A 72,089-nucleotide genomic window follows, 5' to 3' on the forward strand; every position below is an offset into this window, starting at 1 on the left:
GTGACTGGCCGCCAGCTGGATGCAGCTCCGTTCACCAGCACTCTCTGGGCCCATCCCGCCAGCCAGCTCTTAATCCAGGAGAGGGTACACTTGTCCAGGCCATGGGCTACCAGCTTTTCCAGGAGTATATTATGGGAGACAGTGTCAAAGGCCTTGCTGAAGTCCAGATAGACCACATCCACAGCCTTCCCCTCATCCACCAGGAGGGTCACCTGATCGTAAAAAGAGATCAGGTTGGTCAGAAAGGACCTGCCCCTCCTGAACCCATGCTGGCTGGGTCTAATCCCTTGTCCACCCTGAAGGTGCTGTGTGATTGCACTCAGGATGAACTGCTCCATAACCCTGCCAGGCACGGAGGTCAGGCTGACAGGCCTGTGGTTGCCAGGGTCCTGCTTGCAGCCCTTTCTGTGGATTGGGGTGACATTTGCCAACCTCCAATCATCTGGGACCTCCCCAGAGAGCCAGGACTGTTGTAAGATGATGGAGAGCGGTTTGGCAAGCTTTTCTGCCAGCTCCCTCATCACCCTGGGATGGATCCCATCTGGTCCCATAGACTTGTTAGCATCCAGCTGGCTCAGTAAGTCACTGTCTATATCCTCCTGGAATACAGGAGGGCTATTCAGCTCCCTCTCCCTGTCTACCAGCCCCAGAGGCCAGTTGTCTTGAGGGTCAATATGCACAATTCTGAAGTAAAGAAAAAAAAATTACTGTGTTTAGTATGTTCCAAATGAACGTCAGTAAAATTTATAAAATTTTAATTATATTCTCATAGTTTCCATTTGCTTTGCTTTTTTTTTCAGCTAGTGAACCTAAAAAAAGAAGAGAAAACATAATAGAGGAATATTTTAGAGAAGGAAAGAGACTTCTTTTCCTATAAAATTTATATTAACTGTACGTCCTGATTTCCTTTTCACCAGTTTAAATGCAGAGTAAATTCATCACTAGTAATGGAATAAATACAACACAATCTGCTTACAGCAGATGGAAATCATCTGGCCCAGGTTTACTCCAGTTTTATGTGGTTTTGCCTTTGATCTGAAGTGGGCTATTTTGTCTTTGCTAAGATATTCATGTTAACTTTTATAGTGCTGCAAAGGACAGCCAAGGAAATCATACAGCTGTTAATTCTCCTGTGACATCAGAGTCCAAACTTGCCTTAACACGTGTTCTCTATCTTATAGTCCTCCTGCAGCTTCTTCCTGCATGGGATGGGAGCATGTAGGCATTGTAGGAGGACTTGGATGTGTGCACACAGCAGTGGTGTAGCCTCCTTACTTCTTTCCAAAACCCCCCAGCACGTTCTGGTTCCAGTTTCTTTGCATTTTAGTAGGTATATACACAGTATCATTCCTCTGTTTAATAAAAGAAAAATTAGCTCAGCTCCAAGCCTGAAAGAATTTCTCCAAGCCTCAAAGAATTTGTCTCTGAAAACATTACAAGAGTGAAGTATATTTTTCTTTCATCTTAAGGATATCCACTGATTTCCTAAATAACATGTTCATTAATGACAAGTTGCCCGTCTTACTGCACAGCCAGAGGCAATGTGTCAAACATGGACTGAGAGCACAATGGTTTATAGTTGACTGAAGAAGAAAACAGGAGATGCTTAAAGCAGTCAGATAACAGCAACAATGTTTGGTTTTGAAGAACAGAGCACTTACAATGCTCAGAAGCATCCACAGCATGTGTGAAGATAGTTGTCAAAAGCTGTTTTAATCTAACCTAGGCTTGGTGACTGCAAATAAGCTTTTTATCTTTTAAACAGTCTGAAACAAACTTGATTTGCCCAGTAACCTGTACCCAGAGACTGCAGCAGTGCAGTTTCTTCCTTTCATTGTACTTATTAAAATGGGTACATCTCCATACTATAAAGATACTAAGGAGCACTTTCATATTGAAACTACTCAAATTTGCCTCCAACTAAGGTAATATTTGCCTTTATTTCATTGTGCAATACCTTTCCTCTGCCACTGAGATCTGTGTAATTCTGTGACCACAGTGCTGAGCATCTGGTGCCCACTTATGTCAAGAAAAAAGTCCTGTTGTCTTCCATTTATTTTGCATCGGATCCAAAACTGTCCTGGTAGATTAAGCTGCTGTAGTATGGCCTTGTGTAGAGACTACTGGCTTCTGACTGAAGAGTTTAAGGTCAGTTTTTGACTGAACAGGTATTCTGGGACATTTGACGCAAATATTTTAATCATCATGAGTGTTAGCTTCTCCAATAAAGGAATCATTAGAGCAGATGAAGTAAGTGCAGTTTCCTTTCCTTCTCTGCTCCAGCACTAATCCTTTTGGAATCCTTTTGGATCACATGGGCAAAAGAAGAATATACTGTCGTTTTTCTTCATTGTTGTTATGGTTATGTCTTGTCCTGTTTTCTGAACACCTCAAAGATCTTCTGTAAGAATATGTACCTAAGAGGTAACGATTTTTTTACCTAGAGCTTCACCCAGTCTTAAATAGAGACTTGGCTAGTTGTTAAGCAGTGGATGTGGATTTCCATTCTTACTCAGGCATCACATACTGTTAGACACCAGAAAACACTGTTGAAAGTCAGTGCAATGTCAGAAGACATACTGGGTGAATTGGACTCATAGATGATGGAACACAGGACAGGTCAAAAGCAGAATTTACTGTCACTTGTGTTAATCAGGACAAGTGTGTTACTAGAGGAAGTTCTTCATGAGGTTCAAAATAAACTAATAGTAAGGAGAAAAGAATGAAGTGTGACAGTCCCATTGTTTTTCCCACTAAAAAAAAAGTGTTATTTTGTTACTGGGTTTAGGTGACTGCCTTGTCAGAATCTGAAGATATTTTTACATAATAATTCTGTTGCATTCAACAGGTCCACTGTTAGTAGAATAAATGTGAAGATATGGTATCTACTGTGATTTAGATGCAGTAATAAAATTGACTTGACTACTGAATACTATGACAATAAAAATGTAGAAATCAAGCAGAATATAATCTTCATTTGACAACACATGTAAGGAATAATAATAAATAATAAATTGTATTGCCTAGCTTCCATTAAGTGCTCTTTCTCTTATGAAAAATATTGGTCATGTATGTAGATGAATCAGACCCTTAATTGATAGGGAGACACTTAGAAAGACAAAAAGTTTATGTGTGCTCTAAAAAATAACAAGCTGAACATTGTGAATAAGCTAATTTGTTTATTCTGAAGCTTACACATGCTTTTCCAGCCATCAGTGCCCTTAAGAGAGTGTTCAAATAAGAAACTGTCAGGTTGTCAGGGGCACTAAAGGCAGTATTTATAACTGCATGGGAAATGTTCAAGTTTGTGGCCTGGGAAGGTATTCACAGGAAGGATCACTATGAGTTTGCTTTTTTATTATATATTCTTTAGAAATCCACTTCTGGAGGTTGTCAGATTTGATCCAGTACAGCTGCTTTCAGCTGTGACATTGAAAGTGACAATGCAGTAATTTTTGTTTGGAAATGCCATCAGTCCTTCAGATCTGATGGTGCTACTTAAATGTGAACTGTGACTTCTCATAACCTCCTGCAGTAGCTGTGACTTTGAGAACACTACTCTACTAACCTCATTATGAAGAATCATGGGCATACAAGACTATGGGGAAATGATCTCAAATTTAATAACATTTGGTAAAATGCATCAAGTCAAAAAACACCTCAGATACCTTTTATCTATCTTAGTTTACCAGTTGGAAATAAAATATATGATACCTGTGAGTTCAGTCAGATATTATTGAAGTGTGTCATATTGGCAAAGTAGATGAGTCTCTGTTTACCACTATTTGAGTTTTCATCATGTTCTCATGCTTGAATCTGAAGTTGCTCTTTATCTGGAATGATATTTGATGAGATTGCACTAGGAATGAGGAGTGGCACGATGAGAAGCTGGGTCGTGCCTGAAATATTGGTATCTACAAAGTTTGCTTTACTACAGACTGTGCTGGTAATGATTAACCAATCCCTCTTTTCTTTCTCAGACCCATGATTTTTGTTGCACAATTATCAGATCCTTCCTCTTGATTTTAGTTATTGCCTTTGTGTTTTCTTCCTTCCTCCATTTTATTTCTTGTTTTCTCTTTTCAATGGTCATTTATTGAATGGTTTTTCCCACTCCCAGAAATGAATCAAGGGTAACTGTAGGTGTAGGGACTGGGCATGGAAGTGCAGAAGATGGTAGCCTATTAGGTCCTCTGATGTTCTGGATCAGTGTCCTGGGTTGAGCTGGCAAAATGCCAGCTGTCCAGGACAGAGTGAAAGGGCTCCTCCTCCTCCCAACTAGCCAAGGGAAAAAAAGAAGAGGGAGAGAAAGAAAAAACCCTCAAAACTAGGTGTATGCTGAAACTAATTACATGTATATATACAGAAAAGAGAAAATTAAGAGAGAACTACAATATAACATACACAAGTTATGTATAGTATAACAAGATATAACTTCCCACTCCCCAGTTAATACAAAGTGTATTACTCTAAATCTATAAGTACTCTAAAAGACACCCTGCAAGAAAGTATAACAACAAAATATTTCTACTTTCCTGAACTCAAACAAAATACAAGCAGCAGCAGATGGAGCAGGGCCTAGCATAGTAGAGGAGCTGCCAGACGTTCTTCTCTTAGTGCATCCTTGATGGAACTGATCAAACACCTCCCACTGCTGTACACATATCTTAAGTTTGCATCATCTGGTATGAAATACTTCCTTGGTTACCCATTCAGGTGAGAGCTGTCTCCCAATCCACACAGATTCTCTGAGCCTGCCAATTTGAGGCCTAGCTAAAACCACTACAATCAGAATTGTGAATTAAGCTAAAAATGAAATGAAAAAAAGTTTGATATTAAATGAAAATGAGACTGAATTTACATAATATAAAAATACAATATTTTTATTCAGTATTGGACTGGAATTAAATCTTCAAACATTGAATGAGAAATAGTCATCCTCATGTACACATTCTAAAAGATCTCAGGTTTGTGGGGTCTATTACCCAAATAAAGATCAGGACCAAAACTGGTCTAATTGATGACTCATAACTGGTATAACCAGGATTAATTCTGTATCAGAGGGGCCCGGAATAGAGTATCTGTTTTCAGTCAGAAGGATTAGTATTCTGACATGTTCTGACATCTCTTTCACTGCAAAATTAGCTATTGAATTATGAACCAAATTTAGCATATTATCTAAGATCTAAACTACAAGTTAGAATCAATTATAAAAATTCCTAGTTAGAATCAATTATAAAACTTCCTTTCAACTTTGTAATTCTAGTGTTGTGGTGACTTTTCTCCTTCTTCCAAGTATGGAAATATAGTACAGATATTTCTTGTAACAGGTCTTTTCCAAATTATTGTAGATGGTTTCACTACTCTTAGGATTAGAAGTCTGGAATATGAATGTGTTTTCAAGATAATATTTAGGTATCATTTTCCTGGCATTTTCATCAGGTACATTTCAGGGGAGTACGAGCATCACAGAGGGCTGGACTTTATTAACTAATGAATGTAAAAATGGAAAGACATCCCATAGAAACAGATCAGAGGGCTATGTAACATTGTAAGAAATATTCCCAGACTTTTACTCAGATTGTACAATAAAGCTCTAAAATGCAGTTACCACAGTGCTATACTTGAATTCTTGTGAAGTTCGATGGTGTAACTGACATAGTTCTTCTCTTTTCCTTACCTACAATTTTATATAATGGTTTAAAAAAATTAAATGGATTTGGTGTATAGGCTCTTGGAGAACAGTGATGGAATAAACCAAATATGGAACAGTTATTGAAAAAACCTCACAAACTACTACTTCTGCATGAAGGAAAAATTTCTTTTTAGATTTATGAGCTATTGGCCTTCTCCTAAGGTTGTACTCCTCTTAAATGAAAACCCAACAGTGTAACATCCCTTGAAGGTGTAGCATAGTTCCCCTTATGTGATTAGTTAACATCATAAAAAATGATGCCCTGCAGTAAATTTCATGTTGCCAATGCAAGACCATGATCCCATTGTTTTGTGCTGGGATTTGGAAGGATTTGGCATGGTCTTTTGTGTGTCTGTTTATACCAGTGACTGTAAGAATAGATTAAATCATGTCAAGATTAGGATACAGTGTGACAGCTGAGTAGTATACATACTGAAAAAAGTAGTTTGAACAATACACCTATGAAAATGAAGAGTCACTTGTTTTCTTTCGGATGATGTGACCAGTGTCAATGGAGACTGTTTCCGAAATTCAGGAATTCTTGGGGCTTTCAGTTTTGCTTTCCTTTTAGTCTTGAAAGTGTCTAACAAGTATGTTTCAGTATAGCAAGGGGATTACATGTTATGATTGCCTTGAGTTACAAGAAACTGAACCTGATGTCCTGTCTGGGCCTGTATGTTCCTAGTCTAAGCAGAACAGCCTGCTCTCTTAGTCTCTGTACACATACTTTTCATAGCATCCATAACTGAGTTGAATAATGTATAGATGGTACTCAGTGGCAAGTTCCAGAGAAAGGAATTACCGCAAGAAGAGTTAAGATTGCATTAGTATCATTGTTAGGCTGTCCTGTCTATTTTTCATTGGTGATAGTATCAAAGAATAATAGAATCATAGAATCTTAAGGGGGTTGGAAGGGACCTTACAGATGATCTAGTTCCATCCCTCCTGCATGGACAGAGATACCTTTCACTAAACCAGATTGCTCAGGGCCCTATACAACCTGGCCTTTTCTAAAAATTTTGCATAATTTTTCAATCAAATGTTTCATCATCTTTAACATCACAGGGAAATTTTAATGAGAGCAGTAAATGCATATTAATGAATTCCTATTGTGTTTTTAACTAAATACATAACCAAACAGTGTAATATTGGAAAGCAGTTATGCTGAGCTGTTATTCTCTCAGTGGAAGACCCACTGGTTAAAACAGGATACAAATATGAGAGACAGGTTTGAGACCAAAGGTAGGCTTCCTCAAAGTCAGTGCGGCTAAGTAGTTTACCTTACCGGAGACAGCAGGAACATGGTGCTTATATTTTCTTTCAGTATTGCTTTGTGACCCTCTTAATTGGAAAAGGAGATGAAAATGAGCAAAAGCAAAGAACCCATGGTAGTGGTGGAAGATGCAGCTCAATAAATACAGTTCTGAAAACTGCCAACAAATAGAAAAGCTGAGCTGCTTTTCTGGAGTTCTGGCTCAGTCTGGGAGAACTGACTATGCTCAATTCAGGAGTAACTGAATGTAAATATGTTCTGTTCTAGAAAGAAGGGGAAAAGAAATACTGCTGTAGTTCCTGTCATAATGTGTTTTATTTAATGAGAGTGGAAAAGCTGAGTTCAGAAGGCAGAGAAAACTCCTAATAATGTCAACATCCCCCACTGGGTTAGTCACCATGCGCTTCCTTTATACTTGGTTGAGGGACAGATACCACTTCTGGAGCTTAAGTCATCTTACCCTAAAGCAGATGTCTAGAAATAGGTCAGCTGAATCACCCCACCTGGGAGCTGAGGACAGCTATCTCAGAAATTATAATCTATGTCACAGACATCTCAAATCAGTAAGATGAATCCCAGCCTTAAGGTCTCTGTTCCAGCTCGAAGTCTTGCACAAACAGCTATCTGCCTGGGCAGTTTCAGTTGTTCATCTGATTTGGCATGACATAAAACAAACAGCTTAAGACATGAAATGCCCTGCAAAACTGAGTGTGTTGGGAAGCTCTGCAGTATGAACAAAGTGTAAGTGAATTTACAGAGGCCTTTCTTGGACTAGAAAAAGCAATCTTTGGCATTAATGATGATACCATGGAGTGAAGTTAGACTGCTGGTGAGGGATTACGTCAATTTTGGGGACTTTATTATTATTAGTGAGACATGAATTCCTATTTATAAGTTCTGCTGGCATTTCATTAGTTCCATGATAGGTCCAGTTATGACTCTGGGACACTTGCGTGGGTCCAGATACAGATACTTTAGTATCACTACAGTAGTAGTTCCAGGTCCAAGACTTGGTAAGTGATGGGACAGGAGTGTTCTCAATTTTTTTTTTAATGTGTACAGAATTTTTAAGGTAAAAACTTCTGCTTCAAAGTCCCTGAGTCCAAACCATGCAAGTCTGTGCAATGATTATGGTGTGACAAAGAAGGAAAGCTCTCTGAACATGGGCATAATTATTGCCTACATACTGCAGTGCCAACTTACTCTGCTAAAGAAGCCAAAATGGTCTAAAACTGTGATTGATTTTCTGAAACAACTCCCAAGTATCTACAGCAGTAAACTAACCTGATGTTGCTGGATTCATGCAACTAGGATACCAGGTTCTGCCTTCAAATTGCTGTCATGTATTGTGTCACATGGCCCTGAAGTGAACCTATTAACACTATGTTTTGAGGCAAATAGATAGAGGAGTCAGATAGTGCTTATAGTTCTTAAAGTCACATAAACCATGTGGAATCAGCACTGTTGAATGTGTGGCAGTAAGGATGACACATCTGTTTATCTAAAGTAGAAAACAGAGATAGTCAGTGGAAACCCTCACAATGGGGTAGCTGAGCAAACATTGTCTGCTTACATAAGGACAGATGGTGGGGGCAAGTGAACTTCAGGAAGGTGAATATTTGATGAGGTGGAAAAGAGTATTTCAGCACACCATTAACTAATCCCCAGCTTGAGCAATAGCTGATGAGCATCACAGCTGGAAAACTTCTTCCACTATCTTCAGGGGCTTTAATCAGCATATTCTGGGTGATATGGCAAATCTCTGAATCAGTCTGTTTATTCCCTGATGTGCCAACTCTTTTTCACTTCAAGAGAGGTGTCATAACTGCCTCAGAACAGTGTTGCACATTTTCTCTTCCTTTTTCCCTTTTTAAAAACCCACCTGTGTTGTAAGCTTTGGTTCAAGTGGATTACGTGGCTTTTAGTTTCATTAAGTAATGTCTGAGTTATAGTGTTTTCCCTTTCTCCAGATATCTTTAGATCCACTTACTACTTACTCATTTTCCCATTATCTGAGAAGTTACATTGTTTTGTCTAGGAGCTAAAGAACAACACAAACAAGAAAAAAACCAGTATGTAATAAGGCTGAAATAACTAATGTTTAATCTCTGCTTAAGACTAATTTTGACACATGTCTGCCTAAAATCATGGGTCTGGATGGCTGTTTAATGTTAGCATTACAAGTGGAGTGAAAAGCGAAGGTATTTCCAGCTAATTAGGCATATAGCATAATGTCACTGTTTTAAGTCTAATAGCCAAAATGGTGTTTTACTGGTTTCAGAGGGGATTATTTGTTTTTAACTAATTACATCAGTTGCACCTCTTGCAAAAGGGATCAGGAAAGACATTTCAGTTCTTCGAAGAGGTATACTACAATGTGCATCAAGCAGCACCTAGAGCAAGTGTGTTCTACTCTAAACAGGAGGTTTTCCCATACAGGAGAAGCAGCCTGAACCTGGCCTTCAGCTAATAGAAACATGTCACTTTATTAGTGCAACTGAATCTAAAGGGGAAAACATGGTTGGAATGGTGTTATCTTCATTGGGTCAGGGTATATTGATTTTTTACTCAGATATGTACATGCCCTTATCAAGTCCCATGTGGTATCCAGGAGTTGGTTTGGAAAGGATTAAAGAGACATCTCTTCTCACTATGCATAGCCGGAGCTTAGTCTCACCAATATCTCAGTTTAGTAGTATCCTGTGTTTCTAGAGAATTTCAAGCTCTGTGACCGTCCCACAGTATTTTAATTGGAGGTGCTGTAGAGGTCTGGAAGATCAAACTCCAGTTTTTATTAGGATTTTTTATGAGTATGGTGAATCAAAATATTATTGGGATAATCCCCTCAAAGTATTCAGAGCGTCAGTCAAGCTTGTTTCTTTGGCATACCTATCAGGGTTTCACTGGTATGCAAAACTGAGTATCCATAGAGTCAGTAACTCAGAAGAAGATGCAGTCTTTAAACCATGACCTTTGGGACTGAAATCTCTGTCAAAAGTATAACATCTCCATGTACATTTCCAGCGGAATTCCAGTTGACACTTTAAGGCCTCAAACTCTATTTGCTATTGTCAGTCTTAGTCTACTGCATTTAAAATCCAAAGATCATATGCCTGAATATTTGCCCTCAAGAGGATATCTTCATCAAAAAAGAAGTAAAAATTAAGCAGTTGTATCTGCAAAATAAAAGTTTAAAAACATTAACGCAGGTTTAAAAGGGATCACCTTCCATGTTAAAATAATGTACAGATCATGATTTTTTGATATCTGACTTGGAATTTTGGGATCGTACAACATGATCATACACTTACTTTCTCCAGCAGAGTAGATTGCATTGCTGGTAGTTGTAATGATCTTTGGCTACTATTTGCAGGACATATTTTAATAAAATTATCAGCCAATCAAACTAAGTATTCTTAGTCTTAGGAAAAAAACCTTGGGTCTTTGTAAGGTGAACACTTAATGTGATAATTTGGACAATCACTTAATTTTTTCTTTTCTGCAAAATTCCATATTGTAATAGTCCTATGCACTTGGGATGAGCATGAGCATACTGACTCTTAAAATCTCAGAATTATTTCCATGGCATATTGGTATTACTGAATGAGTTTAAAATACTTTGAGATAATTCCTAGAATTCAAAGAAATTTTCATTTAGTCAAACCAATACTTGTAATTTAATTCTCTGTAATTCCATATTCTTGCTGGGGAAACAAGAGTTGTGGGGTTTATTAATGTATGTTTTTTGTTCTGTTGCACTTTACACAATTCTGCAGTATTGCTGGAGTTAAAATGAAATTTCTTGTCTGTATCAGATAGAACTGTTTTTCCACTTATGTACAAAAAAGAGTATTCTCCCTTGTAAGAAAGTGTTACTATTATAATGTGTTTTGGCATCTTTTTGTTCTAGTAAATGCAGGAAGGGGAAGAATGGGGTTTTCTTTTTTGTATGAACAAAAGCTTCTCAGTCAAAGAAATCAGCATTCTGACGGCAGCGTAATTTCTTTCATATGATGCCAATAGGAACAATGCAGAATATGCCTGTTTATTTACAACTTTCTTATCAGTATTCCTTATCATTTGTAATAACCATAGTTCTTGAAGGTTTTACACTTTGGTCCAATTTTGGAATGAAAGAGATTACTTCCATTCAGAAACAAAAGCAGATCAGACTGTGTGAGTATAAGCAAAAGAAACCAACATTATTTCTGATGTTTGCCACAAGATGTGTTTTACACTACCAGGATATTTGATTAAGGCGATGCCTTAAAAGTCTGTAAAAAAGACTCCAAGCTGAATTTTGGTAGGAGATAAGATAAAAGGGTGGTGACTTTATTGGGCACCCAGGCTTGCCCAGGAATACATTGACGCTCACCTGGGCAAGCTTTAATTTCCATAGCTTTTATAATATGATCCATCCAATCATCACTTTACGCATTTCCAGTTCCACCTCTGTCTCAACCCAGTCCCAACCCCAGGAATTGGGTCTGGGGTCGGTAAGACCCCCTCTTCATCAGTCCTCCTCTTCCTTGAGTTCCTGGAGTTGTTCCAATGATCTTTCTTCTGAGTCGCTCTGCCCTGTGTTTATGTCTTCTTTTGATACCCTTCAATCTTGTACCTTGAGAAGCAGACTAAACAGCTAAGGAGTTTTAGCTCCCTGTTCTGAAACAAGGGGTAGCGATAGAAATACATTAAACTTAAGCTGCTAGAAATATTAACCCACTAAATCTACTTTGCTACTGCTACTCTGTTCCTAAAATCTATAAAATGTGAAGATCAAAAATCCTTCCTGCATCAAGGTGTGATAACTACGCAGTTAAGAAGCATGGGTGTAGGTGTGGCTGTTTGTATAGAAGCTATTTCTAAGATGATCAGAGGAGAGACAAAACGTTCAATATATTTTTAGCCTGTGCTTTCTAAGCAGTTGGTGAAATAAAGGCTATTTTGCTTTGGAGTAAAAAACAATTCAGACGTGACTATGTTAGCATACTGCTGTCATCATAATAATTCTAAAATCATGACTTGTTTTTGCATGCAACTCAAATATCACCCTGAGTCCTGAATGAGCAGATCATAAATATTTTAAGAGTATTTGTTCCAAATGCCCTATGTCTCTATGGTCTCTTTTAAGCAGTTACTGAACTAAAGAGAAAACGTGACTGTTAAGTGTGCCAAGAAGAACACTGGTTTGCTGACTATTTGTGTCCTTTCAGCAGTGTGATCTACAATTAAAGCAAGATGGAATATTGGACTGGGTCACATGGCAGCATTTCCCATAGAATCAAGTTTAACACAATCTCTTCTATTACAGCTACTCTTTCAAACCCCTGTACTTCTCATGCAAGTAACCTGTCTTAGGTTGAGCTGGCAAAATGCCAAGTGCCCAACACAGAGTCAGAGCTTCTCTCTCCCCATCGAGAAAAGGGAGGAAAAGGAAAAAAAATCCTTCAACCTAGGTTTAAAACTTAAATTAACTATATATATTTATACAGAAAAAATAAAGAGAAAATTACAATATAACACACACACAAGTTAGATATATCAACCATTTTCTACTTCCCACTGAAAACAGATTCCATCACTCTAAATCTAGAAGCACCCCAAAAGACACCCATCTAGAAACAGAAAGTATAACAACAAAATGTTTCTACTTCCCTGAAACTCAAAAAAAATGCAAGTAGAGGCAGCAGCAGCAGGGCCCAGACAGCAAGACAGCAGCTGCGTGTCTTGCCTCTGCTGCAGACATGATGGAACTGAGTGAACACCTCCTACTCCTGTATTCATACCTCAGGTTTGTGTCGCCTGGTATGAAATATTTCTTTGGTTACTTAGTCAGGTGATACCTGTCTCTCCTAATCTACATAGAGTCTCTGAGCCTGCTAATTTGAGGCCTAGCTAGAACTAACACAGAGCCTCAGTAACCTCAGAGATTACAATTTTGTTCATGTTCCCCCAATTTCTGGCTTGTGTTCACAGTGTAGAAAAGCCTTATTTAAAATGATTTTTGAAAAGTATGAAATTAGTGTAGAAATGCACAACACAGGGAGCTGAAATTTATGTCGTCCCAGCAAGCAGCAACACAGTGCTTTTTATCTTATAAGGAAGGATTACATCCACATTTCCTATGTCCAGTTGTGCAAAGGATATTTATGTATATTATTTCTGATCAGGTCAGTGACTTCTTATTGGATTTGGAGCTCGTTTTTCAGATGATGCATCGTATGTTTTGCCTCCAAAGTTTGGGAGAACTTAAAATGTTTGTTACAAAGTAAAAAATCTTTTACTCAGTAACTTTTGCTTAAAAGTTGAGAATTCAGAAAACTGTGTTTAAATCTTTTATAATCAGAATTATAATTAAAAAATAATAATTTAATCTTTTTTAAATGTCTAGAAGTAAGACAAGAAAAATTCTTCTTTGTTTTTCTGAAGTATTATACAAAAAACTCATAATTTTTTGTGGGACAGATCTGTAATAAAGACTAATAGCCCTTTGGTCTGTGTTACGTAGGTCTGTAAAACAACACGATAAACAGCAATATTCCAAAATTTCCACAGAATTATTTTAAATGCAATATGACATGTATAGGTTCAGTGACATTAGGAATTTTCAATTGTGGAAAGAACTGAGGGAAATGCCAGGAAAATACCTTTTTGTGTAAATGTCTGTGTGATTTGATAGCCTATGATATACCTTATAATGGAGATTGAGATGACTCTGAACCAAAGAGTACCAATAATTCATACCGTAGTATGTGAAAGTGAGCCTTTGAATATCTGGACTTCACTTTCTTCTAAGCATTTCATTTAACTGGATATTGGTTGCTGGAAGAGTTCATTAAACAGGTGAATGTCTATTTTGCAAGTAATTCCTGCAATGACTGTTCTGAAAAATAACTCTGAAATGATGACAGAAACTAAATTTCAGTAAACAGTGAAGGATGAGAACCAGCCATAGAAAGAACCATGATATGCCTGAACCATGTGATATTGCTTGGGTGCATGGCCTATGACTTGCCAGGATGTATACCCATGTTGCAGAGTAGGGAAGGAAAACTTTAGCCAAAAAGTAAAGCACAATTGTTAAAGTGTCTTAGAGAACAATTAAAGCTTTTCAGGTGCTACCCAGAACATTCCTAACCAAGTACATTTCTAATCACATCTGCTTGATCAGCAACATCCTCTGTTCTTGGATTTGAATTTTTTTTAACCTGTGTTGAATTCACACCTTTAATCACTTTGTCTGTCATTTGCTACCACTCCAACCAATGCCATATTTGTTAAGATGAAGGACTAAAGAAGGTCCAGCGGCTGAGGTCCCATCAGCCATGGTCTGAATTCCTGAAGGTCTTTAAGCTAAGCCTCTGAAACTACAGCCTGTTCTTGAATTTCCTTCTGACCTTCTGAGTGCCTGCTTCATATTTTTATCTCTCTGCTGGCTCTTCATTGTGGGTTCCAGCTTCTCCTTCACCTCTGCTGTCCATTTTAACGTAACTTGCCTGACACTCTCTGAATCCCAAGACACATTTCCTTTTAAAATGACACATCCTTATTTGTCTCCTTAGTCTTTAAAATGTTAGTAGTGTTTTCTGTTTGAAGATGTTCTATAGAAAAGCAAGAGAAAATTTCTCAAGGTAAATGAGAAACCTCTGATATTCATCGCTTTTCTTAATCCAGAGGCTTCATAAATTTGTTTGAGGGTATTTAAGGAATGTTTTAGCCCGTGCTATTCCCAAAGTATTTTTTTCAGGGTTTTTCTAATCAGATAGTTACTCACATGGCAGAACAAGAAAGTTTTTCTTCTTGGATATGTGGCAATCAATTGATCAGTATAAACAGGCTTTGTTTTGGTCAACAATAAAACTTAAAAAAACATTTCATAGCCTTCCTTCCAAGATCAAGACTGGCAATAACATGCAGTTCTGAGAGCCATAATCTTAAGAGAGTGATAAAAATATGATCTGATTTTTTCCCTCTTTTCTTACTGAGAGATCAACAGAAGAAAATGGCAGAGACAGGATTTTAAAGGATTCCCTCTCTATTGAAAGGAAATGAGCCAAAGATAATAACTTCCCTATTGATGCTTAATAAGGCATGGCAAATTTTAATAATAATGAAGAATTGTTAGGAAATGATGAAGAAATAATAGCAAAAGAGAGAATTAAGGCCTCCTGTGGAACTCCTATTTTTCTTTTTGTGGGGATAAAGATTTATTGAATATATTATGATATTAATTTTTTTAAATCCTGTTCTGTGTTAATCAAGCACATAATAAATTGATTAACAGTTGATAAAATTACCATTTGCAGGAATACATATCACTGTGGAAAACTCACCTAATCAAATTATTTCTAAAAAGACTCTGTCCAGTATGATGTGAATTCAGTCAGGTTTAACACTTTCACCAAAAATTTGAAATAACCATAAAACTGTCATTCTAAATGTTTCCAGATATTTTATAAATTTAACAAGTAGTATATAACAACAACTGCTTGATAATGATGACCTATCAAGAATGTCTTTTCTCTTAGAGCCAAATACTATATTAGTCATCTGAAAACAAGTAATCTGATTTCCTGCCAGGCTTTGTTTGCTGCTCCTTCAGCTATCAGCAAGCGACTCAGAAGGGAGTTGGAGGTGTGCCTTGCTCGTTAGCAGGAGACTGAGAAGGCTTTAAAAACATCTCTAGGGAGTGCAAGGGACCTGGAGCGCGGCGAACAGGAGTGGGCAAACAGGGGTGTGGCACGGCAGTGAGGGTGTGGCATGGCAGTTCGCACAGGCAGGGCAAATAGGCAGGGCATAAGCCTGGGTATTTCTGTGGCCATTTTTTTTTCCCGCGTTTGTTTGTTTGTTTCTCCTTTCTATCTTTCCCCACAGCTCAAGGCGGTCATGCCTCCCAAAAAAAATGAAAGCTGTTGCTACTGTTACCAGTAGAGGGGTGTCAACACAGACAGAATCCTCTAAAAAGGATGCAGCCACTCAGGCCTCTGGCTGCATAGACTGTTTGAGCCTGGACCTACTACCAGAGGACAGTGTGAGAAGCACCTGCATACAATGTGAGCAGGTGAACGATTTGCTGGGTCTGGTGGCAGAGCTAAAGGAAGAGGTGGACAGGCTCAGAAACATAAGGGATAGTGAAAGGGAAATTGACTGGTGGAGTCACACCCTTTTGACTCCTAAGGAAGCCCAGCAGGAGGTGGTGAAGCCCAGCCCCTCCTGCCATCAGGCAGACAGAACGGACCATATGGATGGGGACAAATAGAAACAGGTGCCTGGTTGTAGAGGCAAAAACATCCCCTCTTGACCCCTTTCACCTGCCAGGGTGCCCTTAAAAAACAGGTATATGGCCCTGGACTCAGAAAGTCTGATGGAGGACAGTCAGGAGGAAGATCTATCTACAAAGTCTTCTGGTTACCCCCAGTCTACCGGACGGATTACAACTAGAGGTAAGAGGAAAAAGAGAAGGGTTGTTGTAATCGGTGACTCCCTTCTGAGGGGAACTGAGGGCCCTCTATGTTGGCCAGACCCATCCCACAGGGAAGTTTGCTGCCTTCCCGGGGCCAGGGTGAGAGATATTACCAAAAGACTTCCTAAGCTTATCCAACCCTCAGACTATTACTCGCTGTTGGTTGCCCAGGTTGGAAGTGATGACATTAATAAAAGGAGTACCAGGGTAATTATAAAAGATTTTAAGGCACTGACCCGATCACTTCATGGGACAGGAGCACAGGTAGTAATTGCCTCAGTTCCTGTGCTAGCCGGGATGAATGAGGAGAGGTTTAGGAAAGCCCAGCTTACCAATAGGTGGCTTAGGGGATGGTGCTATCATCAAAATTTTGGGTTTTTTGATCATGGGGCAAACTCCGTGTTGCCCAGTCTCGTCAAAGCAGATGGGCTTCATTTATCTAGGGAGGGTAAAAGAACTGTAGCCCATAAATTGACAGAATTGGTTAGGAGGGCTTTAAACTCGCTTTGAACAGGGAAGGGATGGCAACTGGGCTCTCCAGAGATAAGCCTAAGGGCATAGAGCCCGAGTTGAGAATGAAATCAATGGCCCAGCTGAAGTGCATGTACACCAGTGCACACAGTGTGGGAAACAAACAAGAGGAGCTGGAAGCCATAGTGCAGCAGGAAAACTATGACATAGTTGCTGTCACTGAAACGTGGTGGGATGACTCACATGACTGGAGTGCTGCTATGGGGGGCTAGAAGCTCTTCAAAAAGGACAGGCAGGGAAGGAGAGGTTGAGGGGTGACTTTATATGTTAGAGAGTCTCTTGACTCTGTTGAACTTGAGGTCAGCAGTGATAAGGTTGAATGCCTGTGGGCCAGAATCAGGGGGAAGGCCAACAAGGCTGACACCCTTGTGGGTGTCTGTTACAGACCACCCAACCAGGATGATGAAGGAGATGAATTATTCTACAAGCAGCTGGCGGATGTCTGAAAATCTCCAGCCCTGGTTCTTGTGGGAGACTTTAACCTGCCAGATATCTGCTGGGAGCTTCATATTGCAGAGAAGAGGCTGTCAAAGAGGTTCCTGGAGTGTATAGAGGACAATTTCCTTCATCAACTGGTAAATGAGCCTACCAGGGGGAAGGCCCCGCTAGACCTACTGTTTACAAACAGAGAGGGGCTGGTAGATGATGTAGTGGTTGGAGGCCACCTGGGGCATAGTGACCATGAAATAATAGAATTTTCAGTTCTCAGGGATGTAAGGAGAGCCACCATTAAAACCTCTACTCTGGACTTCCAGAGAGCAGATTTTGGCCTATTCAAAGAACTGATTCAGAGCATACCCTGGGAAACAACCCTTAAAGGCAAGGGGGTCCAGGAGGATTGGACATGTTTTAAGAAGGAAATTTTGAGTGCACAACAACAGGCTATACCAGTGTGCCGAAACGCCAGCCTGAGGGGAAGACGGCCAGCTTGGTTAAATAGGGAGATTCTGCAAGAAATCAGGGATAAAAAGAAAGTTTACAGACTATGGAAAAAAGGGCTGGCTACTTATGAAGAATTTAAAAATAGATCTAGGTCATCCAGGAAAAAAATCAGGGAAAGAAAAGTGGAATTTGAAGTAAATTTGGCTATTCCAGTTAGGGATAATAAAAAGTCCTTTTATAAATACATTAATAACAAAAGGAGGGGCAAGGAAAACCTCCATTCTCTGTTGGACTTGGAGGGAAATATAGTTAAGGAAGATAAGGAGAAGGCTGAGGTACTTAACACCTACTTTGCCTCGGTTTTCACCAGTAAGACAGGTGGCCCTCAAGACAACTGGCCTCTGGAGCTGGTAGACAGGGAGAGGGAGCTGAATAGCCCTCCTGTATTCCAGGAGGAAATAGTGACCGACTCACTGAGCCAGCTGGATCCTAACAAGTCTATGGGACCAGATGGGATCCATCCCAGGGTGATGAGGGAGCTGGCAGAAGAGCTTGCCAAGCCGCTCTCCATCATCTTCCAACAGTCCTGGCTCTCTGGGGAGGTCCCAGATGATTGGAGGTTGGCAAATGTCACCCCAATCCACAAAAAAGGCTGCAAGGCTGACCCTGGAAACTACAGGCCTGTCAGCCTGACCTCCGTGCCTTCAGTAAGGCCTTTGACACTGTCTCCCATAATATACTCCTGGAAAAGCTGGTAGCCCATGGCCTGGACAAGTGTACCCTCTGCTGGGTTAGGAGCTGGCTGGAGGGTTGGGCGCAGAGTGCTGGTGAACGGAGCTGCATCCAGTTGGCAGCCAGTCACCAGTGGTGTTCCCCAGGGGTCTGTGTTGGGTCCAGTCCTGTTTAACATCTTTATTGATGATTTAGATGAGGGGATTGAGTCCATCATCAGCAAATTTGCTGATGACATGAAGCTGGGAGGGAGTGTCCACCTGCTGGAAGGCAGGAGGGCTCTGCAGAGGGATCTGGATAGACTTGAGAGATGGGCTGATTCCATGGGATGAAGTTCAATAAGGCCAAGTGCCGGGTCCTGCACTTTGGCCACAACAACCCCCTGCAGCGCTACAGGCTGGGCACAGAGTGGCTGGAGAGCAGCGAGGCAGAAAGGGACCTTGGGGTACTAATTGACAGGAAGCTCAACATGAGCCAACAGTGTGCCCAGGTGGCCAAGAAGGCCAATGGGATCCTGTCCTGTATCAAAAATAGCGTGGCCAGAAGGACCAGGGAAGTGATCCTTCCCCTGTACTCTGCTTTGGTGAGGCCACACCTTGAGTACTGTGTTCAGTTCTGGGCCCCTCAGCTCAGAAAGGATATTAAGGTGCTGGAGCGAGTCCAGAGAAGAGCAACAAGGCTGGTGAAGGGACTGGAGCACAAGCCCTATGGGAAGAGGCTGAGGGAGCTGGGGTTGTTTAGTCTGGAGAAGAGGAGGCTCAGAGGTGACTTCATCACTGTCTAGAACTACCTGAAGGGAAGTTATAGCCAGGTGGGTGCTGGTCTCTTCTCCCAGGCACTCAGCAATAGGACAAGGGTGCACGGGCTCAAGCTCTGCCAGGGGAAATTTAAGTTGGATATCAGAAAAACATTCTTTCCAGAGAGAGTAATCAGGCATTGGAATGGGCTGCCCAGAGAGGTGGTGGATTCACCATCCTTAGAGATTTTTAAATGCAGATTGGACATGACGCTGAGTGCCATGATCTAGTAAATGGACTAGAGTTGGACCAAGGGTTGGACTCGATGATCTTGGAGGTCTTTTCCAACCCAATCGATTCTATGATTCTATGATTCTAAGGATTGCATGTCATGTTTTTCTGAGTTTCACCCAGGTTGTGTGTCTCCCATCCCCTCTCTGCCTGCCTTCATGTAAAAACACAAGATTTCTGCAGTTTTTTTTATAATTTAGCACCTTTGAATATTCCTTAGGTATTTGAATCAGCTTCTTCATCCATTTTCACAAAAAGTGGACTTAATATGCACAGAAACAACCTTACTCTTTTTTCTCTCCCCAAAGAAGCCAAGAGGAGCCTTATACTCCTGACCTTTGGAAATGGTGAATGCAGGTTCTGGTAAGACAAGACAAAAAAGCACAGGGAAGTAACTAATGTGTGTACATTAATTGAGATTCCTTAGAGAGTCATAATTTTCTCAAATATCCATCTGTTTTCACAGAAACAAACAAATCTGTATTCAATAATCTGACAATTTTGAAATTGGTACAATTTTAACAATTGCCTTATCAGGCTTTCTAAAGTTCCAAAGGCTCTTTCACAGGAGAGCCACCTACCTTTTTAATAAATACAAAACATATCCTTTCTTATCTCATTCAATGTTTCATGGGAGAAATTTTGCCAAAATATTTATCATAGATATGGGAAATTTCAGCACCCAGGGATGAAGTTTGCCAAGCCTGTAAGTAGCTAAAGACAAAATTTTATCAGAAAGGGAAGTCTCAGGCAGTCATAAACCCATAAGAGATTAAGAAAAACGGTTTCCTGAAGTTCTCATTGAGCTAGCAGGTGATGAGCATGTTAGACAGATGAAACCCTCATGAGGTATTTGCAAGCTATGCATAAGTAGCACTTTTTCCTTTCTTCATCTGAATGAACAAGTATTTCAAATTGTTACATGCTGTCCCATGTTCATGTTTGGAACCTTTTCCTTTTCTCTTCCTGGATGGTCTTGGACATGTGTGTGAAAACTTCAGTGCTCAGACATCTTCAGAACACTGGTACTCCCAGCAAGGCATTACCATGAGTATGTCAGACAAAAGCTTACTGTACCCACCAATTCCCTAGTGAATTCTGAACTAGGTTTAAGATTTGGGTGTTCAAATTCAAAGCCTTCCTAAGCCTGAAACAAATAAGTTTAGGAGGAAAACCATATCCATCTGTGCTCCTTTAGCACAAAGAAAGAGGCAAGGTCTTACCTGGCACTCTGAGAAATTCCTGCTATTCCTGAGGACCACTACACTCATTCCACCTCCCACTCTGATTCCATGAAGGATTACTCTGTGTTGTCTGTTGTAAACACATAGCGACACGCATGCTAAACAAACAAATAAACAAAAGAAAAACACTTTGCCAATACCAGACCCTCCCCTACTTCTTCCCTGGGGAGACAGAAGAAAACAAACAATATGTGACAGATGTTAGTCATCCTGCTTAACACATGAGTAAAGTCAGATGCCATGACAAAAAAGACATAAAATCACAGAATAACTGGTCTTGCAGGAGATCTCAGGAGATCTTTAGTCCAACATGCAGCTCAAGGTAGGATCTGCTATGAGATCAGAACAGGTCATTCAAGGCTTTATCCACTTCAGCCTTATAAACTTCCAAGGTGATACCTAGATGGGTCTGACAATAACATAGAGATATAGTGAACTGAATGTAGGTGTCCTTAAGTCCTGATTTTTATTATGTCCAAAGAAGCCTGAAATCCCAAGGGGGGGAGGGGGGGGGGGGAAGAGTGGAGAAAGTGAGAAATAATACATTAAGTTTATCATTAAAAAAAACTTAAAAGAGGGAAAAACTAACACTTCAGAGAAAAGTAGCATTTAAAGAAAGCACAACAATTTGAATGCCAGAAACTATAAATCCTAGGTTGTGAATGACAATGGGTCAAATAGCTTAGCCAAATTTCAGGGACTGCTGTAAGGTTTGCTTATCTAATACTTCAAACAAATAATGTTGGATTTCTAAAATGCTTTATTAGTTCTCTGATTCACCTGTGGAGATGCCTTGCCAGACTGGTGAAATTACAGTCTCAAAGTGTCAGCTCAGCCTTAATGTATAGGGAGCTGAGTTGCAAGTTTTCACTTACAAATGGTAAGGAAGTATTTTGAGGTAAGCCAAAATTAGGAATTAAACTTACTGGAGAAGACTCCATTATAAATTAAGCTGGCTTAACTACTGCTTTGTGAAAGGCAGGAAGGCAATGTGCTTCTTCATGCTCTACTCACCCCAAACCATGGTCAGAAACCTCAGACTCAGGAATGCCTTTGACACCTGCACTTAGACTAATTAGAGCCACCCAGTTGTTGGAATTTCATATGGTATTTCACCTAAAAAGCAAGCCATATGCTGAACTGCCTATGTAAATTAGTGCTGTAGCCTTAAGAACTAATTAATGAAATCAGAAATGGCTGCTGCCGACTTTCTCAGCAGATGTGCATGGTCAGCCAATTATGAGAGGCTTTGTAATGTAAACAGCATTGTTAGCCAATAATCAGTGCCAAAGTGTCATCACCTGCGGAAGGTTACAGTCTTAAAGATGTATATAAGTGTGTGTGCGTATGAATAAAGTGGCCTGTTGCTGCTAACTCCTGTGGAGTCGTCTCTCAGGTCCAAAAACCCGTCTCCCTCGGTTACACCCAGTGATTACCAGTGAGGGCATGAAAGGGTGGCCTGGGTAGGGGCAATGCTATAATGCACTTTGGCCTTTGGGAGCACCGAAGCAAGTCAGAACAAATTTGGAAAACATGGTGGAGTCAGAGTTTGCAGCCAGCTGAGATCAAGCAAATCTGATTTGCTTCTAGTATCAACTAAGACAGTGATGAAATTGGTGGAAAACAGAATGTGATCTGTGCTTAAAATTTGCTTCTTGGGAATGTAGTTCTGATGACAAATAATGCAGAGAGCTATGCCTATCTTGGGAATTGGTTTAAGTAACCCATTTGCTGTGTAAACCACATCTCTTCTGGAAACAGTGTGGGAGAAATACCATACTCTGTCTTCAACCGAAGTCAAGACAGTAAACCAATTCAGTGATGACTTGTTGTTATTTATTGAATATTTTTGATTGGTTGTTTTGTTTTCTTAATTATTCTAATTAGAAACACTCTGTTTTGTTGGTCACCTAATCACTTGCTGCTGTAGACACCAAAAAATCTGGTCATACAGTGGAGAGAGATTTGTCGGTGTTACTTAAGGCTGGTTGAGATAATGCATTGCTGATTAGTTAAATCATAGAACAGTTTCTTTTAGAAGGGATGTTGTAATGGTCAGCTGGTCTGATCATCCTGCAATTTGCTGGGAATTCTTTAAGTAGACCAGGTTGTTCAGAGCTCTGTCCAACCTGATCATGAATGGGTCCAAGGGTGAGACATTCACAACTTCTCTGGGCAATCTCTTCCAGTTCCTTGACAACCTCATAGCAAAGAATTTCTTCCTTTAATCTAAACCTGTTCTCTCTCAGTTTGAAGCCATTCCCCCTTCTATTACTATATGGCCTTATAAACAGTCCCTCCAGCCTTCCTGTAGTCCCATTTAGGTACTGGAAGGTTTTATGTCTTCCTGGAACCTTCTCTTCTCCAGGTTCAACAACCCTAACTTTGAGCCTGGCTTCATAGGAGAGTCACACCAATCCTGTGTAGGTGTCTGTGACCCTCCTCTGGATCAGCTCCAAAAGGTCCATGTAAACAGGTCTACAGTAAAGATACTGTACTGAGGACTGCAACCAAGGACCTCTACTTGCTGTTGGTTTCAGCAGTTCCACAAGCTGTGCTGGCTGGGTGCTGCTGGGACCTTGCAGACTGACCAGCTCTGCAGGAGGAGCAGTCCTCACATGGTCTGCCACAGAGTAGCACCCACCCCTTCAGCTCATCTGCACAAGCTGAAAGCCACTTAGCCCTATTAGCTCCAACTATGAGGATGGTTTGGAGGGAAAGGAAGTGTAATTGGCCTCCTCTGACTTCTCTGAACAAGAGAGATACAGAAAATGCCCTTTAGCTTCACTGCCTTGTCAGAGGATTGGGGAAGCAAACTTCTCAGTGGAGTCAAAACCTCTTTTTCTTTTGTATCTCTAACTTTTGCATGTCAAAGCTTCCTTGGATGAAGGAAGGTCTGAGATATAAAAGCTGAAACTCAGAGGCAGTAGCCATTTTGGCTTGAATGGTAACGAGGAAGATCATGTTGGTAGGTGGTGGAGTTGGGCTGCACTGTTTAACTCAGCTTGGGATGCAAGATGATGCCTTGCAGATCAGAAAAGGGATAGTATAGCAATTTTTTATATTCATTTTGAACAAGGGTACACGGTACAGCAAAACCAGAAAGGTTGTCTTGTATGTTTCAAGACATGGTGTGACTCTTGAGGGTGATCCTGTGAAGGGCTAGATGATTCTTGTGGGTCCCTTCCAACCCAGTATGTTATGTGATTCTGTGATGTAAGATGTTTAGTCCCTACAGGAACCTGATTGGAAAGAGAAAGATCTCTGGTGTGCCAAGTCAGGATGTGAGGCTGAGGCTGCATGTAGGACTCTGGGGCTCTGCTGCTGCCAGACAGCTCTGAACGAGAGAAGGTGAGCTGTGACCAGCACAAGAACACCTGGTCTGAGACCAGCTCATGAGTGAGATTTCCACCCTGTCTCTTGCCATTGCTGGATAGACAACACAGGAAATGTTTTAGCATGGAGTGTGACTGTAATGTTTGCCTATGGTTTGTGGTGACTGGATGCCAGGCTGTATGTGACACAGTGTCAGAGAAGGCAGGGGTTGGGCAGCCCTCAAGGTCTGTTTTCATTATAAGAAGGCAGGGGGTGTTAGAAATCTCTTCCATGACATGAAGTCAGGCTGTAAAAAGAGGACTGTGTCTCCTGGGAGGGTGACAGTGCTGCAGGGCCAGTGACTCCTCCTGAGAAATGCCATCTGCTTTTCAGATCTGGAACATAGTGGCTGCTGGTTAATGATCTCTAGATTTTACAAACAGTATGAATGGTTAAATTTTAAAAAGGTGGGAAACTTGATAATACATGAAAAGTACAGTAATGGGGATGAGATTTTTCTCCCTTGTACATTACATGGAGTTTCTGTATTTACTTATTCTTTCCACTTGGGAACTCCACAGTTAGTAAATGCAGATTAATTTGCTCTCCCATTTTGATAACTCCAAGTTATGTGCAAATTTAATGTTTATGGTTTCAAAATTGACTTATTGTCTTAGTGCCCTGACCTCTTGTATCCAAAAGGACACCACATTCCAGCTATTTTAGAGGCACCAAACTTTTCATTCCACAAACTACTCCCTTCTATTAAGAACTCTTGAATTAGCTCCTGTAGTTCAGCCTGTTCTGGGGTAAGAGAGAGTGCAGACTGACCTCTGAATCTTGAAAATGGATTTTATATCTTCAATATTTCAGGCCTTCTCCTGCTGAGCTTAGTGGGAAGTGATATCTGGTGGTCCCTGGGTCAGCAGTTCTGATTTTCATCAAGAACGGTTTTCAGAAGAAAAAAAGGGTGTTAAAGTGCTTAATTTTAGTATCACAGCATCTATTCTAAAATCCTGTTTAATGTTACTAAAATCCAAGTCCTAAAAACACTGTTCCAATTACATTTTATAACTACCAAGAATGAGCACACTATGCATAGCTGTCTGTTTCCTTGTGCCTTGCCAAAACTGAGATGTTTAGTTAAGCCCTAATGTTCCAATAATTGTTCTTCACTTCTTGATGCTGAATCCTGTGGTTAGGAGTTGCAACATCATAATAGACAGTAATTTGTTTCCTTTAATTCCCTGGGAATGGATTTTCATGCTAGAAGGGGGAAATAGCTATTGAAAAACCATCTCTGTGAAGGAAAAAGAAGAAAAACATATATGAATGGTGCTTGAAATAGGTAACTCTTTGCCTATAATGATATCCTTTTGCCAAAATCCATGTCTATGGAAATCAGCTTTACTGATACACCTCTGAAACTGGGGAGAGAGTTCAAAGCTTCCCATCCCCTGCACTGTGTCTGTAATGTGAACACAGTCCTCTACCACTGGGAGACTGAGAGTGAAAATTTGTATGCCCTGGCTCTGGTCTCACTGATGGAGCTGGGAAGACCCCACTAGAATAGTGTTTGGCTCTTGACCTCCACATCAGAGGAATGGAGGACAAAAAAACAGAGAGGTGTTGGCAGAGGGGCAGAGTTGGAGTTGGATAGAAGTCTCGAACACACTCCTAGAACTGGATCTGTTTAATCAGTGAATCAGACTATTCTGAGTTGGAATGGACCCACAAGGATCATCAAGTCCAACTCTTAAGTCAATGGTCCTCATAGGGGATTGAACCTATGACTTTGGCATTGTTATAACCAAGTTTTAACCAACTGAGATGAAGGAACTGAGGTGAGGAGGATACTAAGGATTGATCTGACAGCTCCCCTGTCAGTTAAAGATGACAAAACTAAGCCTGGTGGTGACAGATGATGCAACAAGGGCCACAGTCAGAAAATTACAGCTTGGCTTGTTCTGCTTTGATATTGAGAAAAACTTCTTCAGTAGGAAGGCAGTGCAATTCTGCAACATGTCACTAATACAAATATCTAAATGTCCATAATTGGAGGAGTTTGGATTATGATTGATCTGTTGCTGGTGAAAGTTCCATCTTTAAAACAAGAATCCTCTCTGTTTTCCACATCTCTGTGAAGGCATGTATGCCAGGAATTTACACAGATAAAACGACTGGGCTGGAAACCTGTGGATTTTCATGCAGTGGTAGATAGGAAAGGGAGTGATTCAGTCTGGTGCATCCATAGTGGTACCTTTGTGTTCATGTCTGTATGCATTCTGCATGGTCTTCATGGTTTAATCTGTGTTTATTCTGTTACTATGACTTTGATAAAGAGCCCTAAAGTGGAGCATTACACCAGAGAATCAAGTGGTGTTGTGAATACCACTGTGATAGGACCAATGTGGGCCAGAAGAGACTGGGCAGTACCCTGGAAGAGAAGATCTTGAGAGAAATTCTTTCTTTTTTGAAGCAGACTTCTTACAGTTATTAGCAGAAGATCAAGTTCTTTTTCTCTCATTCTGAGAAAGGAAGGAAATTCTGATTTTCTGTTCTCTGGAGAAACTTGCTCTTGTCACCTGCTTCAGCTTATATTCTTTAATATTTCCAGCTGAATTCATTGGCAGATCATAAAAGGTGGTTCCTCAGGAGTACTGAAGCACCCCACCATAGAAAACATCCTTAAAAGCCAACAGTATAAACAGTGTCACTTCTTAGGTCACAAACTTCTTCTCCTGCTCTCATTTGGAGAAAGAAGAAAGCACAGAACATGGAGAGTCTTTTTAACCATGACTCCATGAGGACAAGGCTGTGCAAGTTTGGGAGGTGTGCTTTTTAACCTATTATTACCTTCACTGTGAACTTTCAGAAGACATAGATTCTTCACTCCTCACTGCACATCTGAGAGGATCTACTTAGGTACACAAGTGGAGAGACTGTGAAGTTGGGTAGCCACATAATGAAAGCCTTGTCTGGTTCCAGCTAGCACTGCATTTGGCTGAAGATGGTGCGGCCTTCAAGTTTTTCAGAAAAGTAAGTGACATCACACAGTGCTTTCTCAACACAGTTGATGGGAGTGGATTAAAAAAAAAAAAAAGGAAGGGGAGCAGGATAGGTAATTTTCCTGATAACAGAATTGAGATGCAGAATTTTTCATGCCTTCAAATTAATTGGCTTTCCAGAAAGAAAATAAATGTAGAAAGATAAGGCAAGTGTGTACTTTGACCATGTTCATGTGCAGTAGTATTTGGTTTGTACAGAATGCTTGAGAAATTGACTCAAATGCAACAAAGTTGTACACAAAGAAAAAAACAACTGGAACCACTGGATGTGATTCAGTATGTATCTGTGAAGCAGAAGTCTTGAGAACTCTGAATGATTTCTAGTATGATACAGCAGTTTTGGCCTTTCACTAAAAGTCATATTCACCATGATAATTGCTTTCAAAAGTTTTTCAAATTTAAATCTTTCTGCTAAATTCAGTTCTTTAGCATGGGCCTTTGGATGATTGGTTTAAAAAGAAAATGGAAATGATCTAAATCTTAACTGTAACAAAAGATGGTATTTCGTCTCTTTAACATTTTTGGACTCGTTAACATTTTTATCAACTTTGACACTAGCATACTACTAGAAGAGAACATGATCACCACAAAATAACAGATATTCAAACACTTTCAGCTTCTGAAATTTATTTTGTGAAAAAATCGTGATTCTAAAGGTAGCAATTCTTCTTTCTTGGTGTACAGCTGAAACGTGGGTGGTTACTTAATGGTCAGCTGTTGTAAGGGTGCAGATCTGCAGATCTGATTCAGTAGAATGTGTTTGGAAGAGTCCCTGAAAGATCTTGCTACATTGCATACCTTCAAAGGGCAGTGAGAGATGATGCAATGTCTTCAACAGATCACACAGCAGAAAGGTGATTAAATCAACATGGCAAGTTTCACAGCAGTGTGAGCTGATAGCAATGCATCTTGAAATGCTTTACTATTACTTTTAGTTCATTTACTGAATACAGTGAGGAAAAACTACTTAAGTCATACCACTAGCCTATTACAGATGGGAGTTCCCAAGAATTGTCTCTCTCAAGCTCATTTTCTTGCACTTAATTGCTAAATTACAAACAAAATGTGCCGCTAACTGCCAAATAACTAATGGACTCTGCTATTCTGAAGGTTGGTCATGAAGGTAAAACCATCTCATTAAGGTGAGATTTTAATCAGAGCACTGACAGCAAGGATTTTTTTGCTACAATTTTGCTATATATATTCTCTAGTTTCTATTGGCGCACAAAATAATGTAACAGGTATCTGTCCAATCCTTTTGCTAAGTGCAAACTGAAGGAAAAAAAAGATTGTATTTTTTATTTTGCTAGGGAGGTTGTGGGGTTTTGTATGTTTGGTTGGGTTTTTTGTTAATACAGCTTTCCTAAGGGGATTAATAAACAGTATATTTTATTTTTTCAGTGTTCAGTATGGATAGAGAAGCATCCTACTGAGTGACATGGCCCTTTTGTGGATAACACACATGATAGTTTACTGTGGAGTAATTTATGTAATTAACAATCAGATGAGTACAATCTTACTCGGAATGGTGTAAAGTGGGAACAGCAAAGCACCTGTTTCCATGGTAATTGAGGTGCTTGTAATCTACTCTGCCCACCCCTGGTATTAGCTTTCATTATGGAATAAAGACACACTTCCCTACTGGCATATCAGCAAGCAAATCATCAACTTCCTTGTGACCTTGTCAAACATTCTCATTCAGGCTTTATGTTTTTTGACATCTCTAAACAGTAATGACTCTGACTTCAAAGACTTGACACCAGATAAAAATAAACCGCATCACAACTTTGCTTTGGTGGTGTGAGGGAAGGATACACTTTGACCTCTGTTACATATGTGTTAACAATGCTAGTCCTTGTTCGTACTGAATGGTGTTTGTCCTGGGATGCTTGTGAGCAGAACCTGTCAGTAGGGACAGTAATATCAAGGAAGTGGCATTTGACAAGAGACGTGCCTGACACCTCTTATCAGATGCCACACCAAGCTCATGACTGGGTTTATCTAAAATCTGAGTTAGGTGAAACATTTGTTCAAATCTGTGTCAGCTTGTTAGTAGGTGCTGGGACTGAGTGTGCTGTAGCTGAGGTTACGCTTTGGCTGCCAGTTGATGGTGACAGACTTTTCAGCAGGAGGAGAGGGCAGTGCAGCACACATCAGGGTTTTGTGTCTTCAGGGTCTACAGTAGTGGGTTTCCAAGAAGGCGTCTAGAAATAAAGATGTGATTAACAAAACTGCTGAGATGAGATCCATGCTATGGAGACTGAAGTGACAGAATAGGGAGTATAGGCTTCACATTTAAGGCAGCAAATATTATAAATAACAAGAGTGAGAGATTGCTCAGATCTGACCTAGCAGTTATTTTATAGCATTCTAATCAATAAGTTTAGATATGCAAAATATTTAATAAGTACAGATGGATTGCTCCTAGCCACTTTTTTACCAGATGCCAGGAAACAGCTCTGCGCTTTTTCATAGTCTAATAATGTGGAAGTTCTTCAAAACCTGGTGTTCTAACACAAGTAATTGGAGATGACGTACTAGTAAAGCGATAAATGTTATAATGTGGAAAATGTTTATCATCAGTGTGCCCCTGAGCTAAGGGAGATTTTTCATTTCTGCCTTCTGCAGCTGAAAGCTCTGACCACTAGAGAGTCTGTTCTGCAGTGCTCCTCTGTGCATTTAGATTTCCTGAAGTAAAGCCTCATCTTTTCCCTGGGAAATTAGATTATCTGTCCCATGGATCAAAATAAGTTTTTAGGATATTAGGTCTTTTGACTGGTCATTCCCACAGAGATCTGGTAGGAATTACATTCCTAGATGCTCTTTGAGGATCTGGACTGAAGACGTTCACAGATGTTCTATTCTGTTCAGCCTTAGCAGTACACAAAAGCCTGGTTTAGTATATGCTGACCACTGCAAAAAATCCTTTTTTTTGAGCTCTGTGGGCTCTTTGACAGGTTCTGTGTTCATAGATAGACAACAAGAATGAAGAAACGCAACTTGATTTCTAATTTGGAAGATTATTGTGTATCAGATTTTTGTTCCTTTAACTGCTTCACAATTCTCACCCAGCATTTTCTCCTCAGTGGTGTATGTAACAATTCAATAGATGAAGAGGATATTGGCTTTCTTTGATCTAATAATGGCACTCTCTCATGTTGCCACAGACCATTGCAAAAATAGGGCAAAATGAGAATATACAGGAAAAATACATATCCTGCTCTAGCATCCTCCTATGCAAAAAAGTAGTACAAGTAAATAAATACCAAGTATTGAAGCAAAGCTGTTAAGTTTGTAGCTACAGAGAGGGTTAAACACTTGTTATAATTGCTTCAATTAAAGATAGATCAAACAATATTGCTTTTGAATATTGATCATGAAGTCTTTTCCCACCTTTTAGACACTTGAATGTAATTTAGAAAACATCTGTGGTTTTTTTTCTTGCTCTGTTGCATGATTTTATCTTCAATAGAGCACCCAGTTGCTGGAAAGGTTATTGTTTTCCTCATACCAGAGATCACTAATGTAGTCTGAGAGATCAGAGGGATCAGATGAACACATTAAATAAAAATCTCATTCTCATTCTGATATCCTACTAAGTAGAAAACAGATGACTAAAAGAAAATATCAGGGAAATTAAAAATCACTTAAAAGCACTTAACTTATTTTTCTTAACTAAGAGAGTTTCCTCAAATTCCTTAGTGATACTGGCTTCTCTCTCTGGCTTCGATTCAGAAGAACATTCCTGGTCAAGTGGTTCAGGATAGACTTATGTCCTCTTAAATCTGATGATGCTGGAGGTCTCCATCTACACTTTCAGTGGAGAGTACTGACAGGACTACAGGAAACTGTGCTGTGTGCTGGGTCTCTGCACGTTTTGCTGAGCGTGGGAAAGGAGTTTTGTGCAAGTAGACCCACAGAACATTTTCTGCCCACGTTACTTATCTCTCACTGCAACATGCCTGTAAGTGTGTTACTAAGTTGCATTGTCAAGTGAAGATGCAAAGCTGGAGTGATCCAACTTTGATCAGAATGATCAGCAGATTTATCTGAAGGATGACCTTTGTTAGGAATAGTGTTTCCTTATCCAAGCAGCCTGTTGTTTTTAGTGTCATATAAAGAAATTCCAGAGGAGGTGCCGTGACAGTGACTTGCCTTTCAGTGTGATTGTAAACTTCCTCAGTCACATTCAGGTTCACTCCAGGTTCAAATGTCATCAGTGTAGTTTGAATATGGTCAGCAGGAGGACACAGCTCATCATCTGCCACTCTTGGAGTAATAGTCTCACTGACAGGGGTAAATCAATATCCACAGCAGTCCACTTCATAAGGAAGACCAGTCATATAAATAGTGCTGTACAAAGTATGGATTTCTTTTAGGTGTCTGGTGAGTTAAAATATAAACTGGAAAGATGTCTGTGTTTCTCTTGCTCTCCTATCTGATATTGGCCAGGATACTTGTAGATCGAAACAAACAGGTTTGGGTAGATGAGGCTATAATGTTTTGGTTTTTCATAGCTGTCAGTTTTTTATGAAAAGAATAGATAGGATTCATAAAACTGCTCCCCTGGGTTTTGTACTCCTAACTCAGAACTCAAAAATCTTCAACGAGTCTCTAGAGATAGCTAAGCAGTCTGTTTCAAATTTCCAGATTTCTTTTAAACGTGGCACACAGCATAATGCAACTAGAAAAAAAAAGTATGTCAAAAATGAAAGGTCATGGTTATGCTGCAGTAAGGCTTTAAATTTTAATTTGTTTTTATACTTCTGCTTTACCACTTTCATCAAGCCTCTGCTTAATAATATAAACCCTTCAGTCACATCTGTGTGAAGTGAGTAAATAAGACACTTATTTCATATCCTCTGGAAGGTCAGCCTCGCATAATGGAATATTTCATACAGCATGCTTTCCACTTTTCTTCACTTAGCTGAACTTGCTGACTAGGTGATTGACAGGATTTTAAGGAAATCTTTATTTGCTTGCTTCAAAATGTCAGTGTATTATTAGAATAAAACACAAGATCAAAACCTTTAAAGTCTTATGTTAAGAATAAGAGTGTTCTGGATGTTTTTATAAATCATAGCTTTTTTTTTTTAACTGAGCTTGTATTTCTGAGCAAGTCTTACACTTACTGTCATACTGCAGATAGATCTGTTGTACTATGTATTGAGTAGCACTGTCCCTTACAAACTTCAGTTGCTATTGCTAGTTTAAAAGCAAAATAATACTACACTTGAGTAAATGAGGTATCATTTAATTTTGTGTATTCTGGGAGGAGGAGAAAGAAATTGTTGAAAACCAAAGCAGACATCAGATCCTCAAAAACACCACAAGGAATGAAGCAGCAAAGTTCTTATGAAAATACAAGCTACAACAGTAAAAATCAGCAAAGACTTAGTGAAAAATAAGAATGATAATGATTTTTTTAAGACATCAGCAACTGCAATTCTGTATTCTGCTATGGGAGTAAGACTAACATTGGGATAGAAGTTAGAATTGCTGCCACCTCCTAGTCATGACTTCCCAGCATAACTCTGCATCCCAAATGATTCTTGCTTTCTTTGAGTATGCAAGCAGAACTGGGGAAATTTTTACCACCTCTGTACTTAAAACTTGGTGCAAGTGTGATTGGAATACTGTGACTGGTTTTGATGGCAACAGCTTTTCAGACTGAGGCCAGGTTAAAACTGTGCCCTAGAAAATGTACTGAACCTACCTAATATTTTCTGGTGAAGGGATGACAAAAGAAAATGAAGAGAAGGGTGAAAAAAAAAAAGCTAGTGTAGCCTTTGGGCAGTACCCACCTAGTTAAAAAGATCACAAATCATTTTATCTGCATCTCATAAAGATTTTCAGGTATCTTTGGTATTTGCTTGAGCTTTTGAGGTTTCAGTGTTGCAATATGCAGAAAACTAGTTCTGTCTTAAGATACAGATGTCTGGCAGTCAGTGGGTATTTCTTCCAGGCAAGACAAGCTTACTGATTTCTTCTCAGGAAAGACCTGAGGGAAAAATGTGAAACAATTTCTATGGCATTTCTAAAACCTTGATAATTATAGATCACATAAAAATGTAGCCGAATAACTTATGTCAAACACACTTTCCGCTGAAATAATTCTTGTGGAATGAAGAGTTCTGGTTTGGATTTACTGTAGCCAATGGATGTCGCTGTTGTTCCACTGCTTGTCAGATATGGTGTATGTCTGCCAGTAGTGAATAATGCCATTTGTGCTGAAATAAAACAGAGATGGGCAGAAGCTGCAAGTAGGTAATTTTTCTGGTAGAGATGAGGATATATTTTTTAAGACATGGTTTTAAAATTTAGACTGTTTCCTCAGGAAAGCTCTTGTACTGCTATTCAAGCATTGACTGTATATAACAGTTGCAATGTTATGTAAAACTGTGAGACTGGTGTAGGAGAACAGGATTGACAGGAGAGGAAAGAAGGCTTTGCATACATCCTGGTAAAGTTTGTATTTGCTCTGAAGTAACAGAATGTTCACAGTCTTATAATGACAAGTTCACAAGAAAGAAAAGAATGACAACCTGATAAATTGAATCCTGCCAAACCACCAAAATAGGGTGGATAGGATAATTATGTTAGTAACTAATTGTAGAATGGAAAGGATCACCTTACACTGGTGACTGACAGCCTGGAAAGCAGTCAGTCTAGGGACAAAACCCAGAACAAAACTTACTTTCTTGTTTTGCTTATGAGGAGCATAAACTTTTTTTTTATAGTTCAGCCTACTAGGAAGAGAAATCTGAAAACAGAAGAAAATTTTTGGAGGAGGAAGAGAAAAAGATGGAGTTATGGGAGCAGAGAAGAGGAAATATCAGAGCAAGGGCAAGTCACTCTGCCTCTTATCGTCAGTTATAGCATCAACCAATGAACTACAGTGGGCTACGACTCCATCTTGGGTACATGCAGTCTCCGTCCACTCACATTGTGCCAGAAAACCTCACTGTCCTTGTCTGTACTGCCTGTCAGTACAAGAGGAACACTTCTCCCACTCCCTGCAGTATTGGGGCAACACTGGCTGGCATAGGTCAAAACTATGTCAAGAGATGTGTTAACAATTATAGTAGTTATATGTTGGGGCCTGAGTCTTAAACCTTGGCCAGGTTTGGGTTCTCAGGGTAAATGGATGTGTTAAGGCGAATGAGGGAAAGGCTTGCAGATCTCTGAGGTAGACAGCCTATTGCATAGTCATCACAGCTCTGGCCCAGTACATATTTTGGTCAAGTCCAAAGCAAAACTTGACTTTGCACTTGGACAAACTGCTGTGAATACACTTGACCATTCTGGCCTTCAAATGCGGAGGAAAACCTCAAGTAAGTGAGGTACATGGTTAATGTTGGTAAAATGTTTTGGAAAGGCTTCTGAATGAAAGGTGATTACTGATAAAACCTAAAAGGAACTAGGTTAATGACTGCACAACATGATGTTTCTCCAAAGATTTCCAAAGAGCATGATGTTGTTTCCTAGATCCTGGGTGGACTTTGAATGGTATGCCACAGTGTGCCATTCCAGATAGTGATATTGGAACAACTGCGGCCTATTTTTTCACTCATCCAAATGCAGGGAAACTTACTTGGACCATCTCTTTGCTTCCTCTTACTGATGACAAAATCTCTGGAAGACCTTGTAAGTTAGTTCTCCTACAGCACCATGATGTCCATGTCTGTGGGAACTTGAAATGTTAAGTGCGAGATGGGAGAATGGAAAACTTGCCTCCCTGTTTACAGGCTGCAGTGATACGTCATCTGCCTACAACACTGACCATTGGTCTCAGGAGTTATAGGCTGGCAAGGGATTGCAGTGTCCTGACTGTGTGCATCTAGTACAGAAGAAAACAGGCAACCTGTGATGCTGTTCTTCAGAGTGCAAAGGATACAGGCCTGGTTTCAGTATGCCACAGGGAAAACATGAAGAAAGCCTTTTCTGAACCTCATGCTTATGTGAGGATGTGATCATCATGCTGGATCTGACCATTCCTTCTGACTTCTTCTTTCTACTTCCTCTCCTAGGCTGCCCAAGCAGAGACAATAACATTGCCTGATAGTGTTGCAGAGCTGCTCATCACTGACTCAGTGATATTATTTTCTGTTTCCAGGTACCAGTCCCTCAGGTTTAGGTTTGACAAAGTTTATTGAAGATTACAGGTTTGCTACTGCACCTTGGGACATATAGCCTAACCTGAGAGAGAGTCTTAAGTGTGCACACACACTGTGAGTAGAGGGGAGACTTGCAGGGTATTTTTTGTCACTGGTGATTAAAGTGTGGTTTTTATTTCCTATCTGAGCACCTGAATTAGCACAGCACCCTTTTGTGCTATCCTGTGGAAGGAAGCCAGCACTAAATATGAGCGAAGGAAGCAACCAAATTACCACTGTGTCTTACAGAGGCCCCATTTTCCTCAGAGGCCAATGCCAAGTGCTGTTTTGACCAGACCTGCTGAGCCGAGGTAAAGTCTAATGGCTGAGCTGTGGCTTGAAGTGGTTATGTGCTATGCTGAGAACTCATAAACAGCTCTTATGTAAATGTTTTATGAGGGAGTAGGGAACCTTTAGCCATGCTACAAGCAGATCTGAGCTGATAACTTCATACCACACTGTTCTCACAGATTATTTTGTTTCATGGAACAACAGCAAAACAAGCTTTCCCCTCCCTCCCCCCAGCTGGGTGCAGGAGTGGCAGGTTATGGCCTCCAGGAACAAGGGAAATGTTCACATGCAGCTGAAGGGTTGAATTCAACAGGCTGAACAAGGAGGTCTGAATAAAGACCTGGTGGCACAGAGAATCAATGCAATCCCTGGTATGGATCCTGCGTTTGATGTAGGTGTGATGGTGGCTAAAACTGTCACATCATATTCAAGAGACTTAAATGAATTGCTAGTAGTTTCTAACAATTATTAGTGTTTCCAACTAATAGCAAAAGCAGAAAGACATCTTATTAAAAATATAAATAATGCAACTAGTTTCTTGTTTAATTTGTGATGTATGCAGTTTTCTAAGGGAAGAAAATGAAGTCTGCTCTTGCCTGACATACTGGGCAAATTAAAAGATCAAGGTAGAATTGAAGGCTGATGCAGCAAAGACACTTGAAACTGCCAGTCTTCCCAGAAATTATTTTAGAAATCACAGTTTTTGCCCTTGAAACTTAATCTCTAACATGGCTTATTTGCATGAATTGTATTCCTTTGCTTATAATACAAGACTGAGTTTTCATGGAGACATAGCTGTGGGAACTAAAATAACTTAAAAGCTAATTTTATAAAACGTAAATTGTTTATATGTGAAAAGTCCTTTGGAAAATTGTTCAGGGAGGTAAGAAACTCAAAGACTTCCTGTGTGGAAGCCATGACTTGGAGAGTCTTAACATAGGCTTGTTTCATCCTATAAATTTGAAATTAACCTCTTATGGTCCTATGCTGGTTTTTTTCCTGTAGCCACAAAGACTTGCATTTTGTTATGAGAGTCAGAATGATTTCAGAATTCTAATTTGTTTTCAGGTATAGTAGTAGCAATGAGTCAAAAACTCAAATGCGGTAGTTACTCTAGATTTTCTCTCTTCCCTCCTTCATCTTTTTGTTCAAAAGCACACATGCACCTCGTAACTGGTCCAGAAGGAAGAATGCTGTAAGAATTTGAATATCAAAGTGTTCCTGTTCAACTTCAAAATATTATCCCAACTAAAGAACTGAAAATACTTCTGCTGAACACTGGCAAATAGAGAAAACAAAACTGTAAATCTAGAAATCCTGCTGATGGGTAAAGTTGAACTCTCAAAGAAGTGCTATTAGTAATGAAAATTTTATACAACTAATTCAGCCTCTCAGTTATTTCAATGACCATTATTTTCAATACACTTATAGTCTCCTTGATTTGTACCTATTAGTATTTTACTTCTTTGCTGTATTCTATTTCTAGAGTCTTTATTTTTCTCTTTGGACAAAAAGAAGATTTTGTCTTTTGCTAAATAACTTCCGTTGTGTCTTCTTTTTCCTCCTTTCAGTTTCCTACAGAATTGTAGACAACTGGTGCTGTTTATTGAACAAAAAGACCAGGAATCTGAGCTGATCACTTGTCTTATAAGTGGTTTCTCCAGACCAGGTAAGTCAGTATATTAGCTGATGTTGTCACCTCAGCCTGGCAAAGCAGTTCAGATGATCCCCCCACTGCGTGCATACAGATACCTCAAAAAAAACTCCAAAATCCACAAGTCCATCAGCTGGATTTAACTACAACCTCCAAATACGTCTGTAACCTCAACTGATTTGACTCAGTTAAATTTAGTCAACAGTGTCTGGCCCTATAGAAAATGTTGTTTGCCCAGGGCAAAAATGAGATTCTAGTAAATAAAAGAACTCCAAACCATGGCAAATTCTGAGACATGCTTAACCGATGTGCTAGATGTTGTATTGCAAAAGCTTGGACACCTGCTAATGAGCTATTGAAAACTCAGGCACCAGACCTTCTTCCAAATGTCTGGAACAATTTCTTCCTAAAAATACAGTTTCTAGATGAGGACTCAGCATGAGTCTCTAGATGACGATTCAGCATGTCAGACATAGTCCAGAAATGGAAATGTGTCTGCCTTCAAGTCAACCATAAATCAAGATGTCTTAAGGCCCAGACCCAAAAGCCTACAAGATATCTTGGCAACTTATTTTGAGTTCCCAGATACAGATAGCTAAGGATTTATCCAAGGCTTTAGCTGCCTGCCTCTCCATAGCAATAGCCATTGCAATGCGCAGCAGGATGTATCAGCACTTAGAGCTATGTACTTGTGGCATAGTGCCCTTTGCACATTTAGATCAGAGCTCTACCATCTGTCCCCTATCTGAAGATTAATATATCCAATATATTTATGTTATGCCAATTACTGTAGAAATTGAGACTGTAATAAACACATAATGCTAGTGCAGCTTACAAGTTGTTTCTTGCTCCTTTGGAGAATGATGACTTTTCATTTCTCCCCTCTCCAGTTTCCCCACCCTCCCCTGTCTCTCTCCATATTCTCTTAGTGTTGATAGTTCTTTTTCCATGTCTTTCATCATGTCACTGTGTTTGCCAGATTCACTGCTGATTGCCTCTTAGTGGGAGATTTTCTGTTGACCAGGCCAAATGCAGACATGATCCTTTCTCACGAGGCCACTATTGTCCTTGACAGTTTTACTGTTCATGATAAGCAGAGCTGCCATTGGCAGCTTCTTGTCCCAAGTAGAGAGCTGAAAAGGACACACAATAAAAGAACTTGGTTCACACTTCCTGCACCTAAGGAGTCCACAGGGTGAACTTTGTTCTCTTTATCTTCACCTTAACTCTTTAGGATCCATTTGTTGAGTAAGAAGTGACCTTGATGAGGTCGCTGACAAAATGGTGATCTAGCTTGGTCCTTATCTTCTGGGGAACTTGTATCTTTACTTTGGTGTGGAGGAAACATGCTGACTACTTCACAGCCAGCACTCCCTTTCTTCCAATAGTCAAGGAGCTGGAATGTCTCCCTGGAGCTGAAAGATATCCCTTTGCATTTCCTACTGAGAAGCTCTGAGCATTGGCCTGCTGCATACTTTGGCATTTTCTTAGATGTTCTTGTGAAGCACTATTCTTTCTTTGCAGAGAACAATTGTTATTATCCTACATGACTGAGCCCATTAGGCTACAGACAGATTTTTAGTGAAAGGGCTGGGGAAGTTATTTATATGGAAGTCTCCTGAAACCTATGAACATGGCACTAGTAGCAAAGTGTTAGGAAAACATGGGAAAAATATGCCAATTTTTATGAATGAAAGTCCAGCAGAACACCTTTCCTTCAGAAAGCTGAAAATCACTGAATGAACTTGACGAAGTTCCAAAAATGATAGATAAATCTTAGTGGTGGCTTCTGGAAGCTTTTTGTACTTGGTTGGTTAGGATTACCATATAGAAATAATGTTCTTCACATCAATTGCATGGCCATTGGTAGCACGAGTACTAATAGGACTAATTATTCAGCACACACTGTAGAGACCAGCTTTGCAGCTATTTTAAAAATCTTTATATCAGATGTACAGCACATGACTTGACATTGATACCCAAATACGTGTTCATGTTATCTTATCTATTGTATGTTTTGCAGGTTAAGAATGGAGGCGCAAATGGTTTGGAGTAAGTCCTCTCCTCTGCCTGCAGGAGGACTGGTTTAGATTAAAAACATCTCTCAAAGTGTCTGCTGATTTCAGCTGAGGCTGCAAGTACTCAGTGGCTGTTGGAGCCCTTCTCTGCCACTACCAAGTAATTATCACTGGAGTCAGACCTAATGTCAAGGGTCATGTGCTGCAAAGATAAAAGTGTCTGTTATCCTTATTAATTTTTACTAGATTCCATACAATGAACTGGTGCACAGACTGGTGCACAGCTGAGCTTTCAAGACATTTTCTGAGTACACAAAGTTGAAGGCTTTTAATAAAACCTTCCTTCTGCTATTGTTTGCTGCCCTTCCTAAATTCTAAACCATACCTCAGTTCTTTCCCTTAGTTCCTCTCTGTTTGTGTACTTTGAACTTTTCTTGATAATTTTCTACCAAGATGAAGAATGAGCAGAATATATGAAAGATTTTTCCTCTGTTTCTTTTAGCAGAGCCTTTCACTGAAATCCCTCTTGTTTTGGTCACATCATAATTAAAATTGGTATCAGTTTCTGGTCAGAATTTAAAGAGAAATTAAATAAGAGCTTCAGGAGTATGTTACAACTGTTTTACCTCTAATTGATTAGTTTTTCTTGCACATTTGATGACTGAAAACTTTTAAAGAACTAAAATTCACTTTTTCTCAAATAATGACTTTCTTTTCAAAGTAGATGTTTGATTTTCTTCAAATTCACAATTCAAACCTGTGTCCTCTACAGTCTCATAACACAGAATCATCTCCTAGAGCTTTCCTTTTTTAACACATTTTCTTATCTACAAACTGAAGTAATTTTAGGCTTTTGGGGGTTTTATTTACTCACCTGCCTCATCTCTACCACTCTTCTCTCCCCCACCCCCTAGTCAGGGTTGGGTATGGAAACCTTAAATTGGTGACAAATGTAATCACTTTTGGCATGGAAGAATTATGTTCTAAACTTTCAAGCCAGAGCCTGGTGAGGTGTGAGATTTGTAACCTCTCTTGCTGCCCATTAAATTCTGTCGAGATTTGTCACTACTCAATTATATTTTCATTTCAGAGATAAAATGGGAGCAACTGTAGAGAGTAGGAATCAGAAATTACGTAGCATGAGCCCTTTAATTCACTTTCTATTTCATCAAAGGTCCAGTTTAAGACAAAATATTTAGTGCATGTCCCTGCGGTAAGGTCTTAACCTGGGACAGGCAAGTGGTGAGGTGCTATAATTTCAAGGTACACAAGTTCAAAACCCCTGATATACTTGAGAGAGATGAAGCTGAGCCTCCAAAATCTGTATGTGAAGCACCTAACCATTGTATACACAAAGAGGGAATATCTCCTTATTCTGTTTTTTTATGTTTTGTTGTGTCAAAAATTTTCCTTATCAACTCTCCCAGAGAATAAAAGAGTAGATTAATTCTTTTTTTCTCTAACTGTATCAAAATTTTTATCTGAGATAGAGACCCATCTGTTTAGAACTTATTCATTCTTCCTAGTGTGTGTGCCAGACACCAGCAGAAAGTGAGAGCATGTGGCTCTCCAATGTGCCTTTTCAGCTGTGAAGGCTGGTTACGTACCTGAATGTGTTAGTAAGAGCATAGCCAGCAGGTTGTGGGGTGATTATATGCCTTTTCTCAGCAGTCACAAGTCCACATTTGGAGTACTATGCACAGTTTTGGGCCATAAGTTCAAGAAAAGTGGTTGACTATCTGGAGAAAGTCTAGCAGATAGCCTCTGAGATTTGGAGCATTATGCACAAAGAGAGTTCAGGCAGTAAGATTTTCTTACCCTGGAAGACAGAGGACTTGGTCAGAAAAACGAAAGTGAACTCTGCTCAAGAACCTGACAGAGTGAATAGAAAAGATGGAGCTAAAACCTCAGAGATTCATATCTATAGGTCAAGAAGTAATAGTCACAAAGAAGCAAGAGAATGCCATATGGATATAATTAAAATTTTTCCCTTGCAGGTGGCTAAGCCCTCATCCATTTCTCACACAGGATAAGAGAAGTTCCCCTTAGGAGATTTTTAAAATGCAACAGTACTTGGAGCAACCTCATCTAACTTGGAAGCTGGGCCTATTTTGAGATGAGGATTGGATGAGATGACCTCAAGTCTCCATTTTTACCTGAATTATTCCAGGAATTTTACCAAGGAATTTTGTGTCTCTGAATGTGTCTGTGCACCTTCCAGTATCGTCAGGTCTGCTTTTGATTAAGAACCTTTGAGGTCCTGGCAACAGCACCTAACTGTATGCATCCAACCCACTGAATTTATTGCTTAAGCATGGGATACTCTACACAGCATCTCCACTCTTACTGCTTGTACAATGCAGAACCTGTCTTACACAGAGGTGGTGAGTGCTGTACCCAGTGTAGAGCCATAGTGTGTTCTAAACACCTGCCTGTCCAAGCATGTTATGCAGCATCACTGCTCATGGAATAGAAATCCCTGAAGATAGACCTCTCTACTGGTAGTCCAAAGTGAGCCAGCTGCAGACTGAAAGTTTTGTAAATAACATAGTTGTGAAGCAGTACCTGAATAGGGGTTAATAAGCATTTCTTGTATGCAGCAGGCAAAGTACTCCTGGAATTTGCCTTCTGTGGGCACTTTTGAGCTTTTTGAGTTCCAGACATGAGATATACCTCTGTAAATTTTGCTCTGTTCCCATTAAATGTCCAATGAAGGAAATCCAGTGGTTAAAAAAGACCATTAGCCCAAGTTATCTTGACTTTTTGTGCTGGTTTAAGGGTGAACCAGCAGGGGAAATGAACTCACCACAAGAGAGATTATAAGTCAGAGCTAAAATTTAATAATAATATTACAATAACAACACTGACACACAAGGGAAATTGCTTTCAACTCACAAAACCCCAGCAGTATAACCCAGGGGCCTGGGGCACAAACCCAAGGGGGTTTGTTTGCCCTTGTGCTGAGACCCCTGTGGTTCCCCCAAGTCCAGAGCAAAAAGAAAAGAAAAACCTGTTGGTGCAGGTGAGGGCTGTGGTCTTGGCGAGAGCGGTGATCTCCTCCTGTCAAGGTCCTGCTGCTGCTCTGGATCCAACAAGAAGTTCCTGAGGTCTTCTTACCCACCACTTATGTACCCTCAGGGAGCTCTCAGTCCCTCCCCCTGGGCGGGGACTCACACAATGGGTGATTAAATCTGGGAGCCAGGGGGTGTTGAGCTGTTGATGGCCCATTAGCAGCTCCGCCCCCCTCAGGCTGGGTGTGAAGGTGATAATGGCTCCCTGGGCAGCTGCTGCTAATGGCCCATTGACCTTGGGGAATGAATAGAGGGGGTGGAATACACAGGTTTGATCACCACCACACAGGGTTAGCTGGTCCCTCCTGCTGAACCAGGACATTATCCACCCCTTATTCTACTCCATCTAGTCATTCCCAAATTAATCCCCTTTTTACCTATACATATATATATACACATATATACAATGAAACATTACAAACTCTTCTCACTCAAAATTAGGTCCCCTTGTGGTACACATCGTGTTTCTCCATCTTTTTGCATTACCCACCAAGTGCAACCAGGTCCTTGAGCAAAGACAATCCCTCGGATGGGTTTGCCTTTGTTTGAGGTGGGACTAACCCAAACAGTCTTTCCTAACATACCTCTCATATGGACCACAGGGACCTTATCTCCATCTACAGTATTCAAGAGTTCTGATTGGGCAGGGCCAGCTCGATTGATGGAGCCCCAGGTGTTGACCAACCAGGTGGCCTTTGACAAATGCAGCTCCCAGTGTTTGAAAGTTCCCCCACCCAACGCCTTCAAGGTTGTTTTCAGCAGTCCATTACATCGCTCAACTTTCCCGGCAGCTGGAGCATGGTAGGGGATATGATACACCCACTCAATGCCGTGCTCTCTGGCCCAGGTGTCTATGAGGCTGTTCTTGAAGTGGGTGCCGTTGTCAGACTCTATTCTTTGTGGTGTGCCGTGTCTCCACAGGACTTGTTTTTCAAGGCCCAGGATGGTATTCCGGGCAGTGGCGTGAGATACGTCTCCAGCCATCCAGTGGTTGCCTCTACCATGGTCAGCACATAGCGCTTGCCTTGGCATGTTTGGGGAAGTGTGATGTAGTTAACTTGCCAGGCTTCCCCATACCTGTATTTCAACCACCGTCCACCACACCATAGAGGCTTCACTCGCTTGGCCTGCTTGATGGCAGCACATGTGTCACAGTCATGGATAACCTGTGAGACACTGTCCATGGTTAGATCCACCCCTTGGTCACGAGCCCATCTGTATGTCGCATCTCTGCCCTGATGACCAGAGGCATCATGGGCCCATCGGGCTAGAAACAATTCACCTTTATGCTGCCAATCCAGATCTACCTGAGAGACTTCAATCCTGGCAGCTCGATCCACCTGCTCGTTGTTACGATGCTCCTCATTAGCCCGGCTCTTGGGTACATGGGCATCTACGTGACAGACCTTCAGACTCAGCTTCTCTACCCGGGCAGCGATGTCCTGCCACATCTCAGCCGCCCAGATGGGTTTCCCTTTGCGCTGCCAGCCGGCCTTTCTCCAATGCTCCAGCCATCCCCACAGAGCATTGGCCACCATCCACGAGTCAGTGTAAAGGTAGAGTCTTGGCCACTTTTCTCGTTCAGCGATATCCAAAGCCAGCTGAACAGCTTTCAGCTCTGCAACCTGACTTGATCCACCTTGTCCTTCAGTCGCTTCTGCAACTCTACGTGTAGGACTCCATACAGCTGCTTTCCATTTCTGGCTTGTCCCTACAATGCGGCAAGAGCCATCTGTGAAGAGAGCATATCGCTTCTCTTCTGGTAGCTGGTTATATGGTGGGGCCTCCTCAGCTCGTGTCACCTGCTCCTCTTCTTCTTCAGAGGACAATCCGAAACTCTCACCTTCCGGCCAGTTGGTGATGATTTCCAAAATCCCAGGGCGATTAGGATTCCCTATCCGGGTTCGCTGCGTGATCAGAGCAATCCACTTACTCCATGTGGCGTCAGTGGCATGATGGGTAGAAGGAGCTTTTCCTTTGAACATCCAGCCCAACACTGGTAGTCGGGGTGCCAGGATGAGCTGTGCCTCAGTGCCAATCACTTCTGAGGCAGCTCGAACTCCTTCATAAGCTGCCAGGATCTCTTTCTCAGTTGGGGTATAGCTGGCATCAGATCCTTTGTATCCCCGACTCCAGAATCCCAGCGGTCATCCTCGAGTCTCCCCAGGTACTTTCTGCCAGATGCTCCAGGATGGGCCATTCTCCCCGGCTACAGTGTAGAGCACATTCTTCACATCCTGTCCTGTCCTGACTGGCCCAAGGGCTACTGCATGGGTAATCTCCTGTTTAATCTGCTCAAAGGCTTGTTGTTGTTCAGGGCCCCACTGGAAATCATTTTTCTTCCGTGTCACAAGGTAGAGAGGGCTTACAATCTGACTGTACTCAGGGATATGCATCCTCCAAAAGCCCACGGCACCTAGGAAAGCCTGAGTTTCCTTCTTGCTGGTCAGTGGGGACATAGCTGCTACTTTGTTGATCACCTCTGTTGGAATCTGGCGACGCCCATCTTGCCACTTCACTCCTAGGAACTGAATTTCCTGAGCAGGTCCCTTGACCTTACTTCGTTTAATGGCAAAACCAGCTCTTAGGAGAATTTGGATTATCTTCTTTCCTTTCTGTCCTAGTTCAGCAGGAGGGACCAGCTAACCCTGTGTGAGGGTGATCAAAGCTGTGTATTCTACCCCCTCTATTCATTCCCCAAGGTCAATGGGCCATTAGCAGCAGCTGCCCAGGGAGCCATTATCACTTCACACCCAGCCTGAGGGGGGCGGAGCTGCTAATGGGCCATCAACAGTTCAACACCCCCTGGCTCCCAGAGTTAATCACCCATTGTGTGAGTCCCCGCCCAGGGGGAGGGACTGAGAGCTCCCTGAGGGTACATAAGGGGTGGGTAAGAAGACCTCGGGAACCTCTCGTCGGATCCAGAGCAGCAGCAGGACCTTGACAGGAGGAGATCACCGCTCTCGCCCAGACCACAGCCCTCGCCTGCACCAACAGGTTTTCCTTTTCCTTTTGCTCTGGACTTGGGGGAACAGCAGGGGTCTCAGCACAAGGGCAAACAAACCCCCTTGGGTTTGTGCCCCAGGACACTGGGTTATACTGCTGGGGTTTTGTGAGTTGAAAGCAATCTCCCTTGTGTGTCAGTGTTGTTATTGTAGTATTATTATTAAATTTTAGGTCTGACTTATAATCTCTCTCGTGGTGAGTTCATTTCCCCTGCTGGTTCACCTTTAAACCAGCACACTTTCTCAAAAACCTCCCCTGCTGTGTTCCCCCATACAATGATGTCATCGATGTACTGTAGATGTTCTGGAGCCTCACCCTTTTCCAATGCAGTCTGGATCAGTCCATGGCAAATGGTGGGACTGTGTTTCCACCCCTGGGGCAGTCGATTCCAGGTGTCCTGCACCCCCTTCCAGGTGAAAGCGAACTGCGGCCTGCACTCTGCTGCCAACGGAATGGAGAAAAAGGCATTGGCAATGTCGATGGTGGCATACCACTTGGCTGCCTTGGACTCCAGCTCATACTGAAGCTCCAGCATGTCCGGCACAGCGGCACTCAGGGGGGGTGTGACCTCATTGAGACCACGGTAATCCACCGTCAGTCTCCACTCTCCACTGGACTTTCGTACTGGCCATATGGGGCTATTAAAGGGTGAGTGAGTCTTGCTGACCACCCCTTGGCTCTCCAGCTCACGAACCATCTTGTGTATGGGGGTCACAGAGTCTCGGTCAGTGCGGTATTGCCGACGGTGCACTGTGGCTGTGGCCAGCAGTACCAATTGTTCTTCAACTTTCAGCAGTCCCACAGCAGAAGGGTCCTCTGAGAGGCCAGACAAGGTGCTCAGCTGTCTGATTTCCTCTGTCTCCACAGCAGCTATGCCAAAGGCCCAACGCAGTCCCTTTGGGTCTTTGAAATATCCATTCCTCAGGTAGTCTATGCCAAGGATACATGGGGCTTCTGGACCAGTCACAATGGGGTGTCTATGCATTCCTTCCCAGTCAAGCTGACTTCAGCTTCCAGTACAGTCAGCTGTTGGGATCCCCCTGTTACCCCAGAAATAGAGATGGATTCTGCCCCGACGTATCCTGATGGCATCAACATGCATTGTGCATCAGTGTCCACTAAAGCTTTGTATTTCTGTGGGTCTGATGTGCCAGGCCACCAAATCCACACAGTCCAATAAACCCGATTGTCCCTCTCCTCTACCTGGCTAGAGGCAGGGCCCCCCTAGTTCTGGTCATGGTATTCACTGCGCTCTCCCTGTGAATATGACCGGGAGGTTCCTTCAAGAGGATCGGGCATAACATCATCATTCCTATACTGTCTGGAGCCTTGCCCGCGAGAGACCGGAGCAGCCTTCAACCTTGAAGAATTCCCTGTGTTAGTTGTGCCTCTTTGCAATTCATGTACCCGAGCTGCTAAGGAAGAGGTGGGTTTCCCATCCCACTTCCTCATATCTTCTCCATGCTCATGGAGGTAAAACCACAGATTGCCGCGTGGAGTGTACCTTTTCTCCTTAGCTGGAAGACGCCTGCTTCTGATGGCAGAGACTCTCGTTTGTTCTGGAGAGATATGGAAGAGTCCTTCCTTAATCTTCTCTTCCAGTTCAGCCAGTTTTGTTTCCACAGCTGAGACGTGGGCTCGTAATGGAGCAGTGACAGTGTCTTCATAAATCCTGAGTTTGCTGACCAGTGCACCCACCTTGTCTTCTCCCTCGCTCCACTGCAATGTTGCAAGGTAGCGAGAATACATTTCTGGCCCAAGTCGTGCAAATTTTAACCACATCTGGGATGTGCACTGGACACCATCTGGACTTTTAGGGAATCTCTCATCCTCTGAAAAGATTATCTCCAGAACGGCTAACTCCCTTAAGCACCGGATACCTTGTTCCATCGTGTTCCACTGTCCTTGCTGTATGTGGAGGTCCTCTTTACAAAGATATCTCTCCCTCACACTTGACAACAGTCGCCGCCAGAGGCTGAGAGTTTCCTGTCTCTTTCCAATGCCCTGATCAATGACAACATCTTGAGAAAGGGATCCCAGCTGCCTTGCCTCACTCCCATCTAGAATTGTATCATTGGCTGCAGCATCCCAAATTCAAAGTAGCCAGGTCAAGATGGACTCATTTGCCTGTCGTGTGAACTCTCTCCGGAGCTCACGCAGCTCTCCCAGGGATAGGGACCGGCTGATTATTTCTGGCTCCATTTCTTCTGCTTGAGATGAAGGTCCTGACTCTTCCTCGTCATGCACTATACAAACTGATTTGGTCTTTGATTTTCTTTTCTGGACAGGGGCAACTGCTATCAGTTTCTGTTGTCCTTCTGGCTCCTCCATGGTTTGTGTGGACATGGTGCTGGTTGATGTATCTCTCTTCCTCTCTGGCTCAGTCATGGTTTGGGTGGGCACGGTGCCTGTGGATTTGCTCCTTTTCTCCTCCTCCTGATGATGTTGTACCACACCAAGCAGTGTGCGGTAGGCAGTGACCAGGGCCCAGCAGGTTGCTGTGAGCTGCACATCTCTGGGACTACCAGAGCATCTTCCTTTCATATAGCTTAGCATTTTGGCAGGGTCCTGCAGTTGTTCTGGGGTGAATTTCCAGATCATTTGAGGAGAGAAGGTCTCCAAATACTGGCCCATATCTTCTCACTTCCCGTGCCACTCAACATCATCCGCTCCCAGGGCAGGCCTCCAGCAAGTCTCCTTAGAAAGCCCAGTTCTGACCCTAAACATGGTATATACAGTACAGAGGAGACAAAGCAACACTAACAGCACTAACAGTAAGATTATGCTGTCCCTAACATCAAAAGGAAGCTCAATATTTTCAATGATTATTGTAGCAGAGGTGAAAAGGTGGAAGTAACCATCTCCGCCTGTTTTCCCCACAGTCTGGGTGCTATTTTTAATGAGACCCCAGAGGTAACAACCCAAACCAGGACAGGCAGACCAGATTGAATACACATTCACAATGAAATTCATTGCTTCTGATGTTATGACAACATAAACATAGTATATTAATAAAGCAATTTTGATCCTTCTCGCTGGTATTAAAGAGAGCATCAAAATAGGCACATGGTTCCCCATGTGTCGAAATATGAACAGGCCCAGATACACCATCCACATGAATACATCAAGCAACATGGTAGTCAGGGAGTTCTTGTATCCAAATACACAAAATGAAATTGTAATTCTGACTTCTCTCTCGTGGCCGCACATTGGGCGCCAAAAGATGTGCTGGTTTAAGGGTGAACCAGCAGGGGAAATGAACTCACCACAAGAGAGATTATAAGTCAGAGCTAAAATTTAATAATAATATTACAATAACAACACTGACACACAAGGGAAATTGCTTTCAACTCACAAAACCCCAGCAGTATAACCCAGTGGCCTGGGGCACAAACCCAAGGGGGTTTGTTTGCCCTTGTGCTGAGACCCCTGTGGTTCCCCCAAGTCCAGAGCAAAAGGAAAAGAAAAACCTGTTGGTGCAGGCGAGGGCTGTGGTCTGGGTGAGAGCGGGGATCTCTTCCTGTCAAGGTCCTGCTGCTGCTCTGGATCCGACGAGAAGTTCCTGAGGTCTTCTTACCCACCACTTATGTACCCTCAGGGAGCTCTCAGTCCCTCCCCCTGGGCGGGGACTCACACAATGGGTGATTAACTCTGGGAGCCAGGGGGTGTTGAACTGTTGATGGCCCATTAGCAGCTCCGCCCCCCTCAGGCTGGGTGTGAAGGTGATAATGGCTCCCTGGGCAGCTGCTGCTAATGGCCCATTGACCTTGGGGAATGAATAGAGGGGGTAGAATACACAGCTTTGATCACCCCCACACAGGGTTAGCTGGTCCCTCCTGCTGAACCAGGACACTTTTGCATAACAGAAGCATATACTTTCATCCACTCATTCCCTCATAAAAAAATAAATAGGTAAAAAACTATTGATTACTTATTGATTATGTTACATTGGTTTTAATTAAGTTCATTTTAATAGCCTTATTCATCATAAGTTGATGAATTTAGATGAGGTATCATTGCCTGTGAAGCCTATATTGCAGTAACAAAAAAATTCTTTATTCCAAGTTTTTACAGTTTAATATTCCCAAGAAGGTATTTTGTGGTTTTATTTTTAAAATAAATCTCATACTCTTCTTCATTGCAATTTCAGTCTTAACTATGCAGAGTTAATGACTTGACATGTCAAACCTCACACTTGCTACTTGTTTTGTTTATTTGTCCTTTTTCAAATAGTTCATTAACTAAGAGGCATTATTTGTTGACCTAGTGCCATATGACTTTAGCTACAATTTTTTATGCATTAGTATTAAATAAACCTCTATAATTACAGATGCAAACACCAGTAACTTTTCTGCTATGTTAACTCACATCTCATGACTGCTGAGTCTGGATTATTTTTATTTTCAGTTGAGCTCAGTTTACTGATCTGTGCTTCTGGACTGAAATAAATGCTTCTATTGGAAAGAAGTGTCAGCTGAGAACTTGAAGTGTATATCTATATGTATATACAGTACAGCACATAAAACATTGCATTGGCTGATAGAATGACAGAAAAGATGTTTAAAACTGACCAGCTCTCCATCCTGTTTCAAATTTAAGAGTTCTTGTCTGTTTCCATTACTGCTCAACTTGGCAGCTTGGCTGGAGTTCCTCAGTGTTGTTGGTGATCATTTGTTCCCTGGCCTTCACATAGGACTGCATTTTGCAGATGCTGCCAGCCTTGACCATTATTGAAATCTACCAAAACTCTTTGCTACAATACCTTCATCTTAGCTTACTTGCAACTTTGCCAAATACTGGTCTTTTAGGCTAAATTTACCATGAGATGATATTGGGCTCACTTAATTTCTTTTTCCAAAAAGTTTCATCCAAAACAGTTTAGCCATTTCCAAGAAAACACTGGAGAAAATACTTTGTGTTGCAATGTTAAAACAATATTGGCCACCTTTTCTTTAAGTAACTGTGTACTGCCCATGTTTTGGAGCAAGGAGTTGAAATCTGGTCAGTGCTGTGGCCTTTCTGTCAGGAAAATGCGCCTTCCTGTCCCATGAAAACTTGTGACATAATGTTTTGGAAACTCTGAATCTACATGTGCAAAAGTTTTACTTCCTGGCACTAGGCAGCTAAAATCAACTTAAATGACAGTATATTGTGGTTCTGACTTCTCTGGGTGTGCAATGTTCCACTAAACTATTCCATATACCTAGAAAATAGATGCCTTGCACAGGAACATTTCAACTCTACCATTTTTTGTGTGTACAATGTAAGCAGAAGGGAAGATAGCTATTTCAGAGAGGAGGGAGAAACAAAGACTGAAGAGAAGCCATTGAAACAAGATGGACAAAACCAAGATGGAAACAGGTTAAAAATAATAATCTTTAGGGTTGATTTGCAGAAGAGTCAGCATGTGCAAATGAAAACTGAAGCCTATGAGAATGCAAAGGATGAATGCACCAAAGACACTGCAAGAAAATGTGTAACTCCAGAACTGCAAACCTAAGTGCAAAAAGCATCTTGCATTTAAAACATCTTGAAGTCATGCTTTTGCCACTTTCAAGACAAGTTTGAGTCTCAAATCTGGTTTCTGATTCTGTGTACCATTTCTGAGAATGCTTACTTTCACTGAAAGTTACAGAGCTGTCTTTTATTTGCTGTCCAGTGCTCACTGTAGGTTCAGTATATGATGTAATCATGGAATGATTGAGATTGGAAGGCAGCTTTACAGTTCATCTCAGCCAAGAGCCCCTGTTCAAGCAGGTTGCCCAGGACCATATTGATATGCATTTTGAAGACCTACAAAGATGGAGATTCCACCATCCCTCTAAGCAACCTATTTGCAAGCATGGTCACCCTCACATTAAAAAAAAAAAAAAAAGAAAAAAAAAGAAAAAAGTTTCCTCATGTTCAGCAGGAACCTCAATTTGTCCATATTGTCTTTGTCCTTTCACTGGGCACCACTAGAAAGACCCCAGTTCTGTTATCTTTTACAGTCTCCCTGCAGATACTTGTACAGCCTCATGAAATGTCCCTTGAGGCTTCTCTTCTCCAGGCTAAAGAATCCCAGCTCTCTCATTCCTCCTGTGAGGGGGTGTTCCAGACCCTTTGCCATGTTGGTACTCTGGAAAACAATGCTGGCTACTCCGTATCACTTTCTTGTCCTCCATGTGCCTGCAAGTAGTACCTAGAATTGGCTTCTCTATCACTTTTCCAGGACTGAGGTAAGATTGACTGCCTCTAGTTTCCTGAGTCCTCCGTTCTGCCCCTTTTGAAGATATGAGTGACATTTGCTTTCCCCTAGTCTTCAGACACCTCTACCAAAAGCAGTGATTGTTCAAAATAATGCATCCTCAAAGTGACTTCATTCAGCTGAGAGGAAATCTTCCTTGCTTTAGACTTTCCCTGGTTTCCCAGGCTTTAGACTGCTGAAAGCTGATCTTAGTAAAGACTGAGGAGAAGAAGGCACTCAGTATCTTAGCCTTTTCAATGTCCTGTGTTACCAAGGGACACTGCTCCATTCAGCAACAAGCCCAGTTTTCCCGGTGTTCATTTTGCTACCTAAATACTTAGATAAACCCTTCTTATCCTTGGCATCACCCACTAGATTCAACTCCAGGTGGGCTTTGGCTTTTTAACTGTATCTCTGCATTCTTGGACAGTGTCTTTGTATTCCTTCCACGTTACGTGTCCATGCTTCCACTTTCGGTATACTTAATTTTTGTGTTTGAATATTTTCTCAGAAGCTCCTTGCTCATCCACCCTTTTTTGCTTAACCTCATGGTCATTGGGATGGACTGTTCTTGAAATTGAAGAAAGTGATCCCTGAATGTTACCCAGCTTTCCTGGCTCTCTCTCTCTCTAGGGTCCTACCCAATGTGAGCCATGCAAACAGATCTTTGAAGTGACCAAAGTCTGATCTCCTGAATTCCAGGGCTATGGTTCTGCTTTTTTGGACCTGCTCCCTCCTGTTCATCATCTCATTGCCACTTCATTCTTCACATACCCTAATGAGCCTTTCCTTTTATGAATCATAGTATCATAGAATCAACCGGGTTTCAAGAAACGCCTGAGATCATCAAGTCCAACCCCTGATCCAACACCACTATGATTGCTAGATCATGGCACTAAGTGCCACATCCAGTCTCTTGAAAAAATCCAGGGTTGAAGAATCCACTACCTCTCTGAGCAGGCCAATCCAACACCTGATTGCTCTCTCTGTGAAGAATTTCTTTCTAATATCCAGCCTAAACCTCCCCTGGCAGAGCTTAAGCCGTGCCCTCTTGTTCTACTGCTGGTTGCCTGGGAGAAGAGACCAAACTCCACCTGGTTACAAGCCCCTTTCAAGTAGTTGTGGGGAGTGATAAAGACTCCCCTGAGCCTCCTCTTCTCCAGACTAAACAACTTCAGCCCCTTCAACTTCTCTTCATAGGACTTGTGCTCAAGTCCGTTCACCAGCCTTGTTGGTCTTCTCTGGACCTGCAGCACCTCAATATGTTTCCTGAACTGAGGGGCCCAGAACTGAACACAATACTCAAGGTGTGGCCTCACCAGCACAGAGTACAGGGGAAGGATCACTTCCCTGGTCCTGCTGGTCATGCTAGTTTTGATACAGAAGGGGATCCCATTGACCTTCTTGGCCACCTGGGCACACTGTTGGCTCATATTCAGCCTCCTGTCAATCCAAACCCCAAGGTCTCTTTCTGCCTGGCTGATCTCCAGCCACTCTGTCCCCAGCCTGTAGTGATGCATGGGGTTGTTGTGGCCAAAGTGCAGGACCTAGCCCATCTCCCAAGCCTATTCAGGTCCCTCTACAGAGCCCTCCTGCCTTCCAGCAGATCAACACTCCCTCCCAGCTGGTTATCAGCTGCAAATTTGCTGATGATGGATTCAACCCCCTCATCTAAATCATCAATAAAGATGTTAAACAAAACTGGACCTAATGGGATCTCTCTTCTCATTTGTTTCTCCCTGACTTGGGTCAAGAAGTTGTCCTAAATGATCTTCAGGAGCCTTTCAAATTACTTATGCCCCTCTGTGTTGTTGCTCCAGCTAAGTGTGATTTAAGACACCCATGAGGACAAGGGCTTGTGAATGGCTACTTCCAGCTGGCAGTAGGAGGCCTCATCCACATTTGCCCTGATCAGGCAGCCTGTAGCAGACACCCAGTACAATGCCACTCATATTTGTCTGTTCTGTAATCCTTATTCATCAGCTTTCATTTTGTCTACCCCTACCCACCAAGAGCTCAATGCACTCCTGGTGCTTTCTAACAGAAAGACCAGCTCCTCTGCCTCACCTTCACAGTCTGTCCATCCCAGAGCTGATATCTTGCCATTGCAGCACTTATGATGTGAGTCATGCCACCATGCCTGCAATAGCACAAAGGTCTCTAATTCCTTCTGTTTAGTCTCTGGACTGCATACATTAGTGTTCAGCCACTTGAGAGAGACATCTCAGCTGCTGATTTCCTTAAAATGGTTTGAGGTCTCCTCATAATGGTGCCCTGCAGGCACTTCCTTGCTTACATGCTGAAGTTTGAGGTGACTCCACTTATGCCTTGTTTTCATTATGTCTTCCTTGTCTCTTGCACCATCCTAGCCTCTGTGCTTGTAAACACTGCTCATCACTGTGTCCCAGGGTTGCTGGTAGTTCCTTTTCCCCATCTTTTCTAGTCTTAAGTACTTCTTGCTGGCTCAGTAAAACAAATGTTTTGATCAGTTGCAAGGGCATTTACTTACGTCACTTGAAATTTTGAGTGCTGAACTTTGCAATCTTAATGGGTTTTTGCTTGCTATATGAAATTAATTTTCAGAAGATTTAGAAATGTTATGTTCTAGACACAATTAAGTAAAAAGGAAGAGGCCTTACTGTTTGTTTATATGGAGTGCCATGAAGGGAGTAAAGAACTTCACACTGCAGTTCTGCTTGTGTAGCAGATACATTAATATTTTTCAGGGTTTACTGCCAAAACTTCTTAAAATTGCATTCTTGAAACTCACTCTGTTCATAATTTGGGGGAGACTCTCAGCAAAATAAGTGTTTTGCTCAAGATATAGCAATGTCTCCTCATCATGGTGGTTCTACAGGATGCAAGGAGTAGGACTGCTGAAAGCTCTCTTGAGCTCAAGACAGAGTGTGGAATTCCCTCTACCCTTCCTCTTGGTGACACTGACAACCCTGTTCAGTTGTGAGTATATGTATTTGGCCTAAATATTTTTTATCTCTCTCTTTTAAGTTACATGCATTGTTAAACAAAAGGCATATTTTGACTTTTTCCTTTGTCAGCCTTTACCCACCTAAACAGTTGCTTGACATAAATACCATCTGAACACAAGTAATGAATATTCACACGCAACTGTTCATTGTGTTTAGACAACGTATGTGAAAATACAAGTAAGAAATGGAACTCTGAAGTTCTTAATTGCAGGAATGGATGGCTCTTTTAAACAGATTCTAATTTAGATGAGAAGCACTGGAGGAAAGTATGGAGTGTTTTCTTGAGTGGCCTAGAGAATGTCACCTATGAAGACAGCGTGAGCAAGCTGGGCTTAGTTTTAATTTTGGCAGGTGGAAGTCTAAGGATCAATATTTTGGCAGACAGGTTGAGGAAGTCCTATAAAGATGATGGAGCTGGACTCTTCTGAGAAGGGGCAGGCAGAATAACAAGGGTCGGTGACCGCACATTGCTCTTTGGGAGGTTGATGGTTAGGATAAAGGGAGATGGTGCAGCTCTGGACTGAGTTGTGCACAGAATCATTGAAATTTCACTCTTGAGTCTGTCAGGACTTTGTGCAGCCAAGCCTCAAAAACCTTCAGTCTGGTGTTTTTCACGGACTGACTTCAAGCATCTTGCACTGGATGGCTTCCAGGGTTCCCTTCCAGTCCTATTTCTGTGATTCTGTGTATATATCTGTGACTTCTGCTTTACGTCTTTCTGATTTTTGACATATGTAAGGCCAGAATGTCAAAGTTATTTAGATGCTTAACTTCTGTTGAGCTCAATGGGTGGTATGGAGGCTTAAATGTGAAAGGGAAAGTAAAAGAAAAAGTTTACAAGATAGTCTGTCTTCATCTTAATTTAGTTAAACTATATTCCTTATACTGACTGTTCAGGATCCAGGTAGTGGCGAAGGGCAGAACCTGGTGTTGTCCTTCTGCAGGAAGTGTCCATAAAAATATATCATGGAGTAAATCATGGGAAAGAGGCCATGCAGACCAGTAAGGAAAATGTGTAAAGTGTCCAGATAGTCGTGACTGGTGCCCTTTTACTCTTATAATGAGAGATTGCTGAGGTGACAGCTCAGTTTTCCTCAGTTTCAGCAATGGATAAGATTCAGTGATGAATAGTTCTTTATTTTTCTTCTAAATGTGGAAACAACTGTTTGCCTTTCTCCTGTTTACCTTCCTCTGTAAGAGAAGAGAATTATCCAATACCAGTGAAAGGAAGAGTTTTTTAAGAAAACTGACTTTCTTGTATCTCTATCCCAAAATCCACATGCTGCCAGGGAGTCTGTTCAGGCTTGAATCTCTATGAATGGGTATGTAGAAGGACAAGGTAACTTCCAGCAGCCTCAACATTCATTGGAGAGGACTATGTTTGCAGAAAACTGGCCAGACAAAGTCAAATAACTTCTGGTAGATCAATTGTAGTGCAGGAACAGAAGGATCTAAAAATGCCCAGAGATCCAGACACAAAAATTTGAGAACTGCACAGAATATTCTCAGCCTTTAAAAAATGAAAAGTGTTATCTTGATTGGGAATCTTCCTATCCTTCAAAATAAAGGTTCTAAAAGTTTATTTGTATTTCTGTGTGTTTTCACATTCATCAGTGTTGCACAAACACATCTTCCTTCTACTAGATTTGAAAGGCATTCTTTAGAGGCCCAGTTTTAGATGAATCATCATTTTAGTTTTAAATGTTCTGTCTATTGTAGAATAAAATGACTTGTCTGGATGTGAGATTTTATTGAGGACTTCAGTGATGTCCAACTAACTAACATCTGCAGAGCAAATTGCTTAGCATAAATATTAACATTGTAATTTTTTTCAAAAATATTTTCCCATGGCACAAAATTTGTTCTTAGTGAAGTTGCAGCATGATTCTAGACCAGGATAGCATAGCTAAAAGTGAAATCAAGTTATTCAAAATTTGAATAAAATAATTCCATTTGCTAAGCTATAATTAATTTTTACAGGCAGTGAGTCCTTTCTTATTTTTAATATTGGGAAAAATAGATTTGTTTTTAAGCAATGATAATTGGTGTGCAACTAACCCATCATGCATGTGAATGGGAACCACAAGCTATTTAAAGTGTATCCCAAGGTCACATTTACGTTCATTCTGAGGAAAAATACCAGTTGAGATACAAAAAAGAAACTTCAACAAGTGCATGGCAATTTTTCATTTCTTGGCCGAAGATCCAGCCACTAGTTTCTCAAAAGCTGGCGTCAAACCAAGAACCTCTATCCCTAGAGAACTGATTACTTGAAGTTGGTTCCCAGGATAGTTCTGCCACATTTTCCACTCTCCAATACTGGTACAAAACTTTAACATCCTCCAAATGGCTAAATTTAAAGTAGATAGTTTCTTACATAGAATTTATGGGGATTTCATCTGTATCTACATACTGACTTGAAATCCAGGGAGAAAAGTTAGTATTAGGTAAACAAAAATAATTCATATAAAATTCCTTTTCTCTGCTCTTTACCTAATGGTGATCTGATTTTAGAATTTTCTTGCAGTTAACTTTTGGAAATTGTTAACATATTAGTTTAAAATGAGAATTAGTAGCTTTTATAGTGCTTAATGACTTTTCCTATTTTTTAGCATACTCTCTGAAAAAGGTCAGAAATTACTCAGAGTTTGATTTTGAGTGTTATTGATCCCATTCTATTCGAATTATGAAATTATTGTCATGATATTGACACAAACCAATTTTTACTGTACTTGTGCTTTAATGTTTTCAAGGAATCAAAATAAGGTTATAGTCAAAATAGAAAAGGAAAAAGGTGGCCTGGTATACATGTCCTGAGGTGACCGTTTTTGTCAGAACTGAGGTTTAGTAAGACTGTAGTCTGGTACATAACAGACTAAATTACAACAAAACAAAAAACTTTGGTTCTCAAGAATAATATTTAGTTTTATTAAAGATGGTTTCATTGCAATTCAAGTAAAAACTAATAAGAGAACAAATTTAGGTTTATGAGAGAGTGGAGAGCTAATTACATCAAAAACCTGGCACCTTTTTTTTTATCAACTCCTGGTTAATAGCCTTCAGAATTCTTTTATTTCCCTGTGTGAAAAAGAAAAATATCTACTTCAGGGTGAATTTAGCTTTTGTGGCCTAGATTTCATAAACTGCATTATTTACATAAGACTCTTTGCAAAATCTGTATGAAAAGGACTCACTACAAAAATTATTCACTGGATAGTGTTGCGTGATCTGATGTGATATGATGTGGTCCTTAAAATGGGAACTTGTAGGACAAAATGGCTAATCACAGAAAACAGGGCTAGAGGGGACTTCAGGACTTTATTAAATTATCCCTCTGCCACAAGGCAGGATCAACTGTACCAAAATTATTAATGAGAGATGTCCTTAAAACTCTCCAAAGAGATACTACATAAACTTTGACACAACCCATTCCAAAGATTCACTCTCCTTGCTGTTAGAAAGTTTTCCAGGTTATAATGAGGTTTTGGCTTTGATTTTTTTATTATTATTTATTTATCTAGCTCTGCTTTTTCATCACAGTGAATACAGGCAACATCAAACTTTTTTTTTAATTTCCAAAGGTAACTAAGTACACTCCATTCTGTATGTGTGTAACTGTCAAGATAGGAACAACAATTCTAGATACGGTATGGCATTTGGGACTTATGTAATCATTAAATTTGTTAAGACTGGCAGGAGAGCTTATCTACCATGTAACATTAGCATGCCTGCCCAAATGAAATAACAATGAAATCTACAGGTTATATAGGTGTGAGAATAATGCGTGGATTTAGAAAGCTTTGAGTACATTCTTCCAGGTCAGCTGCAATTTAGATGAAGGCTGAGAACTCTTTTTTTTATGTTCAAGGTGACTCAACTGTTTGTGTAATTTTTGAATATTCTTGACTTCTTTATCCTTTGCTTTGTTAATAGAATGACAGGACTTTGGTGTACTATAATAATGGATTTAAATTTTTTACGTTCATTATTAATATTAAAGTATATAATCTCCAATAATAATAAATCTCTTCCTAAAGGAAGTGGTAAGTGGTTTCTGTAGCATTCCTTAGAGTTCAGAGGATGAAGAAATAAAGACATCACATGATACCTAATGTAAACCAAAACCAAGGCCTCTCAGTTAAATGTAAATAGCTAGCAGGTTGTCTTTTACAACAAGCAGTTTTGTCAAAATAAGGCTAATACCTTCCTTAATGTTATTCTTGCTCTTTTTGTTGGTTTTGGGAAATGATGAGTTCAGCTGTAGGAGCTTTGGAGTGTCTAAAGTTGCTGCAAGTGTACTGTACTGTGAAGAGCTGCATTCCAAGTATTCAGTCACGCAAGAAAAGAAAATGTTCCAGTAAGTATCTCTTTCAAGGTCAGTTTGCGTTCATCACTGAGACAAGATAGTCAGACACACTTAATGCTAAGACAATTTGATAGAACTAAAAGCCTTGGACAGTTAATATGTGAGACCTGGGGGCACCAAAGACCAAATTGAATTACTTGCATTGTGAATCTAACCCAAGAGGCATTTGGTGTCCTAAATCCTTGGGATTTTTCCATTATAAGTTTTTCAAGAGATTGGTGGTCTTCTGGGCAGGCCAGAATGGTTCAAATCTTGCAGGTTCTTTTCTTTCTCTCATGTGCCTAACACATGCCTAGTCTACCTGTATTTCATAAGAAGAAATTCTACCCTTTACCTCCCTATTGGATGCATCACAACCAATGACTTATCTTGATGTGATTGCTGGATGGCACCTCCAGCTATACTCCATTGCCTACAGCTTCCTCTTTTCACATTCTCATCTGCTGGTTACAGAATTCACCCAAAGGCCCACGAACGGAACATGGCCCAATTACCCAGAGACAGGAGTCAACAGGGAGGCCATGAAACTACTGATGGGACATAAGTGAGAATCTGTATCTTTTTGTGGAGCCCTTTTAATATGAAGAGTGCTGATTAGTGTTCTTAGTGTGACCTTCGAATCTGTGAAAAGTTCTTCAACTTCATGTTGTATGCTGGCAGTTTTGGAAATCCTTGAGCTCTCTGTAAGCATGTTATATAACCATGAAAAATACAATGACTCTCAGAAGGAAGGTTTTGACTAGCCACTGGTTTTCCTATGTGGAATTGTTTGAGTATAAAACCTATAAAATCTTCTCTGAGGTGTAGCTATCCTCAGAAAGTTACTTTATCCTGCAGCAGATGTTTTGTGAAATAGTCAGGAAAACAGTCATCTTCTGTGTAGAAAGTGATAATACTAGGAAAATATGGTGCTTCCTAAAGACTTGCTTCTTGTATGAGGCATGGGCAGAGTGTGGGAGAGGAGGCTGAACCCAAAAAACTCCTATGGGAGATTCCTGTTTTTTGAGCTGTCAGTGTAATCACAGTTATGATAAATGGTTCAAATTCCTACTTTATCTGTATGCAGAAAGACATTTGCAACCAAATGGCATAACCTCAGGTCATCTTTCTACTGATTATTTTCTCTAAGTTCTCAAGTGAACAGTGAGGTTTCTTGTGTGTTCTTTTTTTAAACTGTATCTGTCATGTCAAGGTTAAAAAGTTGTGGGTAAATAAACATGCTGTTGATATCAGGCAGAACAGCTAATTTAGGGTAAAGCTGATTTATATGTTCTGAGTTGTAAAATACTGGAGATTCTCAAGAATAGATCAAGTCTGAGATAGCACTGTTGCACTATGTTGCATTAAAAAAAATCTTACACCTACTATAAAGAATTTATTATTGTTTTGTTAACAATCAGCATTTCAACAAGTCTCCTAAGAGTCAAGCTCATCCTTACTGTAGTGCAGTAATAAATTATGGAATTGAAGGACATATGAATCAGGCTCAATATATTTCTCTCTGGTAGTTCACTGTATTTTCATTTGATGTCTCTCATAGAAAGGGAAAGTAGTTGCCAAATTAAAAACTAGATTTGTCCTTTTGCTGAAATCAGTGGGAACTCCTTTCCAGAGTCTCTTTGGACTTTGTTTGTATAAGACTCTTAGTTTCAACTGAACAGTTCAGCAAGTGATCATGACCTCAGTCACACCCTTTCATAGCAGAAGGAGAAGGCAGACTAACACACTAGTCATGAATATTTTTATTTCATGGAATCATATAATGTTAAGGGTTTGAAGGACCTTAAATATCACTTAGTTCCCAGCTCCCCTGCCATGGACAGGGACACCTGATTAAGGCTTTATCCAGCCTGGCCTTGAACACTGACAGGGTTGGGTCATTCACAACCTCTCCGGGCAACATATTCCAGTGACTCACAACCCTCAGAGCAGAGTTTTTTCCTCGTATTTAACCTAAGTTTCCCCTCTTTCAGTTTGTACCCATTAATTCTTGTCCCATCACTACAAGTGCTGACAAAAGAGTCTCTCTGTGGTTTTCCTGTAGGCCCTATTCACATACTGGGAGGTTGCTCTGAGATCTCCGTGCAACCTTCTCTTCTCCAGGTTGAACAGCCCCAACTTTCTCAGCCTGTCTTCATAGGGGATGTGCTCCAGTCCCCTCATCAACTTTGTGGCCCTCCCCTGGACTTGCTCCAACAGTTCCATGTCCTTATGCTGGGGACACCAGAACTGTATGCAGTACTCCAGGTGGTGGTCTCATAAAAGCAGAGAGGGGGAGAATCACCTCCCTCAACCTGCTGGCCACACTCCTTTCGATGCAACCCAGGATTTCATTGGCTATCTGGGCTGCAAGCACACACTGCTGGCTCATGTTAAGTTTTCAACCCCTGTCATACCCAAGTATTTCTCCATAAGGCTGCTGCCAATCACTTCTCTACCCAACCTGTAGGTGTGTCTGGAATTGCTACAATCCATAGATAGAACTTCACTTTGCTTAGTCGAACTATATAAGGTTTGCAGTGACCTCCCTCTCAAGCCTCTCAAGGTCCCTCTGGATTGCATCCCTGTTACCCTTGATATCCCTGGCCAGACTCAGTTCTCAGGACAGGTTGAATTTCATGAAGATGAAATGATGCCCTACCTTGATCCATCCTTTGGAGCCTCCTTGAGGGTCCCAGAGAAGCTGTCAGTCAGTGGACACTGGGAGCACTGCCCCACACCACAGCTCAGAGCCCCTAACCCAGCCCCAGACTGGCAGGCACAGTGGAAGTTCCACCTGGGGCTACAGGGTGTGGCCACGGGGGACCAGAGAAGTTAGAACTAACACTATGTGGGTATCACCTGGTCATGACCCTCCTATTTCCTGGACTCCTGGTAGCTGGATCAATGCTGGAACAGGAGTGCTAGATGCAATCACCTCTTTCTCTCTCTCTTTCTTCTTGTTCTTCTCCTAATTTCCTTTCTTAACATTTGTATAACTTAAAGCTGGATGGGTATGGTTTAGCATGTGCTTTATGTAATGCTTTGTTTTGGTTGAATGTTGCCCTCTAAACTTTTGCCAAGTTCCTTTTTTTTTATAAACTTTGCCATTAAAAGTGTGTTATTTGACCTCCTGAGAAACATATGCAGCATCTTCCGTGCACTCTCTCAAGGTATTAAAAGAACTGAAGGCCCTTTTAATAGGTCTATCAAGGGCACTTGCACATATGTAAAGTCACAGAAGCCTTCAATGAGGTCTGTGTCTCCAGGAGAGATGCTATCTTGGGCCCCATAGTCAGACAGGGATGAAAGAAGTGACAGAAGAGAAATCCCAGCTGAACACTCAGTGGGCTGCTCTCCTCACACCTGAGCCTCAAGTCCCAGTCTGTGATCCTACTCAAGCCTGCAGGTTGTGTGTGTGAGACTGCAGACCCCTGGGCAAAGTGTGCCAGGACAGAACCTGCAGCTACTGAAGAGCAGCAGCGCCAGGGCAGCCACAGCTGTTCCACAGCAACAGCACAGGGCTCTTGGGGGTTGCCCCCATGACCATCACACAACAGGGACAGCAAAGGGCCTGAAGGGAGAGAGACCCTGCTTCACAGGACAGCAGACATCCTTGTGCGGCTTTGTATGGGGAAGTCTCAGGCTTGTCAGGCACTGAGCACAAGGGCCTGGCAATGGCCAGCAGAGAAGGGCAAGTAGGGGAATCCTGGTTACCTGTTCAGCACCTACAGCTCAGCCTGAGTCTGCTCCTCAAGGTCTGTCAAATGAGGATTTTTACCTTGTTAATGGTGGTCACTATGATTGTGGTTGGAAGAGACACCTTGTGGGGTCCGTTTGACCACTGCCCCTGCTAAAGCACATCAGCGAAAGCCCAGGACCATGTGCAGATGGCTTCTGATCATCTCCAAGGATGAAAGCTCCACCATCTCTCTGGGAAACCTGTGGCTTAGTCACCCTCAGAATAAACAAGTGTTTTCTCATGTTTAGGATGAATCTCTATTCCCTGGACTCCATTTCTCTGTTGTGCTGGAGGGTCTAGGATACAGTACTCCAGAGGTGACCCCTTCTGGGCTGAAAGAAAGAAAACATAACCTTCCTCAGCCTCTTGGCAAAATCACTTTTAACGCAGACCAGGATACCATCTGCCTTGAGGACAGAGTGCTGGTTCATGTTCACGTTAGTATTCACCTGGACTCCCAGGTCTTTTTCTTCAGACTTGCTTTCCAAAACATCAGTTCCTATTTTCCATCTTTGCCTGGAGTACTGGTGCAGAGCTTTGCGCTTCCTCTTCCTTAACTCTGTGAGCCTCACATCAGCCCATTTCTCCAGCCTCTCTTTATCTCTCTATGGCAGTAGGACCTTCTGGTGTAGCAATCACATCATCTAGTGTTACAAAATGTAGGTAGAAACACGAAAACTTAGTTCATATCTGGTTTCAAGCTGGTCCATGCTTCATCTCACGCAATTGTCTGGAGCTGTGGCACTCTTTCTAGCACTTCTTTAATCGATCCCTTCTTAGGACCTGTGATAAATATACCTTGGATTTCCACATGCATGAATTTGAAGACTACTAGGTTGTTCCCTTTCTCTGCTGCATTTAAATTGGATGAAGATAAGGATAGGGTGTTATTTTGTTGTTGTTGTTGTTTTGCTAGTTTTTTTTCTAGAGAAGAAAAAATTATAAATGCAATTTTAAATATCATTTTAATGCATCATGAGAACAGACTAAGTAAAGAAGCGCTGTGGTCACCACCCTCTTCCCTCACACAGGGGACACAAATGTGGCAAACACATACACTTGTTCCTATGACTCTTTAAAAGAAGAAGTAGTTTTTTGCTATGTTAAACTGACAAAAGACATCTGGAGCAATACTGCTTCAACACGTGACAGACAGGGATAAAGCATTTGGCTGTTTCCTGGAAGATATGTTTATTCAATTTATAAACAAATACAGGCTTTATTAAGCTTTTTGCAACTGCTAAGTATTTTAGTTATAATGTCCAAATTGCCTTGCAACGGTTTTCTATAATGAGGTATCAAGCATAAATTTGATAGAAGAATGGGTAACATAACCATCAAATACTTTATGAGTTTTTTTCTCTATTTCCATCCAAAAAACCCTCCTTATCTTGGTGTGTCCTAGTTCAGCAGGAGGGACCAGCTAACCCTGTGTGGTGGTGATCAAACCTGTGTATTCCACCCCCTCTATTCATTCCCCAAGGTCAATGGGCCATTAGCAGCAGCTGTTGCCCAGGGAGCCATTATCACCTTAACACCCAGCCTGAGGGGGGCGGAGCTGCTAATGGGCCATCAACAGCTCAACACCCCCTGGCTCCCAGATTTAATCACCCATTGTGTGAGTCCCCGCCCAGGGGGAGGGACTGAGTGTTCCCTGAGGGTACATAAGTGGTGGGTAAGAAGACCTTGGGAACCTCTCATCGGATCCAGAGCAGTAGCAGGACCTCGACAGGAGGAGATCCCCACTCTCGCCCAGACCACAGCCCTCGCCTGCACCAACAGGTTTTTCTTTTCCTTTTGCTCTGGACTTGGGGGAACCACAGGGGTCTCAGCACAAGGGCAAACAAACCCCCTTGGGTTTGTGCCCCAGGCCACTGGGTTATACTGCTGGGGTTTTGTGAGTTGAAAGCAATTTCCCTTGTGTATCAGTGTTGTTATTGTAATATTATTATTAAATTTTAGGTCTGACTTATAATCTCTCTTGTGGTGAGTTCATTTCCCCTGCTGGTTCACCTTTAAACCAGCACATGGTGATTTGCCTGCACTAAAACTACTTAATCATCAGTTTGATATTTCAGATTGTTGATTGTCACTACTTATATGTGAAACTCATTGTGTCCATCTCATATCTCCAAAACTTAATAGCTGTCAAATTTACCAATACTTTTGAGGACAACAGCTCCAGAAAAAAATGCAAACAAGCCCAAAATTTACCCAAAATAGCTGAGGTGAGTCCAGATGGTGAATGATTTCTCAGATGCTGTGTGATCTGTCAGACTGACTTCTTACTCTTACAGAGCAACCCAACTCTGCTGTGTTCTCACCTGACTTCACTACCAGTTCAGCAGCAACATGTCTCTGCTCAGACCATCTTCCCACCCAGACTACTACTTTGGTTTGCTCCAGTTATTCTTAGTTATCTAGAAAGCTATTTTAATTTCCTTCTTTCAACTTCAAAAAATCATAGCCTTTGCTTCCTAATCACTTGTTTATCTATAACTTCTTATCAAAATAATTAATAATTTATAACACTTGTGTTGAAATTCTTTATTGAAGTGCATCATTACAGTCACTGCTCCAACTGTGTTACTGTAGGCAGTTGTAAGGAAGTTAGTCTGGGGTCTTCTGTGGCAATCAGCAACTTTAACTGACTGTAAATAAAAACACTGTTGTTTCTTCAAACTTAAATATAAATATTTTTAATTGAGGATATCTCGACATCATCTGCAGTTAGGTATATAGAAATGAAGGAAAAACTGCAGATGAAAGCAGAAAATTTTCTCTCACATGTTGAAAATAGATAATCTGTAAGGAAACAGGAGATTGCACTGGATCAGATAAATTTTGATATCTATATAGTATGCCATTGTATATTTCAGCTGAAATAAAAGTGTTTGTCGAGATGCAGTAAAGTTTATTGTGCTGTTTAGGTTGTGCTGGGGTAAGAACAGAATTATTTGTTTTCAGAATAAAATATTTTTAGTTTCTTTTGTGATAGTTTAGACAGATTATTCCTTTGTTGGTTTTTTTGATATCTGTATTATGACGCAGATTTGAAAAATCCTTAAGATTTCTGTGGCAGCCTGAAATTTCTAAGCCAAGATGTCTTTACTTGCAGATTTCTTTTTATTTCAAAGAAAGTAAAATTAAATGTCTAAAACTCAACTAGTTATGAAATAATATCTCCTTTAATATAATACTGCTAAAAAGCCTTACCAGCAATATTTTAAGGACACGTTCTTAAACAAGTTTGCAGCAGCTTCATTCTTATGAGGTAATGTGGTTTGAAATAATGTTACAGAAGAGAACTTATGTAATGTTGCATAAAATTAATAGACTATCTTACTTTATCAACTTTATTGATCCATCTTGCCGTAATGTAGTTATGACTTTCATGTGTATGAGTAGTAGAAGAGGAAAGGTTTTTATGTTTGCTTGACTTTCATTGCCATATTCATAGCAAGTTTGCCTTACCCAATGCCAACTGACCAAACTGGTTTTTTGTGGACCTTATGTTGTGTAAGAAAGATGACATTGACTTCTCAAACTGTGGTTTAGAAGCGTGACTTTTGTTAATACCCAACAAGTAAATTAAAAATAAAAAATCTGGTTTTATGGAACAGATACACTTTATAAATATTTTTAAGTTTTATTTATTGTATCTGTCACTGAACTACTTCAGATAAAATTATATGTTTCTGATATGATTTGAGAATACTGGGTTCCAAAAGACTTATTTTTAACATATTTCAGCCTGTGAATTCCTAATGTGACCAGGAAGATCATCCTTCTACAAACAGCCCATTGGAGTCGAGCCTAAGGTTCATCCAGGGTTCAGGAGCTTCATTACCACCAGGCAGGAAATGAGCAAGTTAGACTTTAGACCAATATTGCTCTGCAAATAGCAGGAGAATTTGCTGACTAACATTTGATCTCTGATTCATCGCTTACAATTAACATTACTGTTATTCAAGACATCTAGAAGCACTGTAAACACCATCAGTAAACATTTAATTTATTTGCTAGATAGCCAAGACCGGGTATAGAGGCATGGGAAGAACTAGGTACAGATGAAAGACTGGATAGATAAGATAAAGGAAGGGTGAGGGGTGGGGTGGGGGGACAGAAAGGAGACTGTAGAAATCACAAAACAGCTATGCCATTACAATGTGGATGTGTTTTTAATTAACATATGATGGTTCTTCAATATCTGATCTGGATTCAGTAATCTTTGTGTCTCAACATAGATATTCCCATGATTTCTTTTTCAAACTTGCACTTTCAGTAGCACCTGCTGGGTACAGTAAGCATGCCACTTACGAATAAGACTTAGTTACTCAATCAGCATCTTCACTTTTTTTGTTAGGTTCCAGCCAAGATGACTTTATAGACTCTGATATTTAATATAATTTAGATGGGAGGCAACGTATGAATCTCAAAGAACCTTTAGCAAACAAGAGATTTGTGACAGAAAAATCTTCATATGAGACTAAGCTAAATTCGACCTGTTTTCCTCCTTGGAATAACTACTATTATTCTTGTGATCTGGAATACTGAAGTAGAGTAAAACATTAAATTAATATCAATAAAGAGAGTTATTTGTGCAAGGTAAGATCAGTCTAATGTGAATAGGGCTAGTTTTCTAGCTCTATGTATCTTATGTTTCAAGTTTTAAAATTAAGTAGAAGGCATCTAAACCATACAAAATTATTGGAGAGCTGTGACTTATGAAACGAACCTGAATGTTCTAATGAATATTTAGCGGAATGTGACCTCCTAATGAAAAGCTGTAATCAAATGGAAGAATGAATGGGAATCTTGAATGTCATATATATATTCCTTCTGTATTTGGCTGTAGTTGTAGAGTTTGAGTGTTTTGTCCAAAAAAGAAAAGCCATAATAATAATGATGGAATTGGAAAACACATATCCTATAGAAATGCTGAGGAAGTTATGTCTTTTATCTATTAAAGAAGGTTAAAAATGGATAATTGATTGGTGTATATTAATAAGTATTTGATTCTGGAAGGCAAATTTGGTAAAACAGGGTTCTTCACTTTATTAGACTCAAAATCCAAGAGGCGTAAATTGTATCTAGACATTTACAGAGGAAAAAATATGTTTTTGACAGAAAGGCTAACTAATCACTGGGGGATTCTGCTAATAGTATTGATGAATTTGTATAATTTTGGCAATCAAGATTAGATGATGAAAGGCTCTAAAAAAAGTCAGGCTGAATTTACTTTTCTACTGTAGATTATCTGAGCAACTTGTCCTAGTTTAGCAGGAGGGACCAGTTAACACTGTGTGGGGGTGATCAAAGCTGTGTATTCTACCCCCTCTATTCATTCCCCAAGGACAATGGACCATTAGCAGCAGTTGCCCAGGGAGTCATTATCACCTTCACACCCAGCCTGAGGGGGTGTGGCTGCTAATTGGCCATCAACAGTTCAACAATACCCCCTGCCTCCCAGAGTTAATCACCCATTGTCTGAGTTCCCGCCCAGGGGGAGGGACTGAGTGCTCCCTGAGGGTACATAAGTGGTGGGTAAGAAGACCTCAGGAACTTCTTGTCGGATCTGGAGGAGCAGCAGGACCCCGACAGGAGGAGATCCCCGCTCTCGCCCAGACCACAGCCCTCACCTGCACCAACAGGTTTTTCTTTTCCTTTTGCTCTGGACTTGGGAGAACCACAGGGGTCTCAGCACAAGGACAAACAAACCCCCTTGGGTTTGTGCCCCAGGACACTGGGTTATACTGCTGGGTTTGTGAGTTGAAAGCAATTTCTCTTTGTGTCAGTGTATTTATTGTAATATTATTATTAAATTTTAGCTCTGACTTATAATCTCTCTCGTGGTGAGTTCATTTCCCCTGCTGGTTCGCCTTTAAACCAGTACACAACCATAAAATTGTGCTCCTGTAGACTTGTCTTTCCAAATATTCATTGAACTCAAAACACCATTTTGCACAGAGAACCCTTCAACTGAAGGGAAGCCATCCCAAAGTCTGTAAATGTGTTTATGTACATTGGTCATTATGTTGTAATCTAAAGAAGCAGAGTCCAAAGGAAGAAGTGAAAAAGCTAATTTCCTCAATTGCTATAAATAGCACATTCTGAGCTAATTTTAAGGCATAGTTTAAGAATATATATATAAAAAACTGTTTTTCTATTGCTAGCTCTTTCCTATATATATGATTGCCTTAGTCAAATGGCAAAGTTTTTATGCAACTATTTAAAAGACAGGATACAGTAGAAATTTATTCTTTCCTATGAAAATTCTAGGAATTATTTCAGTTACAGGGGCTTCTTTTAGTAATTGCAAAAAAATACATACATGAAAATGATGAAAATAAGCAATACTGGACAAGAAATATGTTATTTGTTATTTTGTTTCTGTTCTACACAGCATCAGATATAAATACCTGGCAAAAAAAGAAGAATTGTCAAAATGGTGCCAAAATTAATTTTGCGAGAAGCCTTAGGTTTGACTTACTGGTAGTTACTGGCAGTAACCTTATTTCTTCTCTCATCAGTATTTCAGCACTCCAAGAAGCAGTGTGCATTCTGAGAAGAGGCTGAGAAAAGAAGACAAATAATTAAATAGATCTGACTACTCAAAACTTACACAAGGTTTCTTGTATGGTTTTCTTTGAAGTTGCTTTTTTACTAAGTGTGAGAGAGGAAGCAGTACTTAGGGACTCTGGAAGAGAAAGTAATTTTTGGCACCAAGGAACTGGGCAGTCCCCTGTAACCCTGAGAAGAGGTGGCTACAGGACAAAGGTGTTTCAGGGGATAGCTTAAGGAGAAAAAACACTAAGAAACTTACGTTCTATGCTTAGTGCCTACATGATGATGTCATAGCCCATTTATTAACTGAAGAAAATAGGGCTGATAGAATGATCTTCTTATTAAAAGTTATTAAAGGAGTCTAAAGGGATAAATAAACAAAGCTGGTATACATACTCCCTCAAAATTCCTGTGAGTGAAGATGAGAGGCAAAATTAATGATGGGGAAAAAACGTCATTAGGTTAGACTTTTCTCAATACCTGGCCAGGTTTTGGTAGAGGAGTAAACTATCTGCCTGCAGCTCTAGCACTTAGGGGAGATCTTATCAATATTTATAAATACGTCAAGGGAAGGTGCAAAGGCAACAGAGCCAGTCTCTCTCCTGTGGAGCCAAGGGACAGGACAAGAGGCAACATTCAGAAGCAGTCTGGACATGATTTTGGGCAACCTGCTCTGGTTGGCCTTCCTTGAGCAAGGGGTTCGACAAGATGACCTCCAGGGTTTGCTTCCAATTTCAGCCGTTGTGGTTCTCTGTAAAGGCAACAGATACTTCTCCCTGGCAGCAGTAACAGCAATGGTACTGAATGAAAGGAGTCACAGACCCTATTTTTCTGATTTCTGAAATAATGGGCATTTTCCTGGAGAGAAACCAGCTATCAAAAGAGTTGCCAATGGATGAGGTAGCACCGGTTTCAGTCATGAATGTCCTGTGTCTGAGACAGACTAATAGACATATTTTCTTGGCAGTATTGTGCTAGAACAGTCAAAATCAAGTTATAAACCTAAATTGTTGCTTAGACTTCATAAAACTTCTCATCCTACCACTGTAAAAGACTTCATTTTGGGACATCTATAATTATGCAGCACACGGGACAGTGTTATTTCTCTTTTACCTAAGGTAGTGAGAAGAGTCCAGGCACTATAAGTCAGCTATTCCAGTGTAAGAAAACTTTCCAGTGTTCCAAGAGCTGGCAGACATGTTTCAGTCCAGTCTGCCTGCTTCATGGCTTCCCCAGGCTGCTACCTATAGGCTCCTTGTTGGTCTTCATTCTTCTGGGAATAAGTTGGATTATTTGGTCTTCAGTAAGTGCCTTCACACTATCCACACTGCAGCTGTCAGCTTACAATTCCTCCTCTTTAAATACTGTCCTACCTTGGGATTGCACTTTGCTCCTGGCAATTTCTTATTTATCTCTGTGGAGGAGGAGGAAATGCCTCTGTGCTTAGAGCAAATGCTTAGAGGGTTTTGCTCAAATTTTTGAATTCCTGTAGCTGTTTGCTCATGTTGCTGAAGTGGCACAGGAAAGCTGTGCCAATCTTTGGCAGGCCTGTGATAGCCAGAAGGGTTTGTTTCCAGCATGTGCTCTTACTTTGGATTCAGGCTGACACAGACCCAGATGTGTAGCAGAGCTCTGAATAAGTGCATGTAAATATGAATGGGTCTGCTTTGTAAATAACCACCATATAATGCTTAAACAACTTAAGAAGGCAAACAGGACAATATGGTGAAAGTTCAAAAAGTACAAAGAAATCAAGATATCTATTCATAATTTGATGACTAAGTCATTAGTGGTTTAATAATAACAGCAGAAAGCCAGGGAAGGAGCTAGAAGTAGCAGAAAAGCTTTCACTCTATACATCAGGAAGCCAAAAGCAGAACTCACCTACTGCAGAATAGAGATAAGTTTTCAGCTCCCCTAAAATGGGGAAGTTCAGCTGCAGGGGGGAAAGGTTTACCGCATTACTTGACTAGAAAACATTCATTATCATAAAACCCAAGATGAAGTAATTGACAAAAGTTTAAAGAATTGATGAAAGTGCTTAGCAATATGCCCTGCATGATTGAATGACCCTCTTCAAAGACTGAGCAAATTTTTTTTCAAACTCTCATGATGGTTTTTTTTCAATTAGTTCATCTTGCAGAGTTTGGGGATCACTTTATCACCCCATAATTCTCTACTCTTTGTTTTTATATTATTGCATGCAAGAATCAACATCTTAAGTAGTTTAATTGTAAGAATAATGGTGTGCTAAATAAGTTGTGACAATACGATTAAACCCACATTTGGGGGCTGAGACAAGGAAAAGTAATTGGAAGTTTACTCTTACTTAACTAAAATTTTAGAAGTTATATCAAAAGACAGGGAATAACTCGACAAAGATGAATCCACTTGATCTTATGGATCTTGGTTACAGAATGACCCTACAGAGGTTATTGAAAATAACCAAGGTAAAATTCTAGATGCCAACCATAGTAGGTCAGTGCAACTCATACCTCTGTGTTGTACAGAATGAATGGTCAACACTGCAAAGCACCTATGTTCGAACTTCTGTTTCAAGCACCAGAAAGCTGAGCTTTTAAAAGACTGTGTGGATAATTTGTATTATTCAGACAGTTACTGGTCAAATAATAGTTCATGCTAAAAAGTCAAAATTGGAGCCTAATCTATTCTTTCTACCACAGACTCCATGTGGAAAAGTAATTTTCCTCACAAAGCAACCAATAGCAATGCTTTGCCACTATGTTTAGGTAATAGTTGCCCTTGTCTTTCCTATGACTGTGTACCCTTCACAA

This window comes from Pithys albifrons, chromosome Z, assembly GCF_047495875.1.
Source record: "Pithys albifrons albifrons isolate INPA30051 chromosome Z, PitAlb_v1, whole genome shotgun sequence".
Classification (NCBI taxonomy): domain Eukaryota; kingdom Metazoa; phylum Chordata; class Aves; order Passeriformes; family Thamnophilidae; genus Pithys; species Pithys albifrons.